Source organism: Rhamphochromis sp. 'chilingali' (assembly GCF_963969265.1).
Source record: "Rhamphochromis sp. 'chilingali' genome assembly, chromosome: 1".
Taxonomy (NCBI): Eukaryota; Metazoa; Chordata; class Actinopteri; order Cichliformes; family Cichlidae; genus Rhamphochromis; species Rhamphochromis sp. 'chilingali'.
In genome coordinates, this window is record NC_137929.1 from 52662875 (window position 1) to 52731259 (window position 68385).

The 68385-nt window shown below is 40.8% G+C and overlaps 2 protein-coding genes across 2 annotated transcripts; both read right to left on the minus strand.

The window, feature by feature from the left end:
- Positions 1 to 33184: 33184 nt before the first annotated feature.
- Positions 33185 to 46142, minus strand: LOC308408586 (butyrophilin subfamily 2 member A2-like; the record flags this gene model as incomplete). Its single annotated transcript, XM_080900922.1, has 6 exons — positions 45806 to 46142; positions 45190 to 45483; positions 45038 to 45090; positions 34037 to 34141; positions 33304 to 33396; positions 33185 to 33199 (listed from the first exon to the last, which is right to left on the minus strand). The coding sequence occupies exons 1-6, from the start codon at positions 45837 to 45839 to the stop codon at positions 33185 to 33187; spliced, it is 594 nt and encodes a 197-aa protein (XP_080757048.1). The 5' UTR covers positions 45840 to 46142.
- A 10885-nt stretch (positions 46143 to 57027) lies between these two features.
- Positions 57028 to 60671, minus strand: LOC308408595 (piggyBac transposable element-derived protein 4-like; the record flags this gene model as incomplete). The annotated part of the gene is made up of 4 exons (XM_080900934.1): positions 60404 to 60671; positions 59885 to 60314; positions 57461 to 57563; positions 57028 to 57217 (listed from the first exon to the last, which is right to left on the minus strand). The coding sequence occupies exons 1-4, from the start codon at positions 60587 to 60589 to the stop codon at positions 57028 to 57030; spliced, it is 909 nt and encodes a 302-aa protein (XP_080757060.1). The 5' UTR covers positions 60590 to 60671.
- Between the last annotated feature and the right edge of the window lie 7714 nt (positions 60672 to 68385).

Here is a 68385-nt window from a genome sequence, read left to right on the forward strand (position 1 = left end):
TAATAATCACATACATGTAATAGAATGTTAATAGTACATTTCCCCTTTTTAGGAAATGACCTGTATGTATCTGTGTGACATCAATAAAAGGATCAAGTGCTGCATTATCTTTAGTTACATTGATGTTATTTATTTATGGTGAAACAGTGGTGGAATATCGCTGTTGCTTTCGTATAAATGAAGCGGACATACCTGCGTGGCCGCGATCTAATCCTGTTTACATAAAGTAAACCTGCTCCCGAGCAGGTTTACGCTTACGGCTCTGTTGCTATGACAGCAAGTCCCGGATGAGCTTCGGGGAACCGAACGATCCAAGATCACGTGAAATCGTCAACAATCTAATCCAGCTAACTTACTTAGCGAGGTACGAAGAACGGGCCCCAGCAGGCCCTCCTCTACCTGCAAACAGCAACAGATGAAAAGGTAGTTCTAGCTTCATATGAGCTTGTGGGCCATTCAGACGGAACCGCTGCCACTTTCTGTATCACTGATCCTTGTAGAGCGGGGGTGGGGGAACTCCAGGCCTCATGGGTCGTGTCCTGCAGGTTTTAGATGCGTCCTTGATCCAACACAGCTGATTTAAATGGTTAGATTACCTTCTCAACATGTCTTGAAGTTCTCTAGAGGTCTGGTAATAAACTAATCATTTGGTTCAGGTATGTTGACCCAGGATGAGATCTAAAACCTGCAGGACACCGGCCCTCTAGGCCTAGGGTTCCCCCGCTCCTGTTGTAGAACAAAAACTATGTATTTACTAGCTGCATGTTGGTTATGGTACCACACTGTATTATTGAAAAAATGTCACAGTTAAAAGATGTACTGTGTTAAAGCCAGCTTTACTTCTCCCCATGGAAGCAGGCGGTGAAGTGAAGGGACTTTATAGCAGCTTTTTCTGAAATCTGTTCAACCAAACATTCATGGTTCTCTTCTCATTTTCTTCCACTTGACAGTAACAAATCTGAGCTTCTCTTGGTCTCTAAATCAACATTATCCAAAACTAATAGTTTCTTTATTACTATCAATAACTCACCAGTCTTCGTTTCTTCTGTGAAAAGATTGGGTGTCATCCTCGACAGTACTCTATCTTTCCATTCACACATTAATAATGTCACTCGGTCTGCATATTTTCATTTGCGCAACATTAATCGTCTCCGTTCTTTTCTCACTCCACATGCCACTGTCATTTTTGTTCATAGCCTTGTTACTTGCCGGATTGATTACTCTAATTCACTTCTTTTTGGTCTTACTCAAAAATCCACCGCAAGCTCCAACGCGTCCAGAACTCTGCTACCCGTATTATCACCAGGACCCCTTCCACCACATCACTCCTGTCCTGCTGCAGCTTCACTGGCTCACGGTCAAATATCGTATCAATTTCAAAATACTCTTGTACACTTAAGGCTGTTCATCATTTCTCCCCTCCATATCTGTCTGATCTGGTTCAGATCACCATCCCATCTCGGTGTCTCAGATCTTCTTCTTCTCTTTCTCTCTCTGTCCCCTCTCCCCGTCTTGCCACCATGGGGAGCAGGGCTTTCAGCTTCTCTGCTCCTCGACTCTGGAATTCCCTCCCTCCTGATATAAGAAATATCTATTCCTTCCCTCTCTTTAAGTCCCAACTCAAAACTCACTTGTTCAGTAGCTTATCCCACATAACCTCTCCACTCAGCTATGTTAAATTTGTAACGCGTTACTTGTAACGAGTAAAGTAAGGGATTACTATTGCAAAAACGGTAATTAGATTACCGTTACTTTCCTGTAGGAACGCTGCGTTACTGCGTTACTAAAGCCGTGATTTTTTTGCGAGAATGTCTCATGACAGTGACATAAGCAAGTGCGACATTCGTGACAACAGCTCTGTGCAGATCAACAGTGGATCATATATCGAGTGCAGGAGAGAGTATGAGCGTGCAGTGTTTAAAGCGTGGAAGTACTGACCTTACTTTGAGTTTGATTCAATAAAAAGTGACAAAAACATTAGCGTCCGTTGTGCGTGGGAAGAAAACTTCTTTTTACCCCTAAACAAGCACCGAGTGCGCTACCACGTAATGGGAAATTCACAGAGAAACTCACGGATTCTTCAACTGACCACGGCACACCTGCACCAGGGTAAACCTCCACCTACTCCACTCCTGCTTTACAGGTGAAAATAGAGCAAAAGGACCGCTAGTCTTTGATTTTATTTATTTTCTGCTGTGTTTTACTTGCATCTATTTGAAAGAGTGAGTGTAAACACAAAAAATATTTTAGTTTATGTGCTGGAATGTGCAGAAAATAGGTTTAAATGTTAAACTAATTTCTTCAAGTCAGAGAATGTTGCATATAATTTAATTTTTGCTTGATGCATAAAGTTAAAAGATTAAAACTGATAAAACAGGTTAAAAAAGGAGACTTTTCCATTAGATTACATTTTGTATGATGGATTATGCAGAAAAAGTAGAATTGGGCTGAAAGATCTATCGCTTTATCACCTCTTCAGGTTGTAAATCGTGTTTTTAAAAGTAACTAAGTAACTAAGTAATTAATTACTTTTGAAAATAAGTAATCAGTAATCGGGATTACTTTTTTGGGGAAGTAATCAGTAATTAGTTACTGATTACTTTTTCAAGTAACTTGACCAACACTGTTAATAACCTGACCTACAGGACACCTGTCAATGTCAAAGGATTTACAGCAGTCACAGAACATCTCAGCATTAGGCTCATTATCATCTCACTGTTCAGCTCAAGTTGCTGAGCTGTCAGCACTGACGCAGGAATGTGAAACTGTTAAGGTCCAAATGTCTCCATTCACACTGATTCTAGATAAACACATGGGGTGATGCGTGATTTTGCTGCATTATGGAAACAATCATGTTTAACTGATTCAGGGAAATCTATTGCACATCACAAACATGTGGCTGCATGGCTGGATGACTTACTACTCCCATAAACTACAGCTGATTGTAAAGGTGACATTCATATTAACACAAAGATTCTGCTTCTTTAGTCTGACTTCCCTTTTAGCATGGCTGCTTCTAGCGTCACCTCAAACTTAGAAAGGCACTTCTAAGTTAAACTAATGTAACAAACCAGGATTTATCCACAGCTTAAATCACTGTCCCCTCATGATAGGTTTAAATGTTCCAAGGACATCTTTGAGGCTGACTCAAAGATGTATATAGACGCCGTAAGTCTTTCTCAAGGGGTACTGATAAGTATAAAGCACGCAATTAAATTACCTCAGGATTTACATCATGGCCGTTCTTTGGAGATGTGATACACAAGCAACAAATTACAGATTTTATAAGCAGCAAAGATTTGAAAATTTCAATAGACATGCACTTAAAGCTGCATGAGAGCAAATTCATGCAACAAGTCTGATGACCTGGCAAAATCGAACAGCACCAAACAGTGTGTGTGTGTTGTTTGGTGATAAATGTTGAAACTTTATTCCTAACAATGCTGCTGATACTGTTTTACAGAAGCACCCACATTAGAAAGATTAGCTGATGGATTGACACCAAATATTTTCCTTAACTCTTTAAGACCTACCATAGAACCAAGTCCGCCAGAGCTTATATTATATTTTTACATGCTGTAGTGCCATTTTTGGGAGCATTTCAAGTTGCTATACATCAACACAACCATTATAGCCCAAATTTAAATAATATGTCTGCATTAAGTGCATAGTAATTACATAAATTGCAACAAAGTGCAATAAACTACAAAAAGATGTAAATTTAAAAATAATTAAATTTTAATTTTTAAAATGTCCAATCGTTTTTGTTTTTTTAACATATATTTTTAGTTAGAGAAATTTAAGAGGCTTATCCCTCAAAACTGTAAATACAAAAAAGTTGCACAAAATAGTTTCCTACCACAGGAAATTTCTTTTGAGTGTCTTCATAGTTTTATTTTTGAAATACACCAATTTTTATATACTACAGGAAAAATGAAAATAAATATTATACTGCAAATTTGCAAAAAAACCCCAGCATATGCATCAAAATAAACTATTTCCAGCAGTGCAATATGAGTCCTAAGCATCCCAGAAATGACACAGAAAGTCATAAAGTCAAACATAACTTTTAAAAACACCAGTATATGTCACGGCTGAGGGCAGTCGTGTGGTGTATTGAAAAAAGGATCCAAAATGCAGGTACTGGCTGGGGTGCGAGTGAGTGTTTATTTACAGCGGTGAGAAGGTGACAAAACAGGAAGAGCAGAGCAGGGAGTAAACAAACCTAAACTGGGAAAACTAACGAACAAAACTTAAACCAGACACTCACGGGAGGAGGAGCAAAATGCACAAAGAGAGATGGCAGAGAGACGCAGAATGAATACCGGGTAACAGAATAATGCAGACTGACATGGAATTAAACAGACGACGCGACAGAGAGCACAGGAAAACACAGGGCTTAAATACACGGGGAGTAATCAGGGAATGGGCCACAGGAGGGAGACACAGCTGGGAGCAATTAACAATTGGGAGCATGTCATGGGAGCATGACATGAGACATGAACTTTCAGAATAAAATAGGAAACTAACAGACACAGAGAACCAGACCAGACACTGAACTTGACAGGCAGCCTCATGAGCAGACACAATAACACCATGGACAGACAGAGGGAACACAGGCAGGCATGAGACAAAGACACTAACACATAGCAAACCTAAACAAAAGACAAAACAGAATAACCGAGAACAAAGAATAATATAAAGAAACAAAAAACACCGAGTCCTCAGACTCAGGACTATGACAGTATAAGCTCATGAGGCCCTGATGGTAAAAAACTACATTTCCGGAAAATGACGTCACTTCCGGTTTCGGGCAGGTCATGGTGGACATGCGATAGTTCACGCTGATGGACTAGGAAGTGTTACAAACAGCTGATCTGATCGGCAAAGCGTGTTTCTGGAATATTATGTTTTTGTTGCTGCAAGTGCTTTTTATGTAGTTTTTGCAAAGCTATATGTGGAAGGAAACTGGTACCTAGGACAAGCTGATGACATAAGATGTAAGTACAACTCCTCCGGTTTCATATGCAAAAAAAAAATTATTGCGCTAGCTTACGTGGTTGCAGTGCTACCGGGATTTAAAAATAGTTACGCAAAACAGAGCGTGCCCGCTCCGACCGGCTTTAAAGGGTTAAACAACTAATGATATTTTATATTTCCACTTTATGATGTGTTCACATAAACTCCACATCTGTAATCTGTGATGTTTTTGGAACTTCCTATTTTAATTTTTACGGTTGTATTTTGCATACAAATTTTATACTATTTAAAATGATTAAAAATAGTCAAAAGGGCAGAAATAGAGAATTTGTTTTTTAACCTCAGTGTGCTGTTGGTATGTGACAAATTTCTTAAACTAACAATCAGTGAAGTTCTGAAAACTGACACAGAGCGAGTCATGACTCACTCTGTGTAAATGCCATCCATCCATTTGCTTCCGCTTATCCCTTTTCAGGGTCGCTGGAGCCTATCCCAGCTGTCATAGGGCGAGAGGCGGGGTACACCCTGGACAGGTCGCCAGTCTGTTGCAGGGCCAACACACAGGGACCGACAACCATTCGCACTGACATTCACACCTATGGCCAATTTGGATTAATCAATTAACCTATCTTTGGACGGTGGGAGGAAGCCAGAGTACCTGGGGGGAACCCTAACCCTCGCAAACACAGGGAGAACATGCGAACTCCACACAGCCCACCCCACCCCACCATCAGGCACCCCAGCCTGATGCTGTGTGGCCTGATAGTGGAATTGAACTCAGGACCTTCTTGCTTTGCGGCATCAGTGCTAACCGCCGTGCTGCCTCTGTGTAACTGCATCTCAGGAAATCAGTTTGATTCATTTTTTGAAAAACCCACATCCAACAGCTCTCTGTACAGAGAAGTTTCTCCTGTGACTGATGTTTGGCTGTAAACTGTCTTAACATACAGCACTTAAACTCAGTGGGAAAGATGAAAAGATCCTACGATCCTCCACAGTTTTCCTTCACTAATAATATGCATAGTGTTTTTTTTATATTCTTAAATTAATATCCTAGATTTTTTTCTACACTTACCGTATTTTCTGGACTATAAGCCGCTACTTTTTTCCTAGGTTTTGAGCCATGAGGCTTATACAAAGGTGCGGCTATTCTGTGGATTTTTCTTCCACCACTAGGGGGACTCTAACCAGAATTAGAATAAAAAACAAGATAGATGAAAAATTAATGCAAAGAAGAATACGCTACTTTTTCTTTAGCAGATAGAACACACACAACAAATTACCAACTGGTAATTATTTTCAAATCCTCGCCCCTTCATCATGGAAACCACACGAAGAAGTTCGTATGATGCAAGTTTTAAGTTGAAGGCCATCAATCTTGCTATCCAGGAGGGAAACCGCGCTGCTGCATGCAAGCTTAGCGTCAATGAATCTATGGTGAGACGTTGGAGGCGACAGCGGGAAGAGCTCATGCAATGCCAAAAGTCGAGAAAAGCTTTCAGAGGACATAAAAGCAGGTGGCCTGAACTTGAAAATGTCCTGGAGGAATGGGTGAACACACAGAGAGCAGATGGCTCTCTGTGTGTGGCCGAGGTGTATCCACTGCACAGATCCGACTGAAAGCCAAAACGATCGCCCGCGAAATGAATATTGAAGATTTCAAAGGTGGGCCGTCATGATGTTTCAGATTTATGAGATGTAAAAACCTGTCCATCAGAGCACGGACCACTCTCTGTCAGCAACTCCCCCCTGACTATCAGGAAAAAGTTGAAAACTTCCACAAATTCGTTGAAAAAAAGATACAAGAAAACGCCATCGGACCAGACGACATAATCAATATGGATGAAGTACCTTTAACGTTTGATCTGCGTCTGACCAGGACCGTTAACAAGACAGGTGCATCATCCGTGTTGTTGAAAACAACAGGCCACGAGAGGATGCACTTCACCTGCGTTCTGGCATGCACGGCATCCGGACAAAAACTTCCACCAATGGTGATTTTTAAGCGCATAACTATGCCGAAAGAACAACTTCCGAAAGGCATAGTGGTCAAAGTTAACGGGTGGATGATAGAAGGTCTAATGAAGGAATGGTTAACGGAGTGCTATGGGACGCGCCCGGGAGGATTTTTTCACCGGAAAAAAGCACTGCTTGTTTTGGATAGCATGAGGGCCCACATCACAGATTCTGTGAAAGCAGCGATCAAGAAAACAAACTCCATTCCAGCTGTGATTCCTGGAGGTACAACAAAGTATTTGCAGCTACTTGACATCAGTGTAAATCGGGCATTTAAAGCTGCACTACGGGTTGAGTGGGAGACTTGGATGACAAGCGGTGAAAAGTCATTCACAAAAACTGGCCGCATGCGAAAAGCATCCTTTTCTGATGTCTGTCAGTGGATCCTAACAGCGTGGAGTGCTGTGAAAGATCACCAACGGGTTCCGAAAGGCTGGACTGCTGCGCGAAGAGAGCGGCGCACCTTCAGAGCCAACTTCACCGGAGGATGACAGTGACACGGAGAGCGAGATTGATGGAGACTGATGTGATGAAGCGCTTCTGAGCCTGTTCAACTCCCACACTGAAGAAGACGACTTCATGGGCTTCAGCGAAGATGATTAAAGTGACTTGTGGTTTCAAATACAGGAAAAATGAAGGTAAATAAATAGCGGTTATTTTGTCTTGGTTCTGTTCCGTTTTAATCAGCAAAGTTGCTGCCGTGTTAAAAGGCATTGTTCGGAAAGAATCTGTTCAGGTACATACATGTACATTTACAGTACAAGATTGTTCTGTACATGCAGTAAATATCTAATTTTTCATCATAGATATCTGCGGCTTATAGCCGGGTGCGGCTTGTATATCTTTTTTTTTTTTAATTTTAAAAATAGAGTGGATGCGGCTTATATACAGGTGCGCTCTATTGTCCAGAAAGTACGGTATATTGTACAATATGATGGTGAGGAAATACTGATGTGCACTGAATCAAGAGAGTTGATTCAACAAATACATAATGTTTATGGAAACACAAACCTTCTGACTTTTGTCCTCCAACTCAGCCTTCAGTAACTCTGCTGCTGCTTTCAACTCCTCAATCTTCCACATGTCCTGAAATGTTACATTTAAGACACAATGATGAAAACACAATAGGAGTCACATTAAAGCTGTATGATGTAAATATAAGGGAGCTGATGTAGCATCATGTTAACAACATTAAGTGTTGTGGGATGATGCCAACAATCTTGCAGTGGTAGGATTTCAAAGTTGTGTTTGGTTAATGACACAGAAACTGCTGCTGAACAAAACTGCAGGAATATAAGTGCACAGGTCTGTGATCATTGGGAGGATGACAGCATCACATATGTCCATGTTTACCTCTGTGTGCTGAGAGATGCTTTCACTGACCTTTGTAAGAAATCTCTGCATGTCCGTCTCTTCCTCAGATTTAAACATCTGTCAGAAAGACAGACAGATGTTGATGTTTCTGCAGCACTTTGTTGATAAAAGTGACAAAACTATTGAAGCTTCACACTGTGAGTAGCATATTTCCAACCATTGTGTCCTCTTACTCAATCTGATTGGTGTGTTTATTTGAATGATTATTCAATTACAGTCACAAACTCACAAAACTGAAGTCAATTAATTTCTTAATTAAGCATTTTATTTAAATGTAAATTGGTGCTACTCTGCTTCGAGATATGACCTTGAAAAATAAAAATAAAAAAGCAGTTTTGTAGACTCTTAAATAATAAAAGAAAGGACTTTTATTATTTCTGTCAATGTAAGCTTTATAGAATAATGAAGAAACGTTTTTGTTTTGTTTTAGATCAATAAATCAATAAAATGAAACTACGGATACTGGAGGCCTGTGCTGGCATTTCTCCTGCGGTGTTGCAATCAGTGTGTGAAGAGCGGGAGAAGAGCAGGAGAAATATATATATATATATATATATATATATATAATATATATATATATATATATATATACATATATACACATACACACGCACATATATACATACATACACATACACATATATATATATATATATATATATATATATATATAGGAGATAGAAGCCACTGACATAAAGACAAGAAAGCTCCTTACCATGCATGGAGGGTTTCACCCCAAGTCCAGCACCCTGAGGCTGTACGCTAAGCGGAAGGAAGGGGGCCGGGGACTGGTGAGTGTCAGCACCACAGTCCAGGATGAGACAACGAACATCCAAGAATACATTGGGAAGATGGCCCCAACTGACCGAGTGCTCAGTGAATACTTCAGGCAGCAGAAACCCAAGAAAGAGGGAGACGAGGAACCATCATGGAAGGACAGGCCCCTGCACGGTATGTACCACCGGCAGATAGAGGAGGTGGCTGATATCCAGACATCCTACCAGTGGCTGGACAAAGCTGGACTGAAAGACAGCACAGAGGCACTAATCATGGCAGCACAAGAACAAGCTCTGAGTACAAGATCCATAGAGGCTGGGGTCTATCACACCAGGCAAGACCCCAGGTGCAGGCTGTGTAAAGATGCCCCAGAGACAATCCAGCACATAACAGCAGGGTGCAAGATGCTAGCAGGCAAGGCATACATGCAACGCCATAACCAAGTGGCCGGCATAGTGTACAGGAACATCTGTGCCGAGTATAACCTGGAAGTCCCGAGGTCAAAATGGGAGATGCCCCCAAGGGTGGTGGAGAATGACCGAGCTAAGATCCTGTGGGACTTCCAGATACAGACGGACAAAATGGTGGTGGCTAACCAACCGGACATAGTGGTGGTAGACAAACAGAAGAAGATGGCCGTAGTGATCGATGTAGCGGTTCCGAATGACAGCAATATCAGGAAGAAGGAACACGAGAAGCTGGAGAAATACCAAGGGCTCAGAGAAGAGCTCGAGAGGATGTGGAGGGTGAAGGTAACAGTGGTCCCCGTGGTAATCGGAGCACTAGGTGCGGTGACTCCCACGCTAGGCGAGTGGCTCCAGCAGATCCCGGGAACAACATCGGAGATCTCTGTCCAGAAGAGCGCAGTCCTGGGAACAGCTAAGATACTGCGCAGGACCCTCAAGCTCCCAGGCCTCTGGTAGAGGACCCGAGCTTGAAGGATAAACCGCCCGCAGGGGCGTGCTGGGTGTTTTTTTTTTTTTTTTTATATATATAAATTCAGAATGTTCATAACTGAAAGACAAACCTCTGGATTTTTCTTCTCCAGCTCCTTTCTCAGTTTCTCTACTCTGTCTTTCGCCTGCTGGAGCTGCTGTTTGATGTTTTCAGTTTTCTTCTCTGACTGCAGCTGAAATGTTACATGAAGAAAGAGCAGAAGGAAAAAATGTTCATGTTTAAGACACAATAATGAAACACAAACAGTCACATTAAAGCTGTATGATGTAAATATAAGGGAGCTGATGTAGCATGATGTTAACAACATTAAGTGTTGTGGGATGATGTCAACAATCTTGCACTGGTAGGATTTCAAAGTTGTGTTTGGTTAATGACACACAAACTGCTGCTGGACAAAACTGCAGGAATATAAGTGCACAGGTCTGTGATCATTGGGAGGATGACAGCATCACATGTGTCCATGTTTACCTCTGTGTGCTGAGAGATGCTTTCACTGACCTTTGAGTCCAGTGTAGGAAACATTTCCATCAGCTTCTGAATGATTTCCTCCTTCTCAGATTTGATCATCTGTCAGAAACAAAGACACACAGATGTTGTTTCTGCAGCACTTTGTTGATAAAAGTGACAAAATTAATGAGGTTTCACATTGTGAGCAACATGTTTATGTATAGAAATACTTTAACAGACAACAAATAAACAAAATAATTGTCCTTCCTTACTCTGCAACTGCAACAATGGAAGGCAAAACACATGTGTGTGATTACACAATGCAATCACACATTCATTCATAAAAAGTTAATAAATTAAGTTCTATATAGAAATAAGAGAATTTGAATGAATTAGACATAAACAAAAACAAAATAAAAACAAATAATAAATAAAATAATAAACAAAATAATATCTAAAGTTTCCTTCATAACTCTTTACAATACAGAGATAAAGAGAATTTTGTCAGCATATTAAAAATGTTTACAGTGGAAGAACAAACCTCGTGGCATTTGGACTTGAACTGATTCTTCAGTTTCTCTGCTGCTTGTTTCTCCTGCAGGAGCTGATTGATGGTTTCAGCATTCATGTGAAATGTTACATGAAGAAAGAGCAGAAGGAAGAAATGTTCATGTTTAAGACACAATAATGAAAACACAACCAGAGTCATTAAAGCTTTAAATAAGAGCTGAATTATGGAAATATAAGTTGGTTCATATAAATAAGTAACGATTTATTTATTTAAATGTTTTATTTGAATTATCTAAATAATTTAAATAAATGAAGGCCCAAAGGATATATTTGATTTTGAATGTAGTGTCTCCAAAAATAAAAGCAGATTTTACTTAAACACACTCACACACAAAATATAACATTTATAAAATCTGATTTATAAAACGAAACAACTGTTTTCAAATCAAATCACTTTTATTGTCACATCACATGTGCAGGCACACTGGCACAGCACATGCGAGTGAAATTCTTGTGTGCGAGCCCCACAAGCAACAGAGATGTGCAAAACACAACAACACAAACGAGCAAAATACAAGAATGGCCAACCTGAAACTAATAAATATATGTACAATATATAATAGTGTATGCATTTCTGGATGTGTATACTAAATGTTTTTCTACGTGTGTGTGTGTGTGTGTGTGTATACACATTTTTACAAATTAAATAGTAAAAAAATAATAAAATAAAATATATAAAAATATACAGAGTTGAGACATGTGCAAAACAGTGGCATTACTGTACAGTGTGTAGTGCATAATGTTTTGTGTTTGTTGGTAAAAATTAACAGCATCAATGTCAGAATTAAATGTAAAAACATAAAAGTATCTTTTTGACTTTTTCCTTTGTTTCTTCATCCCTCTTTTCCTCATCCTTGAGTTTATTTTCCAGCTGCAGACAGGACGAAGAAACATCACCGTTTTTAACAGAGAAACAATGTTGTTTTAGTACTTTATGCATTTCTCTTATGCACAAATGACATATAGGATTTATTTATTTATTTAGCAGAAAGACCTGATTGACTCTGGATAAAGCTGCTACACTGGCAACACAAACGGAATTTGCAGTTCAACAAACTAAGTCCATAGAAAGAGCACTTCAGCGATACACCACTAAAACCACCTGATCTTCAACTGGTTACATACACAAAGAAAATAATTCCTGTGTTAGGCTGAACATCACCCTTTTAGGCAACACTGTTCTACCTGCTGCTCCTACTGCTTCTGTGATCTCTACAAACACATCACCTGCTTCCTGCATCCCTGCTGCCCAGATATTGACTGTGTGCATAAAGTGAAACAACTCTGAAAAACAACTCTCATGCCTCCAAACGAGGCAGAATTTTCTTGTAAAACAAAGGGGGGCCTACCAAAAACAAGTTTGGGAACCACTGCTGTAGACAAACACCAGGGTCCTCTCTGATGATGGCCGCCGCCCTCACATCTTAGATACACACAGACACTGAGCTGTTGCCTCCCTTCTTCCACAGATGATCTATCTATCCATCTATCTATCTATCATCTAACCCCCCACAAACCTGAACGTCTCTGACTTACTGCCGCGGCCGCTGTGTGTGTCTGTGTAGAACACATGTGATAGAGCATAAGACACGTTTGTGAAGCTAACCTAAGTGACAAAATGATACAACTGTTACTAAAGTGATATGGTTAAAATATGTGATCAATACATAGAATAAAGAAATTTCCACCACGTGGCACAGAGAAACCTGCAGCGTTTGCTTCCCCCAAACTGTCTGCAACAGAACAAACATGTTCTACTGTTGAAAAAGAAGCTCTTGCTGGTGTGTGGATTGCAGAGAAAAGGAGAACATATTTGTGAGGCTGATGTTTCACGAGGACAGACCTCCAAGCTCTGACAATGCTGCTGAGCACCAAAGGAATTCATAGGGTGAGAATGAGTATCACCCGCTGGTCTGCTGTTATTTACTGCCCAGGTTCTCTGAGTCATGCAGCTGACTGTCTATCTCGTCTGCTTCTGCCTGTTTCTTCACATCTCACTTCGGATGCAGATCTTGAAATGGTAGCTCAAATTTCTGCTGCCATGTCGTCACTTCCAGTTGCTGATTTTCACTCTGCCTGTTCAACTTGACCTGAACTGCTTGCTTTGTGTTCACAAATACAAAGTGTTTTGTCTGCCGCAATCAAATCACTTGCACCTTACTACAAAATCCATAATGAACTCTCAACTCTAAGTAATTATGTTCTCAGAGGCTCAAGGCTCGTTGAACCATGTTCAGTGAGACCTAAACTGATCGCACTAACACATGAAAGGCAACAAAGGATTGTGAACTCAAAGCAAAGATTAAGAGACTTCTACTGGTGGCATTGACTGACTCCTACTCCAAATGGCCAGAGGTTGCCTTTTCATGTTCTGCTAATACTACTGATGTTATTCAGTTTCTCTCATCTCTCTTTAGTCCTCACAGCAACCCAGAGAACATTGTAAGAGAACATGTTACACAGTATACCTCTGAATTGTTCACCTCATTCCTCCAAAATAGAGGCATCTCACAGCAGAACATCTGTCTACTACCCAGCTCCAAATAGAGCAATTGAACGATTTCATACAATCTAGTAAGAGTGGCTGGATCCAGGCAACTAACCGCTCTTACTAGATTGTATGATGTCATCTCAAGAAGAACAAATTAAGTTGCTGAATTTCATGCAGATGCTACATGATTTAATTACATTCACCATAAAAACATGGAATTATTTAGTTCAAATTACAAGTTTGGATCTTATGCATGTAACAACCACCCAATTTGATTTTGGGGGTCGACTCACAAAATTCACAAGATCACATTAGATGTCAAACCACAGGAAAATCAGTGGGGTTACAAGAGGAAGACAACCACACCACGTGTATGCTGTTACTATTTCTTATGGTTTAACTTGTCAAAAACAACAACATAAAGCATCATCAAGCATAGCTTTCCTACTTTTGTTAAGTCTGTATTGACAGATTAATGCCATGGTGGTTCGTGCTGTTGCCTCAGAGCAAGAAGATCCTGGGTTCAAATCCACAATGTGGCGAAGTTTGCAGTGGGTTCTCTCTGCGTACTCTGGTTTCCTCCACAGTTAAAAGTCATGCAGTTGTAAGGGTAACTGGTTATTCTAAATTGCCCAAAGGTGTTAAAGTGCAAATGATTGTTTGTCTCTGTATGATTGACTGGCGACCTGTCCAGGATGTACCCTGTCCCTCTTGCCCTATCACAGCCCAGATAAAGATAAGAAGATGGGTGGGATTGGAAGTTGCTGTAAATCCATTAATTTTTTTTTGGTTGTACATTACTTAATATGAATACAACATGTACTACAGACATAAGTTACATTTCATTCATTCAACAAGATTATCATTGGTGTAACAAGCAAATATTTTACTAGTTCATGTAACAAGACTGATTTTTGATGTGTTTAAACAATATAAGATGGATTTAAATAAATTTAATTAGACTAACGTGGTGCAAACATGTTGATTGAACAAAAGTCAAATTAATTGAATGGTAATGTTAATATTATGTTAAACCTACACACATATATGGTGTTGAGACAACACAATCAAGATGGATTAATATAACATGATTTGTTTAGATGGAATATAAGTGGCAAGATAAAATTACGTTCATCCAATGAATAATTTTTTTGAGTGCAGTGACAAATAGTTGGAGATCATATTCCTAAATAAAAAATACGCAAAGAACGAGGTTGCCACATTCTTTGGTCATTTTGCTGTTCAGTTATGTCCTACAGCATCTACGACAACATTTGTAGACGAGGTCCTGAATTTATGTTTCAAATCTATGAGGCACTGGCTGGAAAATAAATGAAAATAAACACCTTCAAGCACGGAGAATACAACAGAATAAAGATTGCTGTCAATAAATGACAGTTAATCACAGCATCACTGCAAACAGCAGATAAATCAGTCTAAAAAAATATAATCAGTACAGCTCTGCTTATTTTCAATTAATTATATAAAATCAGAATTTCTGAATTTTTCTTCAGAGTGTTTCAATCACCAGAGAAAGAGATCTGATTAAACATGGCAGTCATGTAAATGCAGGAAGTTAGTGTATAAAAAATGAACCTGTTGTTTTGTGGAATCGAGCTCATTTCTCAGTCTCTCCATCTCCTGTTTCTCTTTCTGGGCTTGACTGATGTTTCCAGAAAGCTGCAATTAAAAAGAAACAAAAACAGAGAAGACAAAAGTACATTTTTTATGTTTTTTGTTATAGCATGTGGGTGATTACACAGAGGCAACAAATTAATTTCTATATGGAATCAGAAGAATGGAGAAGCTAAAGAAAAAACTGTATTTGAATTTCATTATAAGTAAATTAATTAAGCTTTGTCTTAAATTAAGAGTTTTCATATAAGAAGAGAGTATGTGTGACAACAACACACACTGTCTCAATGAGGTCAACAAATTTCTCTGTACATTTTCAACCAACAACAACACCCTGAAATAAAAGACAGTCTTCACCCTGATGAGAAAACACTGAATCTCAGAGTGACTGATGTCTGTAAAACTTTGAGCCGGACAACATTCATGGACGAGTACTCAGAGAGTGTGCTGAGCAGCTAGCACACGTCCTTACAGACATCTTTAACAACTCCCTTAATAATGAAGTCCTTGTAGAGTCCCTTCCACATCAGTCTTTGGCCAAACTGCTCCACAGAGCGATGTCCTCTGCTCGTTACCTGAGCTTTACGAGAACAGTCACGTATGAATGCTGTTTGTTGGTTGATCATCCCCCAGGAGGTGGTGAAAAAACTGACCCCTTCCACAGGTATCAGTACCCCCATTTGTATCTGGCTGCTGGTCTTCCTCAATGACAGAACTCACTCTGTCAGAGTGGGAAACAGCATCTTCAACTCCACCTGTCTCTCCATTGTTTACTGAGCCCAATGCTTTTCACGCTGCTGACACATGACTGCAGCGCTGCATCTTCCTCTAATCACATGATTAGGAACACAAATGACACAACAGTGGTGGGTCTCATTATGGACAACATAGATCTGTCCTATAGAGGACCGGTGCAACAATCCTGAATGTCAAGAAGACCAAGAACTTGATCATCAACTTCAGGACAAAACAGTCCAGTCATTCACCACTAATCACTGACAACAGAGCTGTGGAGGTAGTCAGCACGGTCAACTTTCTGGGGGTACAGATAACTAAGAAGTGAGACTGGTCACCAAACACATCAGCACTGGTTAAACAGTCTCAGCAGTGTCTGAGCTTCCTGCTTCCTTCCAGGACTTCTCTTCCATCCATCCAGGAAGTCGAGCACAGATGCTGTCTCAGCAGAGTCCATAACATCATCAGAGACTCCGCCCACCCCCACCATGCACTGTTCTACCTGCTGCCCTCTGGAAAGAGGTTTAGCAGCATCAGGACCAGGGCAGCCAGATGTTACAATAGTTTCATTCTCCAGCCATCAGCACACCAACCACCCACCCTGACTGCCTCCCCCCTCCCCTCTGTCCCCCATGACTCTATATTTACAGCAGTGTCATTTCATGGCTGAAATGATGATTGTACACTTTTCTGCTGTTCAAGATATTAAAGGTCCTGCACAGCTTTTCTTTGCCAATAAAAATATTTCATAACCCTAATAACATTTCTTTTCCTATATTGTTACACGTTTATCCAAGACTCGTTTTTATATTTGAAACCTTTAGACTTATTTTTATTGATTTATTTATATTCTACAGTCTGATGACGAGTAAATGCACCACAATTTCATCCTGATGTGCACTAACTGTTCTGAATGACAATAAAGTGGTGATTCTGTTCTATTCTGATAGCTTTATACAAAGAGATTAAATCAAAGCTATTTTATGTAAAATAAGTGAGCTGATGTAGCCTGATGTTAACAACATGAAGTGTTGTGGGACGATCTGAAAAATGTGTATAAGGTGGATTTATAAGTGCTTTTGTGGTCAATGATACAGAAACTGCAACAATGGAAGGAAACACACATGTGTGTGATTGCACAATACAATCACACATTCATACATAAAAAATAATAAGTTCTATATAGAATTAACCTTCTGGGGTCGCCGGACGCGCCGGCGTGTCAAAATCACATGACCATTGGGGCTCGCTCGGGCCATTTCGGAGGTGGGGTGCCCCCGGCCTCTCGGCCTGGGGCTCGGTCACTCAGGCACAGCTGGCTGCCGGCGGAGCTCACGGGCGCGTCACTGCAACTCCCCCTGGCTTCTGCTCCGCGGCTGCTGAATGAGCCCTCATCTGGGACTCTCCTCAGCTCTTACTAGAACAGTGGCGCGGCTACCCCTCTGTTAGTCTTCCTTGGTCTCTTGTGCTCTGGGGGCCTCTGGATGTCTGGAGTTTTGATCTCCTCCATACCTGCTTCATACCATAGAGGACAGGGCTGTGGCTCGCCACACTCCCTAGTAGATCATTACATGGAGAAACCTTTGGAATGCAAGCATGCTGATCCACACAGGTATGCACACAGGTGTACACACGGGTATTCACAGACGTGGACTACAGCTTTCTTGGCTGCTGCCTCAAAGCACATTGTGCGCTGTCTATCTTGCGTGCTGCACAATATCGTTTATTATTTAGTAATTATTGATATCTATTGCTAGCTAGTTTATTGTGATGGTGCTTTTTTTTTCTTATTATGTTGCTCTTTGTTGTTTGCTTTCTCTTCTGTTTTTTTTTTCTCTCCATACAGGTGATCCAGGTGTTTTGTTTTTTTTGTTTGTTTGTTTGTTTGTTTGTTTTTCTCTCTTCCCCCCCTTCTCACTGTCTCTTCTCCCCTTTGGTTTTCTTTCTCCCCCTCTTTCTTTCATTCTTTCCCCCTGTCCTATCCCCCAGTCATGTCTGTCCCGTTTGTAACAACTGAAAATAAAATAAACTCATAATTATAATAAAGGTCAATCAAATGGACCAATATGGCAAGGCCATGATGATCCACTTAATAAAATAAATCCGCTTGGCATCTTTCTTGGCCTTAAGACAACAATTCTGATGGCTATAGATCCAAACGGGACAAAAAAATAAATAAAATAAAATAAAAAATCACATGACCAATTTAAGACGACACAGCTACAAGATGCAGTAAGTCAGAGTCTCCATTTCACCTTGGGTCGAAAGTGCGGACTTCAAACTATATACCAGTTTTTGAATTGTGTCGATGGGCCACGTAAAACCAGAGTTATGATAAAAAATACACACGATGTTTTTTTCTGAACAAAACTGGTGTTTACAGCGGGAAGAACGGTAAAAACGGCATTTTCTACAGACAGCGCTAGCAAACACTCTCCGCTTGCGAGTGAAAAAAGAAAAAGAAAAACACCCCTTCCCTATTGGTGTTAGAGTTTACCATGTCAGCCAATCAAAAAAATGATATGGCAACATGTGATATTTAGTTGTTTAGGGAGAAGGGGAAGTTTTTAGGAGTGACACCCGCGACGGAAAGCAGGCGAGTGAAAGACACAGAGAGAGAGTTTTCATATGTGAGACATTAGTGACGTTTAGCGTGTTTGGACACTATAATAAGTTTGTTGTGTAGTTATTGTCTTGTATTGTGTGTCAGTTATACTGCTGAATTTCACATTTGCTCTAAAAAAGCCATCAAAGGCAGATTCCAGTGTAAACGCTGTTCCCACATGGAAAACTGGACTGATGCACCTCCTGCTGTCAGACCTGCAGGGTTTAGGCCTGTGCTGTTCTCCTCTGTCTTATACTGAACACAAACTACATTTTTGGACTGGCACAAATAATTTGTGTGGCTTCTTATTTGATGCAGAACACCTGATTGTTCTGTAAATAGACTTAAATGGTTATATAAAAAACCCCTGAGGCCTTGGCTGCATTTTTAGGTAAATAGTATCATATAACTTTGTTGTTTGCAAAACTTGTGCGTAATTTTTAGAAATGTACAATTTCTATTTGCATTTCAAGTTATGAAAATGATTCGTTAAACATGTTTGTGGGTTTTACAGTAAAAAATAGAACTTTTTTCTACTCGGATTTTGAATTTTTTGTCTGAATTTAGATCAGCTGTGCTAATATAGTATACCAAAATGAAAAAATAACTCAAATTTCAGATATTTGAGGTTGTGCTGAAAATAATGATACCAAATAAGGCAAGAAAAACATATTTTAAAGGTGAAATATAGAGGTCAAATCAAAAGTAGTCAAAAACGGCCAATTATACCCTGGACCCCAGAGGGTTAAGAGCCTGCTATGATATAAATTACAAAAGGATGATCCCAAAGAAACACATTCATTTGCATTTCGTTATTAGTTCATAATTAATTGAGTATTTTAAATTAACAGTGTTGATATAAATGAAAAAAGGAAGATGATGAGTTTCTGCATGTCAGCACTTTCTTTGGATGTAAAAATGAATTATATTCTTGTTCAATATATAGAAACAGTTACTTTTATAGACTGTTGGTGTCAAATAAACAAACTAATATTTAAAGTTTTCTTCATAAATCTTTACAATACAGAGATAAAGAGAGTTGAGTCAGTAAATTCTGAATGTTTATAATGGAAACACAAACCTCACGATTTTTCTCCTCCAGGTCCTCTGCTGCTGTTTTCTCCTGCTGGAGCTGATTGATGATTTCAGTATTCATGTGAAATGTTACAGGAAGAAAGAGCAGAAGGAAGAAATGTTCATGTTTCAGACACAATAATGGAAACACAACCAGAGTCACATTAAAGCTCTGAATTAAAGCTGTATTATGTAAATATAAGTTGGCTGATACAAAAAAGCAAATAAATGAAGACTCTAAGGAAATATTTGAGTTTTAATGTCGTGTCTCCCAAAATAAAAGGGATTATTGGTTAAATAAATAAATGCACAAAATATAACATTTATCAAGTCTGATTTATAAAATAAAGAAAAGATTAAAATATTGAGATTTTTAAGCTTTTACTTGAGTGCAGCTGGATGTCAGTGTCACTAAAGGGTGTTTAGTGTCTTGTGTTGGTCGATAAAGCATCAGTGTCAGAATTAAATGTAAAAACATAAAAGCATTTTTTGTCTTTTGCCTTTGTTTCATCGTCCCTACGCATGCTCAATCATCCAGGTAAGTTTTCAGTGGGAGAAACCTTTGGTCACTCATCCAAGTGACTCTTCAGTCTCAGCTGACTGCAGGTTTCCCCAAATCTTATAAACAGTACATTTGCATAATGACTAATATGAGCACCACTGAAGGAACAATGGGCTGTGAGGTCAGATCCTTGATCAACATCATCATGTTTAAGGAACACGTCTGCTCACACTCAAAAAAATGAAATTGGGTGGTTGTTACATGCATAAGAGCCAAACTTGCAATTTGAACTAAATAATTCCATGTTTCTATGGTGAACGTAATTAAATCATGTAGCATCTGCATGAAATTCAGCAACTTAATTTTTTCTTGTTGAGATGACATCATACAATCTAGTAAGAGTGGCTGGATCCAGGCAACTAACCACTCTTACTAGATTGTATGAGAATACAACAGAATAAAGATTGCTGTCAATAAATGACAGTTAATCACAGCATCACTGCAAACAGCAGATAAATCAGCCTAAAAAAATATAATCAGTACAGCTCTGCTTATTTTCAATTAATTATATAAAATCAGAATTTCTGAATTTTTCTTCAGAGTGTTTCAATCACCAGAGAAAGAGATCTGATTAAACATGGCAGTCATGTAAATGCAGGACGTTAGTGTATAAAAAATGAACCTGTTGTTTTGTGGAATCGAGCTCATTTCTCAGTCTCTCCATCTCCTGTTTCTCTTTCTGGGCTTGACTGATGTTTCCATAAAGCTGCAATTAAAAAGAAACAAAAACAGAGAAGACAAAAGTACATTTTTTATGTTTTTTGTTATAGCATGTGGGTGATTACACAGAGTCAACAAATTAATTTCTATATGGAATCAGAAGAATGGAGAACCTAAAGAAAAAAACTGTATTTGAATTTCATTATACGTAAATTAATTAAGCTTTGTCTTAAATTAAGAGTTTTCATATAAGAAGAGAGTATGTGTGACAACAACACACACTGTCTCAATGAGGTCAACAAATTTCTCTGTACATTTTCAACCAACAACAACACCCTGAAATAAAAGACAGTCTTCACCCTGATGAGAAAACACTGAATCTCAGAGTGACTGATGTCTGTAAAACTTTGAGCCGGACAACATTCATGGACGAGTACTCAGAGAGTGTGCTGAGCAGCTAGCACACGTCCTTACAGAAATCTTTAACAACTCCCTTAATCATGAAGTCCTTGTAGAGTCCCTTCCACATCAGTCTTTGGCCAAACTGCTCCACAGAGCGATGTCCTCTGCTCGTTACCTGAGCTTTACGAGAACAGTCACGTATGAATGCTGTTTGTTGGTTGATCATCCCACAGGAGGTGGTGAAAAAACTGACCCCTCCCACAGGTATCAGCACCCCCATGTGTATCTGGCTGCTGGTCTTCCTCAATGACAGAACTCACTCTGTCAGAGTGGGAAACAGCATCTTCAGCTCCACCTGTCTCTCCATTGTTTACTGAGCCCAATGCTTTTCACGCTGCTGACACATGACTGCAGCGCTGCATCTTCCTCTAATCACATGATTAGGAACGCAAATGACACAACAGTGGTGGGTCTCATTATGGACAACATAGATCTGTCCTATAGAGGACCGGTGCAACAATCCTGAATGTCAAGAAGACCAAGAAGTTGATCATCAACTTCAGGACAAAACAGTCCAGTCATTCACCACTAATCACTGACAACAGAGCTGTGGAGGTAGTCAGCAGGGTCAACTTTCTGGGGGTACAGATAACTAAGAAGTGAGACTGGTCACCAAACACATCAGCACTGGTTAAACAGTCTCAGCAGTGTCTGAGCTTCCTGCTTCCTTCCAGGACTTCTCTTCCATCCATCCAGGAAGTCGAGCACAGATGCTGTCTCAGCAGAGTCCATAACATCATCAGAGACTCTGCCCACCCCCACCATGCACTGTGCTCCCTGCTGCCCTCTGGAAAGAGGTTTAGCAGCATCAGGACCAGGACAGCCAGATGTTACAATAGTTTCATTCTCCAGCCATCAGCACACCAACCACCCACCCTGACTGCCTCCCCCCTCCCCTCTGTCCCCCATGACTCTATATTTACAGCAGTGTCATTTCATGGCTGAAATGATGATTGTACACTTTTCCGCTGTTCAAGATATTAAAGGTCCTGCACAGCTTTTCTTTGCCAATAAAAATATTTCATAACCCTAATAACATTTCTTTTCCTATATTGTTACACGTTTATCCAAGACTCGTTTTTATATTTGAAACCTTTAGACTTATTTTTATTGATTTATTTATATTCTACAGTCTGATGACGAGTAAATGCACCACAATTTCATCCTGATGTGCACTAACTGTTCTGAATGACAATAAAGTGGTGATTCTGTTCTATTCTGATAGCTTTATACAAAGAGATTAAATCAAAGCTATTTTATGTAAAATAAGTGAGCTGATGTAGCCTGATGTTAACAACATGAAGTGTTGTGAGACGATCTGAAAAATGTGTATAAGGTGGATTTATAAGTGCTTTTGTGGTCAATGATACAGAAACTGCAACAATGGAAGGAAACACACATGTGTGTGATTGCACAATACAATCACACATTCATACATAAAAAATAATAAGTTCTATATAGAATTAACCCTCTGGGGTCGCCGGACGCGCCGGCGTGTCAAAATCACATGACCATTGGGGCTCGCTCGGGCCATTTCGGAGGTGGGGTGCCCCCGGCCTCTCGGCCTGGGGCTCGGTCACTCAGGCACAGCTGGCTGCCGGTGGAGCTCACGGGCGCGTCACTGCAACTCCCCCTGGCTTCTGCTCCGCGGCTGCTGAATGAGCCCTCATCTGGGACTCTCCTCAGCTCTTACTGGGACAGTGGCGCGGCTGCCCCTCTGTTAGTCTTCTTTGGTCTCTTGTGCTCTGGGGGCCTCTGGATGTCTGGAGTTTTGATCTCCTCCATACCTGCTTCATACCATAAAGGACAGGGCTGTGGCTCGCCACACTCTCTAGCAGATCATTACATGGAGAAACCTTTGGAATGCAAGCATGCTGATCCACACAGGTATGCACACAGGTGTACACACGGGTGTTCACAGACGTGGACTACAGCTTTCTTGGCTGCTGCCTCAAAGCACATTGTGCGCTGTCTATCTTGCGTGCTGCACAATATCGTTTATTATTTAGTAATTATTGATATCTATTGCTAGCTAGTTTATTGTGATGGTGCTTTTTTTTTTCTTATTATGTTGCTCTTTGTTGTTTGCTTTCTTTTCTGTTTTTTTTTCTCTCCATACAGGTGATCCAGGTGTTTTGTTTTTTTTGTTTGTTTGTTTGTTTGTTTTTCTCTCTTCTCCCCTTTGGTTTTCTTTCTCTCCCTCTCTTTCATTCTTTCCCCCTGTCCTATCCCCCAGTCATGTCTGTCCCGTTTGTAACAACTGAAAATAAAATAAACTCATAATTATAATAAAGGTCAATCAAATGGACCAATATGGCAAGGCCATGATGATCCACTTAATAAAATAAATCCGCTTGGCATCTTTCTTGGCCTTAAGACAACAATTCTGATGGCTATAGATCCAAACGGGACAAAAATAAAAAAAAATAAAATAAAAAATCACATGACCAATTTAAGACGACACAGCTACAAGATGCAGTAAGTCAGAGTCTCCATTTCACCTTGGGTCGAAAGTGCGGACTTCAAACTATATACCAGTTTTTGAATTGTGTCGATGGGCCACGTAAAACCAGAGTTATGATAAAAAATACACACGATGTTTTTTTCTGAACAAAACTGGTGTTTACAGCGGGAAGAACGGTAAAAACGGCATTTTCTACAGACAGCGCTAGCAAACACTCTCCGCTTGCGAGTGAAAAAAGAAAAAGAAAAACACCCCTTCCCTATTGGTGTTAGAGTTTACCATGTCAGCCAATCAAAAAAATGATATGGCAACATGTGATATTTAGTTGTTTAGGGAGAAGGGGAAGTTTTTAGGAGTGACACCCGCGACGGAAAGCAGGCGAGTGAAAGACAGAGAGAGAGAGTTTTCATATGTGAGACATTAGTGACGTTTAGCGTGTTTGGACGCTATAATAAGTTTGTTGTGTAGTTATTGTCTTGTATTGTGTGTCAGTTATACTGCTGAATTTCACATTTGCTCTAAAAAAGCCATCAAAGGCAGATTCCAGTGTAAACGCTGTCCCCACATGGAAAACTGGACTGATGCACCTCCTGCTGTCAGACCTGCAGGGTTTAGGCCTGTGCTGTTCTCCTCTGTCTTATACTGAACACAAACTACATTTTTGGACTGGCACAAATAATTTGTGTGGCTTCTTATTTGATGCAGAACACCTGATTGTTCTGTAAATAGACTTAAATGGTTATATAAAAAACCCCTGAGGCCTTGGCTGCATTTTTAGGTAAATAGTATCATATAACTTTGTTGTTTGCAAAACTTGTGCGTAATTTTTAGAAATGTACAATTTCTATTTGCATTTCAAGTTATGAAAATGATTCGTTAAACATGTTTGTGGGTTTTACAGTAAAAAATAGAACTTTTTTCTACTCGGATTTTGAATTTTTTGTCTGAATTTAGATCAGCTGTGCTAATATAGTATACCAAAATGAAAAAAATAACTCAAATTTCAGATATTTGAGGTTGTGCTGAAAATAATGATACCAAATAAGGCAAGAAAAACATATTTTAAAGGTGAAATATAGAGGTAAAATCAAAAGTAGTCAAAAACGGCCAATTATACCCTGGACCCCAGAGGGTTAAGAGCCTGCTATGATATAAATTACAAAAGGATGATCCCAAAGAAACACATTCATTTGCATTTCGTTATTAGTTCATAATTAATTGAGTATTTTAAATTAACAGTGTTGATATAAATGAAAAAAGGAAGATGATGAGTTTCTGCATGTCAGCACTTTCTTTGGATGTAAAAATGAATTATATTCTTGTTCAATATATAGAAACAGTTACTTTTATAGACTGTTGGTGTCAAATAAACAAACTAATATTTAAAGTTTTCTTCATAAATCTTTACAATACAGAGATAAAGAGAGTTGAGTCAGTAAATTCTGAATGTTTATAATGGAAACACAAACCTCACGATTTTTCTTCTTCAGGTCCTCTGCTGCTTTTTCTTTCTCCTGCTGGAGCTGATTGATGATTTCAGTATTCATGTGAAATGTTACAGGAAGAAAGAGCAGAAGGAAGAAATGTTCATGTTTCAGACACAATAATGGAAACACAACCAGAGTCACATTAAAGCTCTGAATTAAAGCTGTATTATGTAAATATAAGTTGGCTGATACAAAAAAGCAAATAAATGAAGACTCTTAGGAAATATTTGAGTTTTAATGTCGTGTCTCCCAAAATTAAAATAATTTTTGGTTAAATAAATAAATGCACAAAATATAACATTTATCAAGTCTGATTTATAAAATAAAGAAAAGATTAAAATATTGAGTTTTTTTAGCTTTTACTTGAGTGCAGCTGGATGTCAGTGTCACTAAAGGATGTTTGGTGTATTGTGTTGGTCGATAAAGCATCAGTGTCAGAATTAAATGTAAAAACATAAAAGCATTTTTTCTCTTTTGCCTTTGTTTCATCGTCCCTACGCATGCTCAGTCATCCAGGTAAGTTTTCAGTGGGAGAAACCTTTGGTCACTCATCCAAGTGACTCTTCAGTCTCAGCTGACTGCAGGTTTCCCCAAATCTTATAAACAGTACATTTGCATAATGACTAATACGAGCACCACTGAAGGAACAATGGGCTGTGAGGTCAGATCCTTGATCAACATCATCAAGTTAAAGGAACACGTCTGCTCAGTGACAAATAGTTGGAGATCAACATATTCCTAAATAAAAATACACAAAGAACGAGGTTGCCACGTTCTTTGGTCATTTTGCTGTTCAGTTATGTCCTACAGCAACTACGACAACATTTGTAGACGAGGTCCTGAATTTATGTTTCAATTCTATGAGGCACCGGCTGGAAAATATATGAAAATAAACACCTTCAAGCACGGAGAATACAACAGAATAAAGATTGCTGTCAATAAATGACAGTTAATCACAGCATCACTGCAAACAGCAGATAAATCAGCCTAAAAAATTATAATCAGTACAGCTCTGCTTATTTTCAATTAATTATATAAAATCAGAATTTCTGAATTTTTCTTCAGAGTGTTTCAATCACCAGAGAAAGAGATCTGATTAAACATGGCAGTCATGTAAATGCAGGAAGTTAGTGTATAAAAAATGAACCTGTTGTTTTGTGGAATCGAGCTCATTTCTCAGTCTCTCCATTTCTCTCTCCATCTCCTGTTTCTCTTTCTGGGCTTGACTGGTGTTTCCATAAAGCTGCAATTAAAAAGAAACAAAGACAGAGAAGACAAAAGTACATTTTTTATGTTTTTTGTTATAGCATGTGGGTGATTACACAGAGTCAAATTAATTTCTATATGGAATCAGAAGAATGGAGAAGCTAAAGAAAAAACCGTGTTTGAATTTCATTATAAGTAAATTAATTAAGCTTTGTCTTAAATTAAGAGTTTTCATATAAGAAGAGAGTATGTGTGACAACAACACACACTGTCTCAATGAGGTCAACAAAGTTCTCTGTACATTTTCAACCAACAACAACACCCTGAAATAAAAGACAGTCTTCACCCTGATGAGAAAACACTGAATCTCAGAGTGACTGATGTCTGTAAAACTCTGAGGAGAGTGAGTGTATGAAAGGCAGCAGGACAACATTCAAGGACGAGTACTCAGAGAGTGTGCTGAGCAGCTAGCACACGTCCTTACAGACATCTTTAACAACTCCCTTAATAATGAAGTCCTTGTAGAGTCCCTTCCACATCAGTCTTTGGCCAAACTGCTCCACAGAGCGATGTCCTCTGCTCGTTACCTGAGCTTTACGAGAACAGTCACGTATGAATGCTGTTTGTTGGTTGATCATCCCCCAGGAGGTGGTGAAAAAACTGACCCCTCCCACAGGTATCAGCACCCACATTTGTATCTGGCTGCTGGTCTTCCTCAATGACAGAACTCACTCTGTGAGAGTGGGAAACAGCATCTTCAGCTCCACCTGTCTCTCCATTGTTTACTGAGCCCAATGCTTTTCACGCTGCTGACACATGACTGCAGCGCTGCATCTTCCTCTAATCACATGATTAGGAACACAAATGACACAACAGTGGTGGGTCTCATTATGGACAACATAGATCTGTCCTATAGAGGACCGGTGCAACAATCCTGAATGTCAAGAAGACCAAGAACTTGATCATCAACTTCAGGACAAAACAGTCCAGTCATTCACCACTAATCACTGACAACAGAGCTGTGGAGGTAGTCAGCAGGGTCAACTTTCTGGGGGTACAGATAACAAAGAAGTGAGACTGGTCACCAAACACATCAGCACTGGTTAAACAGTCTCAGCAGTGTCTGAGCTTCCTGCTTCCTTCCAGGACTCCTCTTCCATCCATCCAGGAAGTCGAGCACAGATGCTGTCTCAGCAGAGTCCATAACATCATCAGAGACTCCGCCCACCCCCACCATGCACTGTTCTACCTGCTGCCCTCTGGAAAGAGGTTTAGCAGCATCAGGACCAGGACAGCCAGATGTTACAATAGTTTCATTCTCCAGCCATCAGCACACCAACAAACCACCCTGACTGCCTCCCCCTCCCCTCTGTCCCCCATGACTCTATATTTACAGCAGTGTCATTTCATGGCTGAAATGATGATTGTACACTTTTCTGCTGTTCAATATATTAAAGGTCCTGCACAGCTTTTCTTTGCCAATAAAAATTTTTCATAATCCTAATAACATTTCTTTTCCTATAGTGTTACACGTTTATCCAAGACTCGTTTTTATATTTGAAACCTTTAGACTTATTTTTATTGATTTATTTATATTCTACAGTCTGATGACGAGTAAATGCACCACAATTTCATCCTGATGTGCACTAACTGTTCTGAATGACAATAAAGTGGTGATTCTGTTCTATTCTGATAGCTTTATACAAAGAGATTAAATCAAAGCTATTTTATGTAAAATAAGTGAGCTGATGTAGCCTGATGTTAACAACATGAAGTGTTGTGGGACGATCTGAAAAATGTGTATAAGGTGGATTTATAAGTGCTTTTGTGGTCAATGATACAGAAACTGCAACAATGGAAGGAAACACACGTGTGTGTGATTACACAATACAATCACACATTCATACATAAAAAATAATAAATTAACCCTTTAAGACCTACCAAAAATAATAAATTAAGTTCTATATAGAATTAAGAGCCTGCTATGATATCAATTACAAAACAACGAACCCAAAGAAACACATTCATTTGCATTTCATTATTAGTTCATAATTAATTGAGTATTTTAAATTAACAGTGTTGATATTAATGAAAAAAGGAAGATGATGCGTTTCTGCATGTCAGCACTTTCTTTGGATGTAAACATGAATTATAATCTTGTTCAATATATAAAAACAGTTACTTTTAGAGACATTTGGTGTCAATTAAACAAAATAACAAAATTTTGGTGTCTTGTGTTGGTCGATAAAGCATCAGTGTCAGAATTAAATGTAAAAACATAAAAGCATTTTTTCTCTTTTGCCTTTGTTTCATCGTCCCTACGCATGCTCAATCATCCAGGTAAGTTTTCAGTGGGAGAAACCTTTCGTCACTCATCCAAGTGACTCTTCAGTCTCAGCTGACTGCAGGTTTCCCCAAATCTTATAAACAGTACATTTGCATAATGACTAATACGAGCACCACTGAAGGAACAATGGGCTGTGAGGTCAGTTCCTTGATCAACATCATCATGTTTAAGGAACACGTCTGCTCAGTGGCAAATAGTTGGAGATCAACATATTCCTAAATAAAAAATACACAAAGAACGAGGTTGCCACGTTCTTTGGTCATTTTGCTGTTCAGTTATGTCCTACAGCAACTACGACAACATTTGTAGACGAGGTCCTGAATTTATGTTTCAAATCTATGAGGCACCGTCTGGAAAATAAATGAAAATAAACACCTTCAAGCACGGAGAATACAACAGAATAAAGATTGTTGTCAATAAATGACAGTTAATCACAGCATCACTGCAAACAGCAGATAAATCAGCCTAAAAAATTATAATCAGTACAGCTCTGCTTATTTTCAATGAATTATATAAAATCTGAATTTCTGAATTTTTCTTCAGAGTGTTTCGATCACCAGAGAAAGAGATCTGATTAAACATGGCAGTCATGTAAATGCAGGAAGTTAGTGTATAAAAAATGAACCTGTTGTTTTGTGGAATCGAGCTCATTTCTCAGTCTCTCCATCTTCTGTTTCTCTTCCTGGGCTTGACTGATGTTTCCATAAAGCTGCAATTAAAAAGAAACAAAAACAGAGAAGACAAAAGTACATTTTTATGTTTTTTGTTATAGCATGTGGGTGATTACACAGAGTCAACAAATTAATTTCTATGTGGAATTCAGAGGCTGACATGATATAACGTGAGGAACGGAGACCCTAAAGAAAAAACTGTATTTGAATTTCATTATAAGTAAATTAATTAAGCTTTGTCTTAAATTAAGAGTTTTCATATAAGAAGAGAGTATGTGTGACAACAACACACACTGTCTCAATGAGGTCAACAAAGTTCTCTGTACATTTTTAACCAACAACAACACCCTGAAATAAAAGACAGTCTTCACCCTGATGAGAAAACACTGAATCTCAGAGTGACTGATGTCTGTAAAACTCTGAGGAGAGTGAATGTATGAAAGGCAGCAGGACAACATTCAAGGATGAGTACTCAGAGAGTGTGCTGAGCACAGATGGGCAATAACGCGTAATCCGATTACATTTTCAAGTAACGAGTAATGTAACAGGTTTACTTTTTTGGAGAAGTAATCAGTAATAAGTAACTATGTCCTCTGCTCTTCACCTGAGCTTTACACAATCGGAGGACACAGTCACATACAAATTCAGTATTATGACACCCACCACCACCATTCTTCTGAGCGATGCTTTCACTGACCTTTGATTCCAGTGTAGGAAATGTTTGCATCAGCCTCTGAATGATTTCATCCAGCTCCGTCTCAGATTTGATCATCTGTCAGAAAGAAAGACAGACAGATGTTGATGTTTCAGCACTTTGTTGATAAAGTGACAAAATTGATGAAGCTTCACACTGTGAGCAACATGTTTAAACACACAAAAACTAAAATCACTTCATTTCTTAGACATTTTATTTAAATACAACTACTGCTCTTTGCGGCTCCTCTATTCCAGCTTATGACCTTCAACCACACAAGTCTCGTATACTCTAAAGTCTGAAAGCACATTTATTTGTGTTACTGTCTGTTTAAGGTTTGTAGAATAATTAATGAACTTGAACAAAATCACAGCTTTAACAAGGATACAGTATCTTTAATGAAATGAACCTGAGCAATATTCTCACTCTTGTCTTTGTTTCTTCACACACAGTTAATCACATCAAACATAACAATAAACAGAAGCTTTAAATCTCACTTCACTTACTGCTATTTGATCAAGTGTGTGATAACATCAATATTTAATATAGAAGCTCAAATTTCAAAAGCAGAAAATGCTGTCAGTTTAGAAGATAAAATTAACTTAAGAACATATAAATATTCAGCTCTGGCAGACTGCTACATATCAAATTTGATGACACACTGATTTTAGGACAGACTTTTTTCTTCTTTGCTGTGGAGCATCTTTTACAGTGTGTCATCCTGTTTTTGCCACATCCACAAAATCTCGGTTAAAGGAAGATGACTGTGTTCATTTACTGAGATCCACAGTTTGTATATCATAAATTCTTTTTCTCACATTTTAGACATTTAGATTTAGATTAGTTTATTTATACAGTTGAGTCTCATAATAATAATAATAATAATAATAATAATAATAATAATAATAAAGCACACTTAAAAACCAAGGGTATCCCAAGGTGCTTAAGATAGAGTATAGGTGGAGGATAATAGAAATAGGACCAAAGCAAGTACTAAGTATGCAAGCAGATAACTGTCACTGATACATAGGAAAGCAACAGGTACAGAGCAAACAAGAATTTAAATGAGCATAAAAGTGCATAATATAAAATCATAAAAGAAATATTAACTAGAGGGAAAGGCAAGATTGAATAAGTGGGTTTTTAATCGTGATTTGAACAGTGCAATGGAATCAGATGCACAGAGGTCAAGAGGAAGGGTATTCCACAGTACCGGGGCAGCCAGAGCAAACGCATGGTCACCCCGGGACTTCAGTCGAGATCTGGGTTGGGTCAGAAGTAGTTCCAGCATTCTCTGCGGCCTGCTGGAGCGGGAGGGCTAGTAGGAGGAGTTGGCCGTCCGACTGCGGTCTGGGGTGTGGGGCCTCCCTGCTGCTGCGGAGTCGGGGTGGTCTGCCTCTCCCCACCGCAGGGAAAAGGGTAACACCACCTGGGTCTAGGTGCAATTCCCCCCTCCAGGGGCAAGGGTACCTAGACCCGGTTTGTAGAGTACGCTTGGGGAGTGTGATTGTGTGTACAGCGTCTCTTTATATCTGTCTCCACGTTGGTTGAGTGTGGAGTGAGTGCATATGAGAGCATGAGGGTGGGAATGGATGTTTGTGTCTGTGTGTGCCTGTATGTCTGTGTCTATATGTCAGGTTGGGTATCAAACGCCACCTCTCTGGGGACACCTCAGGCCCTCCAAGGTTTGGAGGCCTATCTCCACCCACCACCACTTCCCCTGCCGGTGGCGGACTCCCTCAGGTGTCGGTGTGTTGGTGGTTCTTTGTGTCTGGGGGTGGGCGTCCGGGTACACACCGGCTCACTCCTTGGCGGCCGCTTGTCGGGGCCTGGGGCCTGGGGCTCGCTCGGGCCCCTTTGGAGGTGGGGTGCCCCCGGCCTCTCGGCCTGGGGCTCGGTCACTCAGGCACAGCTGGGGGCCGGCGGAGCTCACGGGCGCGTCACTGCAACTCCCCCTGACTTCTGCTCCGCGGCTGCTGGGCGAGCCCTCATCTGGGACTCTCCTCAGCTCTTACTGGAACAGTGGCGCGGCTGCCCCTCTGTTGGTCTTCCATGGTCTCTTGTGTTCTGGGGGCCTCTGGATGTCTGGAGTTTTGATCTCCTCCATACCCGCTTCACACCCTGGAGGATGGGGCTGTGGCCCCCCCACACTCCCTAGCAGATCATTACATGGAGAAACCTTTGGAATGCAAGCATGCTGATCCACACAGGTATGCACACATGGGTATTCACAGACGCGGACTAAAGCTTTCTTGGCTGCTGCCTCAAAGCACACTGTGCGCTGTCTATCTTGCGTGCTGCACAATATCGTTTATTATTTAGTAAATATTGATATCTATGACTAGCTAGTTTATTGTGATGGTGCTTTGTTTTCTCTATTATTATGTTACTCTTTGTTGTTTGCTGTCTCCTCTGTTTGTTTTTTTTTTGTTTGTTTTTTTTTTTTTTTTTTTCTCCATACAGGTGACCCAGGAGTTCTTTTTTTTTTTTCTCTCTCTTCCCCCCCCTTCTCACCGTCTCTTCTCCCCTTTGGTTTTCTTTCTTTCTCTCCCCCTCTTTCTCTCATTCATTCCCCCTGTCCTATTTATTAAAAAAAAAAAAAAAAAAAATGACAAAGGATGAACTGAAGCTCTGCCATCACGTAATGTTGCATACTGCTGTTTCTGATGTCATTTAAAAAAAAAAAAAAAAAAAAAAAGAAGTAGTTGAGTGGCAGATCTGAGTGTTCTAGCAGGAGTATGTGGTTTGAGAAGTTCACTAAGATAACTTGGCGCTAATTTATTAATAGTTTTGAAAGTTAGGAGTAATATTTTAAATTGAATACGGTACTTTATGGGCAGCCAATGCAGGCTACCTAGAACAGGAGTAATAGGGCAAAATTTCCTGGTACCAGTCAAAAGGCGGGCTGCTGCATTTTGGACTGTTTGCAGTATAAGAAGAAGAGAAGAGGGAAGACCATAGTACAAAGAGTTACAATAATCCAACCTGGAGGTCACAAAAGGGTGAGAAAATACTGATGTTTACAATTATACTTTTCACAAAGAGAGTTAAATCAGCAAAATCACAATGTTTATAACTGAAAGACAAACCTCTGGATTTTTTTTCTCCAGATGATTCTTCAGTTTCTCTGATTCTTCTTTCACCTGCTGGTTGATGATTCCAGTATTCTTCTCTAACTGCAGCTGAAATGTTACATGAAGAAAGAACAGAAGGAAAAAAAGTTCATGCTTCAGACACAATAATGAAACACAACCAGAGTCACATTAAAGCTGTATGATGTAAATATAAGGAAGCTGATGTAGCATGATGTTAACAACATTAAGTGTTGTGGGATGATGTCAACAATCTTGCAGTGGTAGGATTTCAAAGTTGTTTTTGGTTAATGGCACACAAACTGCTGCTCGACAAAACTGCAGAAATATAAGTGCACAGGTCTGTGATCATTGTGAGGATGGTAAATAAATGGTAAATGGCCTGCATTTGTATAGCGCTTTTCTAGTCCATAGGACCCCAAAGCACTTCACACTACATTCAGTCATTCACACACACATTCACACACTGGCGATAGCAAGCTACATTGTAGCCACAGCTGCCCTGGGGCGCACTGACAGAGGCGAGGCTGCCGGACACAGGCGCCACCGGGCCCTCTGACCACCACCAGTAGGCAAACATGGGGTTAGTATCTTGCCCAAGGATATTTGGCATGCAGCCAGGATGCAGCCTGGGATCAAACCACCGACCTTCTGATTAGTGGCTGACCTGCCCTGCCACCTGAGCTACAGCCACCCACAGGATGACAGCATCACATGTGTCCATGTTTACCTCTGTGTGCTGAGAGATGCTTTCACTGTCCTTTGAGTCCAGTGTAAGAAATGTCTGCATCCGCTTCTGAATGAATTCAGCCTTCTCTAACTTAGAGTTGATCATCTGTGAGAAAGAAAGACAGACAGATGTTGATGTTTCTGCAGCGCTTTGTTGATAAAAGTGCCAAAATTACTGAAGCTTCACACTGTGAGCAACATGTTTCCAACAATTGTGTCCCTTACACAGTCTGATTGGTGCAGTTTTTTATTGATACAGACTGGGACTGGGACGGCGCGTCGACGTAATCGATTATGTCGACACGTAAAATACGTTGCTGTGCATTGATGTGTTGTCACTTTCAAAACAGACATGGTTCAGCGAGTAGCAGCAACATGAGTGAGGCAGCCGCAGTCGACTTAAATCACTCCACCCGAACACGCAGTTCTACAGTATGGGGATATTTTAGCAGAAAAGGAAGTGATTCAGTCGTTTGCTGGCTGTACCTACCACATTAACACCATCTGAAAGGCTTTTTTCAGTTGCTGGAAACATTGTCACCAAAAACAGGGCAAGCCTGACTGCTGAGCATGTAGAAATGCTAACATTCCTCCACACCAATGCATAACTACTTCATGTGATGAACGTGATTGAACACACATACAGAAATATGAGAGAAGGCAGCAAAATGGATATTTTGTTAACAAAGAGCACTTTTTTTGCAGAGAGCAAAGTGAATGTTAAGTTTCATTTGTTCAAAGATGCCATTGCTGTTGTTTATATTTTATTAATTTTTGGCTATGATTTCCTTTATTCATATTTGTTTTGCACAACATTTAATTTTTTTTGTTAAAAACAGAAAACTGTACTACAATTTTTTTGTGGATTTTGTTTTTATTAAATCTCCAATCCATAACTACTTCATGTAATTAACATGATTGAAGATTGAACTCACACACACAGAGAAACGTGAGAAATGGCAAAAAATGGATTTTGTTTTGTGAATGAAGAGCACTTTTTTGCAGAAAACAAAGTGAATGTTACATTTTATTTAAAGACACCATTGCTGCTATTTATTTTAAATGTTTTGTTAACTTTTCCTTAATTTTATATATGTTTTCATATTTCATTTCTTGTTAAATGCTATCTCTAATATAAGATTGTACTACTACTACAACTTCATTTTGCAATTTTTTTATTAAAAGGTGTTCAAATGAAGAAATTTGTGTTTTTCATTGAGATACATAAATTAGTAAATGTGAAATTGCTGTACAAGTCAAATAATGGGGAAATAATCGATAATCAAATCAAAGTAGAATCGGATTGAAAAATTTATCTTTAGATTCATCGATTAGGAAAATAATCGTTTTGCCCAGCCCTAATACAGTCTGTACAGAGTAAAATATAAATAAAGTAAATTATTTTAAATATAGTCACAAACACAAGAAAGCTATCCATCCATTCTCTACCGCTTATCCTTCCCAGAGTTGAGGGGGGCTGGAGCTTATCCTAGCTGTCATAGGGCGAGAGGCAGGGTACACCTTGGATAGGCTGCCAGTCTGCGCAGGGCTAACGCATAGACACAGACAACCATTGGCACCCACACTGTGGAAGGAAGCCAGAGTACCCAGAGAGAACCCACGCAATCATGGTGGTTAGCACTGTTGCCTCACACCAAGAAGGTCCTCAGTTCAATTCCACCAACGGGGTCTTTCTGTGTGGAGTTTGCATGTTCTCCCCGTGTTTGTGTGGGTTTTCTCTCCAGGTACTCTGGCTTCCTCCCAGATTAATTAATAAATTGCCCATAGCTGAGTGTGAATGGTTGTCTGTGTCTATGTGTTAGCCTTGCGACAGACTGGCGACGTGTCCAGGGTGTACCCTGCCTCTCGTCCTATGACAGCTGGGATAGGCTCCAGCGCCCCCTGTGACCCTGGGAAGGATCAGTGGAAGAGACTTGATGGATGGTACAATGATTACACATGAAAACTAAAGTCACAATACAATGCAATACAGTTTTATTTATATAGCACATTTAAAAACCCGAAGGCACACCACAGTGCTTCACAGTAATATGGAGAATCAACATAAGTCAATGACAGGGTACAGATCAGGCACAAACAGAATAGAGGCACTAACAGACCAGAGTTAAATAAAATAGGCATCAACCTCAATAAAGAGGGAAGGTCAGATCTCGAATGAAAAATCCACTAAGAAGACAAAAACCGCAGTAAAATTAGTAACAAAATAATACATTTAATAAAAGTTTAAAAGGGTATTAACTGGTCAGGAAAGCCAAGTCAAATAGATATCCTTTCAATCTTGATTTAAAGGATTGGATAGAGTCCAAGGCTCGAATAGAAGCAGGGAGGCTATTCCAGAGGTTGGGTGGAGCTGAAGCAAAGGCACGATCGCCTCTGGTCTTCAGTCTAAACTTAGGTTGGGCCAGGAGTAATTGACCTGATAATCTTAATGCACGACAAGGAGTTTACAGATTGAAGAGGTCAGTGAGGTAGCTGGGCGCAATGTTATTCAGGATTTTAAAAGTGAGTAGCAAGATTTTAAACTCAATGCAATATTTGATAGGTAACCAGTGTAGATCAACAAGAGCCGGAGTAATAGGATCAAATTTCATAGCCCCAGTAAGAAGGTGAGCTGCAGCATTCTGAATGAGTTGCAGCCTTCAAAGAGAGAAGGCTTGGATACCACAGTAGAGAGAATTGCAATAATCTAACCTGGAGGTCACAAACGCGTGGATAAATTTTTCCAGGTCCCTGTGTGGTATATAATGCTTAGCTTTTGAAATCTGTCGCAATTGGAAAAAAAAAAAGATTTAACTACAGATGATACTTGCTTATTGAGCTTAAAGGAGCTATCCAAATAGACACCCAGGTTACGCATAGAATCAGAGAGACAGTTAGCTAGGGGCCCCAGCAGGGCAACAAGCTGGTCTCGAAGAATATGGCTGTCGAACACCATAACTTCAGTTTTTTTCTCATTTAAAATGAGGGAATTATCTGACAGCCAATCTTTAACCTCTCTCAGGCAATCGAACAGGGAGTTCAGTGATGCTGACAAATCATCAGTCAGTTGAAAATAGATTTGAATGTCATCAGCGTAAAAGTGATAAGAAATATTGCATTTTTCAAATATGGAGCCCAAGGGTAGCATATACAAGGAGAATAATGAAGGGCCCAATACAGACCCCTGGGGCACACCACAGCAGAGAGGGGCAACAGAGGAAGAGTATCCTCCCATCACAACAGAGAAGGATCTATCTGTGAGGTAAGAATTAAACCAGTTAAGGGCAGAACCCTTGATGCCTACAACATGCTCTAGCCTCCTCAAGAGTATATTATGATCAGCATGCTTGCATTACAAAGGTTTCTCCATGTAATGATCTGCTAGGGAGTGTGGGGAGCCACAGCCCTGTCCTTTATGGTATCAAGCAGGTATGGAGGAGATCAAAACTCCAGACATCCAGAGGCCCCCAGAACACAAGAGACCAAGGAAGACTCACAGATGCTGCTGATCCACACAGGTATGCACACAGGTGTACACACGGGTATTCACAGACGCGGACTACAGCTTTCTTGGATGCTGCCTCAAAGCACACTGTGCGCTGTCTATCTTGCGTGCTGCACAATATCGTTTATTATTTAGTAACTATTGATATCTATGACTAGCTAGTTTATTGTGATGGTGCTTTTTTTTTTTTTCTATTATTATGTTGCTCTTTGTTGTTTGCTGTCTCCCCCTTTTTTTTTTCTCCATACAGGTGACCCAGGAGTTTTTTTTGTTGTTTGTTTTTTTTTTCTTTCTCTCTTCCCCCCCTTCTCACCGTCTCTTCTCCCCTGTGGTTTTCTTTCTTTCTCTCCCCCTCTTTCTTTCATTCTTTCCCCCTGTCCTATCCCACAGTTATGTCTGTCCCGTTTGCAACTGAAAATAAAATAAATTCATAATTATAATAAAGGTCAATCAAATGGACCAATATGGCAAGGCCATGATGATCCACTTGGTAAAATAAATCCGCTTGGCATCTTTCTTGGCCTCAAGACAACAATTCTGATGGCTATAGATCCAAACGGGACAAAAAAAAAAAAAAAAAAAAAAAAGAGTATATTATGATCAACCATGTCAAAGGCTGAAGACAGATCCAATTAAACTAAAACGGCAGTCAGCAAATACAGGAAGATCATTATAGACTCTTAGCAGGACGTTTCAGTGCTGTGGTGTGGCTTAAAGCCAGACTGGTATTTGTCAGTGATATTATTTGCAACTAAGTAAGCATGTATTTGGAGAAAGTTTTGAGATTGGCCTATAATTTGCAGGGTCTTTCTGATCGAAATTACTTTTTTTTTTCAGAATAGAGTGCACTACCACATGTTTAAAAGCAGTCGGGACACAGCCCACTAACAATGATACATTCATTAAAAATGAGATATAAGGCCCAGTTTCCTCAAAACCTTCCTTGATAAAACGGGAAGGAAGGATATCATGCACAGCATTTCAGTTTCTTAATTTTTCAATTATTCCCTTAACCCTTGGATGCACAACCTTCCAATACCTACACTCTTCCACGAGTGGGGTCAAAAATGACCCCAAATAGAAACAATGCATTTTGCTATAAACTCGGTTGTTATTCTTCAAAATCTTTAAAACAAAGAGTTGTAATATTTTCATATTTGAGGTATTCCTCATAAAACATGTTTGTGACATGAGGCACTTTGCATTTTTATTTATTTTTTCATTAATTTTAAGAAATTGCAGTTTTTGTATAATTGTATCACTTTTGTATGTTTGCTCTGCATATACTGCAGAAGCTTGGTCTTTCCTCTGAAAGGCACAAGTTGTTCATCCACTGTAACACAATCACTAGGGATGAATTTCTGCCTGCCGTTGACCAGGAACAGGCCCCATATGTAGCAGAAAGCTGCCATATGGTTTGTTTTCAGTCGGTAGGCTCTGGTCCTCCTGTCATCAAAGTGCAAGAAACGGTGAATATCTTTAAATCTTTGAATTGACATACAGGGAGTGCAGAATTATTAGGCAAATGAGTATTTTGTCCACATCATCCTCTTCATGCATGTTGTCTTACTCCAAGCTGTATAGGCTCGAAAGCCTACTACCAATTAAGCATATTAGGTGATGTGCATCTCTGTAATGAGAAGGGGTGTGGTCTAATGACATCAACACCCTATATCAGGTGTGCATGATTATTAGGCAACGTCCTTTCCTTTGGCAAAATGGGTCAAAAGAAGGACTTGACAGGCTCAGAAAAGTCAAAAATAGTGAGATATCTTGCAGAGGGATGCAGCAGTCTCAAAGCTGCAAAGCTTCTGAAGCGTGATCATCGACCAATCAAGTGTTTCATTCAAAATAGTCAACAGGGTCGCAAGAAGCGTGTGGAAAAACCAAGGCGCAAAATAACTGCCCATGAACTGAGAAAAGTCAAGCGTGCAGCTGCCAAGATGCCACTTGCCACCAGTTTGGCCATATTTCAGAGCTGCAACATCACTGGAGTGCCCAAAAGCACAAGGTGTGCAATACTCAGAGACATGGCCAAGGTAAGAAAGGCTGAAAGACGACCACCACTGAACAAGACACACAAGCTGAAACGTCAAGACTGGGCCAAGAAATATCTCAAGACTGATTTGTCTAAGGTTTTATGGACTGATGAAATGAGAGTGAGTCTTGATGGGCCAGATGGATGGGCCTGTGGCTGGACTGGTAAAGGGCAGAGAGTTCCAGTCCCACTCAGACGCCAGCAAGGTGGAGGTGGAGTACTGGTTTGGGCTGGTATCATCAAAGATGAGCTTGTGGGGCCTTTTCGGGTTGAGGATGGAGTCAAGCTCAACTCCCAGTCCTACTGCCAGTTTCTGGAAGACACCTTCTTCAAGCAGTGATACAGGAAGAAGTCTGCATCCTTCAAGAAAAACATGATTTTCATGCAGGACAATGCTCCATCACACGCGTCCAAGTACTCCACAGCGTGGCTGGCAAGAAAGGGTATAAAAGAAGAAAAACTAATGACATGGCCTCCTTGTTCACCTGATCTGAACCCCATTGAGAACGTGTGGTCCATCATCAAATGTGAGATTTACAAGGAGGGAAAACAGTACACCTCTCTGAACAGTGTCTGGGAGGCTGTGGTTGCTGCTGCACGCAATGTTGATGGTGAACAGATCAAAACACTGACAGAATCCAGGGATGGCAGGCTTTTGAGTGTCTTTGCAAAGACAGGTGGCTATATTGGTCGCTGATTTGTTTTTGTTTTGTTTTTGAATGTCAGAAATGTATATTTGTGAATGTGGAGATGTTATATTGGTTTCACTGGTAAAAATAAGTAATTGAAATGGGTATATATTTGTTTTTTGTTAAGTTGCCTAATAATTATGCACAGTAATAGTCGCCTGCACACACAGATATCCCCCTAAAATAGCTAAAACTAAAAACAAACTAAAAACTACTTCCAAAAACATTCAGCTTTGATATTAATGAGTTTTTTGGGTTCATTGAGAACATGGTTGTTGTTCAATAATAAAATTATTCCTCAAAAATACAACTTGCCTAATAATTCTGCACTCCCTGTATATTATCAGACATTAACATCTTCCATACATCTATTGGGGAGACAGTACTAAACCCAGGTGCAAGCCATGGCTGACTAATTCAGAATATTGTGGCTAGAGCAGTAAGAGGGGCTCATTCTGTTAGACTCAATATCCATCTCCTCTTCAGAGGACTCATCAGAGGACTCCTCTGTATCTGACTGGCCTTCTTCAGTGGGGGGGACAATAGTCTGGGTCCTCTATGTCTGAGATCTCAGATTCTGAGTCAGTGCCTCTGATGGGCTCTTCATCCCATCCGTCCTGGATCATTTGTAGGGCCACACGGATCCTAGCTGGCCTTACAGCAGCCATGTTAAATATTTGTAAAAAATCAGAAAGGACAATGTCTGAAATGCACAGGAAACTTTAAACAGGGCTACACATAAATGGGCCTCAGGTGCGCATTTGCTGTCAAAATAAAAGACGCGTACCAGATAAGAAGTTGGAACGCTCGTTTGTGTACATAAGATGTTCTGGAGGAGGACAGACGTTTGTTCAGAACTCTTAAAGATGTTGAAGAAGCAAGCTCCGTAAGCAATTACTTAGGTGTTCCTCCACCACAAAAGAAGCGTGTACTCTCTGAATTTCCAGGAATACTTTTTTTTTGACAGTGAATGCACACTTGCGGACCACTTATGTGCAGCCCTGACTATAAATCGTGTATGTTACTGTGTAAAAATTAATTCTTGATCCATCAGAAGTGTAAGTGGGACAGTCAGAGTTGCTAAGAAGGAAAGTTTCATAGAAGATTACATAGGAACTTTTAAAAACACAAGTATAAGCTCATGAGGCCACGATGGTAAAAAAAAAACTACATTTCCGCAAAATGACGTCACTTCCTGTTTCGGGCAGGTCATGCGGTCATGTGATAGTTCGCGCTGATGGACGTAGGAAGTGTTACAAACAGCTGATTGGATCGGCGAAGCGTGTTTCTGGAGTATCATGTTTTTGTTGCTGCAAGTGATTCTTATGCAGTTTTTGCAAAGCTATATGTGGAAGGAAACTGTGACCTAGGACAAGCTGATGGCATAAGATGTAAGTACAACTCCTCCAGTTTCATATGCAAAAAAAATGATTGCGCTAGCTTACGTGGTTGCAGAGCTACCGGGATTTAAAAATAGTTACGCAAAACAGAGCGTGCCCGCTCCGATCGGCTGTAAAGGGTTAAACCGTTCGATGAAGTGCTTTCGGTTCGGTACGCATATGCATCGAACAATACAAAATTTTTAATTTATTTTATCAACTTTCCTTCTGACGATGCTGTCTGTGTTGAGCGCTCAGTGGATCTGCGCTCGACAGTGCAGCCTAATGACCCTGAAGGTAAGCATGTCATGGAAACAGTATGTTGGATGTGCCACGCAATGCTCAATTACATAGGTGGGAACTAGTGTGTTACCGCAGTTAGCTCGTTAACGTGTTCGCCATCCAGCCCCACGCACGGGGCGACCCGCGGTAGCTCGTTAACAGAGATTTGACGTGTTGTGGCGTTAATGTCATTTTAACGAGATTAATATATGACTGCACATTTACTCCGACAGCATCCTAGTGCAAAGACAAGTGGAAGCAGACAAAAACAACAAGCATGCATGCTACAAAATTTACCCGACTCATTTAGACAGCCGTTAGCACATGATTCTCCTTATGGGTACCTGATATGTTTAATATGCTGCTGAGAATATAGCCCAGAAGAAGCGGATAGTATAGCTTTTATTTTGGAAAGAGCCATTTCTCTGTAATAAACTCTCTTTTCCAAAGAGGAGTGATTCCTCAATCAGATACAGGGCTCACAAAATCGCTAGCCCGACGTCCCGGCGCTAGCGATTTTTCCAGGCGGGCTACCAAAAACTATCTCTGCCCTCCCCATCGGGCTATCACCCCTAGTAAATATAACAGAATGATATATAAAAACTAATACATGAACAAGTATTTGTAAATAAATTGAGACCCTGGAGAGGTCACCAGTCTATCGCAGGGATAACACTGTATGAAAGGCTCTGAGAATCTGGAGAGAACCCGTGCAGACAAGGGGAGAACATGCAAATCCAGTCAAGATGGGGGATTTGAACCCAAGACCTGCTTGCTTCTTTGAAATGGTGTTAACCACCATGCCACAGTACAATGTTTCAGTGTAGGCCTTAGATAACTGACAGTCTGGACTAGTCATTAAACAGCACTGGTTGAACAGTCTCAGCAGTGTCTGTGCTTTGCATTTTGGATGAGGAGAGCACAACTTTCTCCTCCAGCATCTCCACTTTCTACTGAGGCAGCATAAAAGTGTGCTGAGCAGCTAAGTCTCCATCTGGTTTTACAGCTTCAGGGCCTCAGAGAGAAAATCACTGAGGAGAAGATCACCAGGACTTCTCCTCCATCCATCCAGGAAGTCGAGCACAGATGTTGTCTCAGCAGAGTCCATAACATCATCAGAGACTCCGCCCACCCCATCATGCACTGTTCTACCTGCTGCAGCATCAGGACCAGAACAGCCAGATGTTACAATAGTTTCATTCTCCAACCATCAGCACACCAACCACCCACCCTGACTGCCTCCCCCTCCCCTCTGTCCCCCATGACTCTATATTTACAGCAGTGTCATTTCATGGCTGAACGATGATTGTACACTTTTCTGCTGCTTTTGTTGATGTTCAATATATTTAAGATCCTGCACAGCTTTCCCTTATTAATTTCCTCACTAATAAACTAAAATATTTCTTATTTTTTATTCTTACATGGATCTTTCTTGCATTTTATACCTTTAGACATTAATTTTATTCATTTATTTTTATATTTGATGATGAGTAAATGCACTAGAATTTCATTCTGTTGTGTACTAACTGTTCCGAATGACAATAAACTCGCGATTCCATTTAATTCTGACACATTTCTGCAAGCCAGTCCTTTCTTTGAATTTCAACGTGGATTATAAGTCTGTTTAATATATAGAAACAGTTACTTTTTTAGACATTTGTTACAAAATAAACAAAATAATCTCCTTCATAACTTTACAATACAGAGATAAAGAGACATTTAATAGGGACACACTCACACACACATGACAAATATATACCAAATAACAAATACAAACCTCTTCTTTAATGTCCTGCAGATTGTTTTCAGCTTTCTCCCTCCTCTTTTGTTCCTCCTGAAGTTTCGACGTCCAAGTTATTGGCCACTAAGAGATGGCAGACAAACCAAGTACAAATACGTTGTTACTGTACTTCAGTATAATTTTTCAGTATCTTTACTTGAGTATTTTTCTGAGATCCTTTTAGTTGTACTCACATTTTTAAACAAATAGCTGTACTTTTGACAAATTATATTTTCAGAACAGGCTTGTTACTTTTTTTTTTTACACACTGCTGAGGAGTCATTATTTTACATCACTGTGAGCCTTCAAATATCAAACTGATTTGAGCCAGGAGATGTCGCATAAAAAGAGATGACATGTGCCAAAGTCAGAGGTTAAAGTGGACCCCTAGTGTGGCATCTCTTCATCTGAGCATCTGCTTTTTCCTTGCCACACATTGACCTACTTTGATGGGATTCTCGATTCCCAAACGTGCTTCAGTAAGAAACTTAGTTATGTTTGTGCTGTGCTGTGCATGTAGTGGCCGTTATGTTGTAAAACAGCGCTGATGGCAGCAACTGGTTGCACAGCTTGGTACACTCGGCCAGAGGAGGCAAAATCAGTTTGTGTTGGTCAGTTGCTCTCCTCCACACAGTGCTCATTTATAAAGTGCTTTAAAAACCCAAACGTTTGAGTGCAGCTAGACAAAAAACAAACAGCACAAATGTAGTCAAATAAACTGATTTTTAGTTTTACTGTAGTTATTTTCCTCTCAGTTCTCGATTCTCTCACTAGTTAGCTAATGTTAGAGAATTGTGGATCAATATGATTGTCATTGTGTAAGATGATTACATCTTTAGGATGAATACTGACTTCTGTTTCCTACACAGACACACACACATATCACTGATCACATCACATGCTCATAGAGACACCCATAATGTCTGTGTGGTAACCGTGTGCAGTTTTTTTTTTTTTTTTCTGTTAAGCATTATTTCAGATAGTTTTATTTTTAAATTAGGATTAATATTTCATCTCATTTCTGAAAAACAATGAACATCTTGATATTTAACTTGTTCGTGTTTATCTACTCACGCATGAAGTCTTATTCTTAGTTTTGGGAGAAGAGCCTCTCAGAGGAACTTTAGCACCTCCCACATCAATCTGATCCTCTGGGCTTCTGTTGTTCTCTTTTTGAAATTAAAAATAAATGAGAAGGAATGAAAATGAAAACATTGATTTATAGTAGAGGTAGGAAAATTTTTTCAGTGACTTACTGTGTTTCTTCATTCTACATAAAAGGACAGCAGCTGATGAAATTAACAGCATGATGCAAAGAGCCAAACTAACAGCCAACCCGATGATGACAGAGGGAGAACTGGATGGGACCTCAAAGAAATCCTCTGAAATGGTAAAAAAAAAAAAAAAAAAAAAAACTAGAAATCTGGACTTCATATGTTTAGAAAGTGTTTCTATCATAAATGCAATAATATAATTTGAACCTGGAACATGTCTGTGTGTCTCTCTGCTCTGGCTGATTTTCTTCTGTTGGACTCTGCAGGTGATGTTGTTGCTGTGTCTCTTCTCCACAGTCACTCTGCTGCTGACAGTATAGAGGTCATCAGGACCTCTGAGGGTCTCTGTAGGTCCAGCAGAGAGGAGGTTTCCCTCACCGTCCAACCACAGCAGCTCAGGCTCTGGATACCAGCCTGCAGACTCACACTGTAACACCACTCCTGCTCTGTTTTTGTCAATCCCTGATAAACTGATGACAGGTGAGGTGGCAGCATCTGATGCTGAGCAAAAAGAAAACATGACATTTCAAAGTCAATGGGCATTAATGAAATTACAAGATGCAAAAATATACTTGTGTACCTGTAAAGCTAATAGACTTCTGAATTCATAAATTTGGTCACTTACAAAGAAATGAAGAGTCTAAAATGTTTATGTTAGCTTAATTTTAATGGCGAGAGACTATTGAAAAAAAAATCCAGAACAAAAAATTTGTCTACAGAATCAATTTATTCCATTCCGACCTCTCCATCATGGGCAAGAACACAGAGCTCTTAAATGATACCAGGGACAAGACTGCACAATACAAGACGAGAAGCTACTTACCAACAACTAGCTCGACGAAAGCTTCTTTATTCATCACTGGAATATAGCATTTGTATGTCCCTGTATCATCAAATTTCACTTTGGAGATTTTCAGTGAAATATTTCCGTACTTGAGCTCATCAACAAACAATGACGTCCTTCCTTTGAAAGAAGGATTTTTTAATTTTTCGATTTCCTGACTGGCACGTGAAACGTAGACAAATCTAGGGTCAAGTGAAGATCTTGTCCACTCCAGTGTCTTTATAGAAACATCGTATGCAGGTTCCAGATGACATGGCAAAATTACATCATCACCAGCTCTTGCCACCAGTGCCTGAGATGGACCAATCAACTGAGGCTGACCTGAAAACAAGTAATAATAATTCTTAAATAAGAAATCACCAGAAGGAGGGATTTTTTTTTAGCATTATCTCACAATTTTTTTTAAATTACTAAACCTAAAGGCCATGTTTCTAACAAGCATCTTCTCTGATTCTAAAACTATTAATATTATTGTTAGTGTATAGTGTTTGTTAAAATATAATACTATATAGCTATCCTATTTAAATACCTCTGCTGACAGAAACTGAAATGTGTTGGTTCATAAAAATAAAACAGTTTTGTATCCCGCCAGTGTTGTTTTGACTTCTTAAAACATGGCTCTTAATAAAGGCACATTAAAAGCACAAATATAAATAATTAAAATGTGTGCTTGAAATATGAAAAAAACCAAACATTTATTTATGTCATGTTTCAGCTGTGTGCAGGCAGGAATTGGACCCAAACGCAAACTCATTGGAAACGGGATTGAACTCAAAATGGCAGCTTTTATTGCTGAACACAAAACTCTACAAAACCTAAACTGGGAAGAAGCTAACAAAAAACACACAGGAAGCCACAGGAAGAAACACACAGCATGAGGGAGACTACAACACAGACACAGAGAAACACAGGGCTTAAATACACTGGGAAATAACGAGGGGAATGAGACACAGAAGAGGGAGCACAGCTGGGAGAAATCGGACATAACGAGACCTAAGGGAAGTGAAACTCAGTACATTCACGTAGGACACAGACCTTCAAAGTAAAACAGGAAATGTAACATAGATGCAGACTTGACTAGGGGAGACAGAGCAACTAAGAAACACAGAGGGCGGCTAACTAAATACTCAGAAAACTAAAGAGAATACAAGAAAGCCAAACTAAGACACTAGACTAAAGAATAAACTGGGGCAACAAAGAGAACTAAGATCATAATAAGAAAACTCGACACAAGAAACTCAAAACACTTGGTTACCAACCCAGGACCGTGACAATTTATGTATTAATTACCATTACAGAAATCCTTTAGGAGAATGATGAAGAACAGAACACTGAAAGCTTTGAGCAGTGATTGAGGAAACAGTCCATCCTGCTGATGAGCCATCCTGCAGCTCTGAAAACAGACAGATAACATTAACACAATAGAAACCACTGTGACTGGACAATTCTGATTTGTGTTTCAGTAACATAAGTTGTACAATTATGACTAAATGAATTCCTGGGAAGAATTCTTGTCTGTCATCTAACTCGGGGGGGGGGGGGGATAGAAGTGCTTCACAGAGATCAGGGGTCCCCGATCCCAGTCCACGAGGGCCGGTGTCCCTGCAGGTTTTAGATGTGTCCTTGATCCGTCACAGCTGATTTAAATGGTGTAGATCATGCTATCTATACTGTCTTCTACAATTGCAGTAGTGTCACCTGCTGTAAAGGTACAGAAACATCTAGTTCATAGATTCACTTTTTCCACCCACATAAAAGCTTTAGAACAACTCAAACTTGGACTATATTCTTCAAACCCAGTTTGACTCCAATAGTTTTAACAGTTTTTTTAGACAGAAGCTACATGTCACATTAATAATAACATTAAATTTAATAGACAACATACCTGTTGACTGTGCTCTCTCTGCAACTCACTGAATGACTGTTAAAGAAAAACGAGTACAAATGATCAGTGATAGTTTCACTTACAGTGTGAACTTTGAGCCTGCTCCTAAGTAGGGCTGCCACGATTAGTCGACTAGTCACGATTACGTCGACTATCAAAATAATCGTTTGTGGCGGCCCTACTCCTAAGTAACACTTAAGTTTCATAAATACTGCAGCAACAATTAAGAAACCTGTTGGTGAGGACTGTTCCTTTGTTTCTGGTTATCTTATCAAGTTCATAAAGAGTTTGTAGTTGTTTGGTGTATTTTTTGCTGCAGGAAGCAGATTTGCTGATATATCTCCTACAATCTTATAAAAATGTAAGTGAAAGTAAGAGTTAAACAGTGAAAAACAAAAGAAAGAAAGCTCTTCCTGTTTTACCAATTTGATTTACCATAATACAGATTGCTCACAGAAAATCCTCTTTGTTCTGCCTGTGGCTTAGTTCATGGCCCATCAGCACTTTCATTACAGTAGGTGTGCAAACACAGACACACCTATTTGGGTCCTGCTTGATATAATTGCAAGTTTGGCCTCCCCACACAGCTCCACCGTTCTCAGTGGTACATGGAGCAATGTTCCATATTTGATACGAGGCAGTAATGTACTGAGGAGGTGTGGCCCCAGGCTCAGCTGCAGGTGAGGAGTGGGTCACATCAATAAATGCTTCACAGTAATAAAAACATTTCAGTGTGTCGTGTCCACTTTTATATGTACCATGTGTTCACTGTGGAGCACGGGTGGGCAGCCAACTGTGGGCCTTGGTATCGACGTAACATGTGAGACAGTGGGGCCCTGCGCAGTGGAATTCCAGTAGGGCAGTCCACGCCCAGAGCATTTGCATACTGTTTGTGTACACTGTGGACAAATATACCCTACATTTCATGCCAGTATATGCGGTCTACAGTCGGCTGCCCACAGTGTCCATGTCTCCATGGAAGCATGTTTGCTGAGGATGAGCTTTTGTTTACTTTTGTTAATCTATTTATTTCAACACTCAAACAAAAAACTATTGAACAGAAAACAATCATGGAAAGGATTGCCAAATGATTAAAATGCCTCATTTTAGCATTACCTGTTATTCTATTTAATGTATTTAAGTTGGACCTACTTGGACCACTCAATTAACTGATGAATTAACTTATTTACTACAAAGGTCATCCAACACGGGGGGCAATGCAGGGGGGGGGGGGGGGGGGGGGGGGGGTGAGGTATGAAAATGAAATAAATAAAATAACGGTTGGACACTGCTAGCATAATGAGCAGGTTTTTGAAAGCGCTCCCACACAAACGCAAAGCAGGATATGTTTCCAAACCAACCTTTCCTTTCAAGACAAAAAGTAGGAAATATGGTGAAGCATATCCTTTGGCTTCAACTGCACAGGTGCCGAGGAAGGTCTCTGCAACAGTATTAGTTACCCCTGCGTGGGTACACACGCTGGGCTCTCCAAATCATGGACAAACAGGATCCCACATTCTTGATTTTAAGTTTACAAACACTTGTTGTAATGACTAACTACTCCTGACATTTTGGAGATGTTAGCTCTTTATACAGGAAAGTTACAGTGGGATACAAATAAAATCAGGCTGATCCTGCCACGATTTGTTCCCTCGGTTTAAATCAGGGACAAACAGTATCCCACAGCTGTTTTTGTTTTTGAAGCCCTTTTGCACAGAGAGGCATTTTTTTAAATGTATTGATAGCAATGTTGAATATTATTACACAGGGAAAAAACAACTACATGTAAAATAATCACACTGTGATGCCTCTGCCTTTCTCAATGGAGGGACAGTAACTTCGTGTGTGTATGTAACCGTGTAAAACCTGAAGTTAGTAAGATTAACAGTATTTTGTCTCTATAACGTGGTGCACAGCATGACGTGAAAAAAGGCACACACCTTTGACGTTGCGTAGTGAAATCTGTTTCCTCGTCAACAACGGAGTGGTGGGGGGAGATTTTTCATGTAAAAGAAAGGGGGGCCTAACAAAAAAAGTTTGGGAACCACTGATCCAACCCATGGAAGTTCATTTCTAGAGTCTAGATAACATAAAATGTGTTATGCACACCGTTATTTTCTCCAATTTATTGGATTTATAACAAATTTCACATAGCTCTCACTCCATCCATACATCCTCTTCCACTTGTCCTTGTCAGGGTCATGGGGAGGCTGGAGCCTACCCCATGTGTCACAGGGTGAGAGGTGACGTACACCCTGGACAGGCTATTGCACAGCCAACACAGGCAACCATTCATACTTACAGGCAATTCAGAATCACCAATCAACCTAACCCCACAAACTGCATGTCTTTGGACTGTGGAAGGAAGCCAGAGTACCCAGAGAAAATCCACGCAAACACAGGGAGACCATGCAAACTCCAGACAGAACTTTTTGATTTGAACTCAGGGTCTTCTTTCTTTGAGGCAACAGTGCTAATCACCAGGTTATTGAGCAGTCTCTCCATACTAAAAAAAATAGGAAAGCAATAATTACAATTTAGTCATGCTTTTAGTTATTCGGCTGGGGACACATGTTCAAAATAGCTTTACCCGACAAATGGATGAAAAAGTTAGAGAAGTTAGAAAAACAATTTAATCAGAATTTTGATTAATCTGTTAACATCTTGTGATGTTTCTAATTTTCAGCTGCAGCTACTCTTCATGTGACTCCTAACAGACTCCAACACTTTCAATATGAGTCGTTATCTTTTGATTGTGAGAGCAAGAGAAGTTAGAACATTTTAGTCCAGCGTGTAAGTAACAGGGGTGCAACAATACACAAAATTCACAGTTCGGTTCGGTTCGATACTTTGGTGTCACAGTTCGATATTTTTTCGATACAAAAAAAATGTTCATGCCTTTTTAATTTGTCATTTATTAAATTTCCACGGCACATTCCGCACCACATCTCTGTGCGTTCATCATTTGTTTGAAGCCAGCTCACCTCCTGCAACTACTTTTCCGAGAAACATGCTTCGTTTGTGGTTCGGACTCCTTCTGACATTTCTTTGGAGGTGGAGGAACATCACAGTAATTGCTTAAAGGAGCTTCTTCGACATCTTTAAGAGTTCTAAACAAATGTCTGTCCTCCTCCTGAAAATCTTATGTATGTAAACACGCGTTGCAACTTCTTATCTTGTGCCCGTTTTTTATTTTGACAGCGAATGCGCACCTGCGGACCACTTATGTGCAGCCCTGGTTATTTCGCTTGTGATATTGCAGCCACAGAAATTCTTTTGTCCATGAAACCATAAAGCTGCACTTTCTTTTTGCCTTATAGTCTGATTTGTCATAACTTTTCTTTGGTTGTCACTTCTTCACCGTGACCTGTCTTATTTGGCTTAGCAGAACTAAAATATTGTGGCGAGCTCAGACAAGGAGGAGACGGAGGTATCGTTTGGTCTTGCTTCCCGTGAGCTAGCCAGGGAGCACAGCCGTTTATTGACATCTGCAGAAGAACACTGCCGCTAGCTAAGTGCTCAGCGCGGCAACAGCACAGCAACAACAACAACACCACACAGGGCGCCCTCTGACCCCAGAAGGACACACCGTCGCAGTGAGAGGGCGTTACCCGTCACTATGGCAACTGTGGGGATGAACAAAAGTATTTTACCAGTATAATATAATCTGCAGTATGATCATTGCTTTAACAAAGTAACAGATAGCTTTAAGAAGGCCTTAAGATGTTATGCATACAATTATTATGTTAACCTTGTATTCCAGATGCAGTTATAACTATTTTATACACAATGCATATCTCTGCTTATTTGGAGTTGATGTTCAGGTTCTTTAAGGGTCTTAAGCTTCACTGGCGTGAATGTCCAGATGATCCATGCTGAGGGAAAACTAGAACATAGAAGGAAATTGCAATGCATGCTTACAAAACACTTATATCAGGTTATTTTTAATATCTTTTATATGTTCATATTCTTGTATTAAGCTTTTAGTAGAGGTTCTTGGTTAAAACATTTATTTAGTAGATGACACATACATAGTTTCAGTTCGGTTATTACATATCTGAGAGTGGTTTCTGTCTCTCTGTCTGGTTAGAGGTCAGGAGCTAGTCGGCGAGGTGAAATAGGGTGCAATTGTGGTTAGCACACAGACACACACACACACACACACACACACACACACACACACACACACACACACACAGTTAGAGAGAATCATTTAGAGGGGAAAGTTTAATCATGTTTAGCTGGGGTTGCAAAAGAGCAGTTTATCGTAGAACTGCTGCTGAGGTGTCAAGATGACAAGCGAGCATCCGGCAGTGACAGGATGTACCTGTTATGAAGATAGAAGACAACGCTCTTTTAAACTGTTAAAAGTCATTGTGGTTTTGATTTGATCTATGTATAAAATGTATCTGTGACGTTAAAGGGGCGTCATTAAATTTAAGCCCTGACGGTATAAAATATCTGTTTATGCTTTGATTAAGTTGAAGATCAATTGTTGTTTCTAGTGATCTTCCCACGCGTGAATTAAAATCATCGTTTGACTTCACCCGGCCGGATCAGTGTGGTTATTCTTCGATCACCTCTTGTATCCTTCCTCAATTTTTGAACCTTAACATTTTTGGGGGCTTCGTCCGGTGGTTGAGGAGGGAGGAAAAGTGGAGGAGTAGACGGAGAAATTCGGTGGTCCGAGGTGGTCAGACGGGCAGACTTGGCCAGTGGTCAAAAGTGAGTGGACGCACGCCGGCGCATCATATTTAAAAAGGTAAGACACTACCTGTTCAATTATTTCCAAAGTGTGTCAAATTGGGCTGTGAAAATTAAAAGTCCGCTCACTGAAATTACTGGTGGATGTCTGTTTTGATTTTGACTTTGATGAGAATCTCTTGACAGTACTGAGGATTTAAAGCAGTTGGACTGCTGGAATTGATTGAATGCGGATGGACCGCTAAAAGGATTTAATATGGTTGGACCGTGGAAAGCAGTTGGACTGCTCAATGATTTTAGTATGTTAGGGAATTTGGCTATTTTTTGGTTATAAGGTTGGACCTGCTTCAGTTATACACTTGTTTTGGGTGTTGATTGTTGTTTCAAAGTATTATAAATTATCATAGAACGGAACCGTGGGGGTTCTAGGAAGCGCAGTGCTCAGAGGTAACGCTTGCCAATGCCAAGGACGCTTAGGCATTGTCCTCGAAGAGGGATAGTCAGTTGGTTACTGTGGAGTTTGGGGCACTCCAGAATAACTAGGAGTTAGAGTCTCCTTACCGTTTGGAACGGTATCTGCGCTTTTTTGGGCAGCAAAGGTTGGACCTTGGGTGTTGGACACTCTTAAATTGTGTTAGGGATTTTAGAAATGAGGCCAGAAACTGTTGGACAGATACTGGTTAATTGATTACAAAAAAGTTGGACTTTATCGGTTGGACCGTTAACTTAAATTTGTCAAAATTGTTTAGGCGCTAAAGCTGACAAATCTGTGCAGTTGTAATATAAGATGTCTGTGTAATATAAAATAAGAGAATTTGATGTGAGAGGCTGCGTGTCGAGTCAGTAATTCACTGACTGCCTGCTGCTATTTTTAGACGGAGTGTGTGTGTGCATGCAAATGAGGCAGCTGATGCGGAGCGCATGAGAGGATTGTGCTTTCGGTTTTGTGTGTTATTGAGCTCGATAACTATTGTTTGCAAATGTGGTCAAATGTCTGTGATTAAAATGCTGGCTTAGTACATAACAACACTGTGAATAGAGTTTGAATAATTGTTGTAAATATATGAATGGTGACGGCGTTTCTGAGTAGAATATAAGAATTGTTTGTGTTTAAAACCAGCGTTTAAGCCAGAAGATTTAAGGTGGATTTGAAGGTTTAAAAAATAAATAAATAAATAAAGGCGTGATGTTAGTAAAAAGGGTTACAGCCTGAAAGTGCTGTTAATTTATGAGCTGTCTGGATGCAGAGTAAATGGAGTGGTCATCCTGAAAGGATTGAATGATGCTCCAACTCTGTGGTCAAGTCAGACATAGGCTTTAAGCAACCATGAGCCACTAATAAGCGTGACAGATTAATGAGTATGTGTAAATTGAACTTGTTAAATAGCCTTAATAGAAGTAACTCAATGAGCACGCAATAAAGTGGACTTTTTAGGGGTAGTTTACCACTGATACTATAAAATGAAACTTAATTAGTAGTTCAAGAACAAATTTTAAAGATAACTTTTGTTATTTGATAAAAGAGAGAAAATTCAGGTTACATATAGTACACATAAATAAGGGAATGTTAATCTCTGCGTCATATCACACTGAAATTTCAATTGTAGGGGATCATTTGGAGGTGAATTGTGTGGGACACGGGGAGACAGAAGAGTCCCCCCATGATTTTTCAGTGTGCATAGAAATAGAGGAGGCTGAACTGGAAGCCTGCCTGAGTCGTTGTTTTCTTTTATTTGAGGGTTTGCTTGAAGTTTGTGAGAACGACCACCTTGATGTGTGGGAGCCTTCTCGGGCAGCGATGTTTTTGTTAAACATGTGGCAGGCTGTGCGAAACGGAGAAAGCGTTGATATAATGTAAGGAGATTTCTTGGTTTTAGATTTATTAGTACGGGATAAGTTGAGGGACGCCTCAGGGTGTGTTACTGTAAAGTGTATAAGGGACGCGCAGCGCCGTTAATGGGTTTAAAATAAATGAAAAACACTAATCAGAGGAACTATGGGAGAGAGGTAAGTATATGGAAGTGAGCGCGTTGCGCATAAGAGTTGCTGGTTTCATATATTAACACTTTGAGTGCGAACAATTTTGATTGAGTGTCAACGCTTGAGAACGCGAGGACAGCGTCTAAAGTGCTGGGTTAAACTTTGTGTGTCACCGAGCAGGGGAAGAGGAGCCAGTGATTGCGAGAACAGCGAGACGGATTCTGAAACCGAAAGTTAAGCGTGTCTGGGTGACCTAGACCTAGAAGGCGGAGTCGACCAACGTCATCTGAAGAGGTAAGTTTGTGTTTCAGAGAATGGCTGACAGCTCGGGTGCGACACCTAGTGGGAAAAGGGGATATAAACCTCTGAAGGATCAGCTTGAACAGCTTAAGAAAGCTATTCGTTTGGCTTCCCCTGGAGTATTAAAATCAGCAGAGAAGGAGTGCCAAGCGATGGAGGTTGAGGTAAGCAGACTCATTACATCCCAACAGAAAGGGCTGGGTGACAAAATAGCTCTGAGCTTGGTGTTAAAAACTGAAGGAGAGAGATGTGAACAGAGATTGAAACAATTAGAAGAGGAGTCTAAGGGACGTTCAGTGAACAGGAAAGCCAGAGGAGAAATTAAGGACCTAAAAGAAACTCATGCCAAGTGTTGTAAGTGGCTGTTCCTGTGGAGGGCAGCCTCTTCCTGGATGACAGAGGAGGAGGATGACACAGGAAAATCAGGAGACATGGTGAGTATAATGGAGTCTTTGAAACACCTGAAGGAGGAAAATAAAAAACTAGAGGACCAAGTGAAGGATTTGACTCCGAAGATAGAAGAGGTTAACAGGTATTATACACCGAAACTATATCCTTGGGCCGCATTGACGCCTAGTGCCCCACCACCACCGTATGTCATGCCTGTAATGACCCTTGGAGGGGGACAAGTTCGCGGTCCAGACGGACAGACTGGAGCTGTCCTTGGAGGAGTAGTAGACGTTGAATATACTACTACACCCCGAACTATCCCCGAAGGAGGGACAAGGGCAGTGGAATGCCAGTCCCAAAATATGGGAGGGAGAATGATAGCCTCAGCTGCAGATGAAGGCTCGACCTCGCCTCCCAGTTTGTTGGATAGTGGAGACATGATACGGGCCGAAGTGTCTACAGTGGAACAGCCAAAGCAGGATAGAGAGGCCAAAAGGACATCTAGAATGGAGGACAAGATACCACCAGGGGACACAACCAAGGGAGAACCCGGGGAAGGAGAAGTGTATGGACAAATGCATGACGCCCCACGTGCGCTATTAGAGACATTAAAGGCATTGGATGTCATAAAGCAGAGAGTAATGAAGAGAGTGTCAGAAGAGGAGAACGAAGATGGTGTGACTTCACCAGAAGAAGAGGCCGATGAGGAGGACGAAGACGGAGAAGGAGCTGAGCCCCAACCAAGTACAAGCCTAATTTTGAGGAAAAGAAGTGTGAAGAGAGACCAAGCGCAGAGACGGCCCATATTTAAGAGCTCAAAGGGAAAAGGAAAGTTGAGAAAGAGTAGGAAAGTGAGTTTTGAACAAGGAGCTGCTGACCCTGGTTTAAATCTGCCTTTAATAGCAGGTCCAAAGAACGAACCAGTTTATCGCGCATATAAGGTAAGAGATTTGGAAGCGTTGGTTAAACAACTTCCACCAATAACTGAGGGAGGAGCCAGCTGGTTGAGAAAGCTGGGCGCACTGACCGAAGGAGAAGAACTGGCGCTGGGCGATTTTCGCGCTTTGGCCGGACGTTGTATGCTGGGTGGTGGGTTAGCAGATGTAGAGCAGATAGCCCAAACAACCAGATATGCAAATGACCTGCCATACCATGAGGTGCAGAGTGACTTAGCAGATGCAGTCCGGGAGAAGTACCCAACCCCTAACACTGGAGCCATTCCAAAAATTATTTGGGATCCCAAAAACACACCAAGAGAGTTTTTAGCTAAAGCAAAGGAACAATGGCTGTCAGAAACAGGAATACATCCGGGGAAGGAGGGAGAGACTAGAGCGTGGTTTCGTTCGGCAGTGCTGGCAGGGCTGCCCAACCAGGTTGCAGTTGACTTGGAAAAGAACCCAGATTTTGCCGTTGCAGATTCCGTACAGTGGGAGAGACATGTGACCCACAGACTCCAGCAGGAACAGGATTTGGCAAACAAACAAAAGAAAGAGTTGGAGGAAGCCCAGGCGTGGCTGGTCAAGTTGCAGCTGGCAGAAGCAAAAAACAAAGCAGGCGACAGAAAGAAAGAGGATAAAGAAAGTGCAAAGAAAATAATGGTGGCAAGGCCCTAGCCTGATCCGGTGCCTGACTGGCCAGATCAGGATCCGGGTCTCTACCCTGATGACCGTTGGCCCGCCAATACACCAAGGCAGCGTCAACCAGTAGGGAATTGGGGGACCGGTGGATCGCAGAGAGGGCGTGGTGGATCCGCGAGGGGAGGACAAAGGGCTCGGAATCTGGGGAATCCTGGCAGTGTGTCTTGGACTGCGTGTCTGAGATGTGGAGCAGAAGGACACTGGGCCCGAGAATGCCCTGAACCGCCACAAAATTATCAGGGGCGAGGCTATCAATCCCAGGCACGAGGAGGCCCAAGACAAAGAGCTGCCTACAGGGGAGCACATCAAGCTCCAAACCCGAATGCAGCACCAGTCGCCCAGTACCCAGTAGCTGACTGGGGCTGGGAGGGGGAGCAATACTGACGGAGCCCGGAGAGACCAAACAGCATGGGGATGGCAGAACCCATGCTGTCGATGACCGTGGAAGGCACTGAATTGCCCTTCCTGGTAGACACTGGAGCAACATACTCAACACTAAGAGACACACCAGACAGTGCAACACTTTCCTGTCACACAGTTAATGTGGTGGTTAATGGGTTTTTCCGGGGTTCCGATGACGCTGCCATTGACAGATCCAGCATTGGCAAAGCTGGGAAAACAGACTTTGAAACACCAATATGTGGTGTCCTCACAGGTGCCTGCAAATCTCATGGGCAGGGACCTGCTCGTGAAGCTGGGAGCCACGATCATGTGCTAACCAGATGGACTGACTGTTACTCTGCCTGGAGGAAAAGAATTTCCGTGTCTGGGATCACCTTCAAAGACTCAATATCTAGTCCAGAACTCTGAACAATCCACTGCCGAAATCTACTGGGGGAGGCTAGTGGAAGAAGGCATTCTGAGACATTATCAGCTGTGGAAACCCTGGATAATGAGCCTGGCCGTCTATTCCCCCCCGCGAGATCCTTTCCACGTTACACTCTTTTATGATAGGGAAGATAACGATATCTATCGGGAACAGTTCCAGTCTGATCTTGAGGGACAGACGTGGAATGTGCGAACCCATAACATTTATGTTGGACCAGAAGGTGTGGCCGCGGCTGTGAAATTTACTGATGAACAACTGCCTTGGTACAATGTGGGAGAGGATTCAGCCCCTCACATTACATTGGCGGTCCACGAGGGTCATGGGCCAAGAGATCTGGGACCGATGGTCAAGCGGGCGCTGGACAACGCATGCTGGCAAAGCACCCAAATTCCAAATGTCTGGTATGCACCAAAATGTAAAATATATCGCATAACTTGTTTGTCCAACGATGCAGTGATCTTAGAACAAAAAGAAATCTCCAGAATACATGGCAGGGAAAGAATGGATCATCCTGATGCAGTAGCTGAGCTCTCAAAATTGCCTGATACTTTGTGGTCCGCAGGGCCCACAGATGTAGGTTTGGCTAACTGTTCGCCTGTCCTGTTCCAGCTGAAGTCTGACACACCAATTAGTAGACCACAGTATAAGCACAAAACTGAGGCAGAGGAAGGCATAGCCGAAACCATTGAAGGGCTGTGGAAGGCAGGAGTGCTTGAGCCCTCATGTTCATTTTGGAACACACCTATTTTGCCAGTGGAAAAACATGGGACAGGGAAGTACCGCATGGCACATGATTTGAGAGCGATAAATGCCATACTGTGGACTGACACTGTGCCCGTACCAAATCCGTACACAGCTCTGACCGAAATTACTGGGGACCAAAAGTGGTTCACATGTATTGACCTGGCGAATGCATTCTTTTGTCTTCCACTGCACGAGTCACTCAGAGACATTTTCTCATTCACATACAGAGGCCGGAAATTTAGGTACACACGCCTACCACAAGGCTTTGCACTCTCACCAGGCATTTTCAATCAGGTGTTGAAGGAGGCATTGTCCCCATGTCAACTGCCGGAGGGCTGTACATTGATACAGTATGTTGATGATCTTCTTATTGCAGCCCCGTCAGCAGCGGCCTGTACGGCAGCATCGCTCGTAGTGTTGAACAGCTTGGCGGAGTGTGGCTTCAAAGTAAGTAAAGAAAAACTGCAGTTGGTCCGACCAGAGGTAACATTTCTGGGCCGGGTGATCGCACACAGATCAGTGGGGTTAATGAACACACACAGAGACCAAATTCTGACACATCCAAAACCAAGAACTGTGAAGGAGTTGCTTTCCTTTCTTGGCTTGACAGGTTACAGCAGGCAGTTCATTCCGAACTATGCGGGTAAAACCGCCCCTTTAAGGGACCTGATCAAGAAAGTTGGTGTTCAAAATCTTAAGGCTGAATTGCCTTGGACGCCGGACACAGAGACAGCGTTCATTTCGCTAAAACAGGATTTGTCAAGAGCCACAGATCTAGCCACACCTAACTACGATGAGGCATTTTATCTTGATGTTTCAGAAACAAATGGGGTTGTAAATGGTGTGTTGTTTCAGAAAAAAGGGGGAGGTAGAGATGTGCTTATGTATGTCAGCATAAGATTAAATTCAACAGAAGCGAGGCATCCCACATGCACACAACACGCAGCAGGAGTAGCAAAGATAATTCAGAAAACAGCACACATAGTGAGGGAACACCCACTGAAAGTGCTTACCACACACAGTGTAGTGGCGTATGTGAACTCACAGGCATTCACAATGACTCCACTGACGCAACAAAGGTTGAGCAAAATTTTAGATGCGCCAAACTTGACATTCACACATGAAGGAATAAATATGGCAGATTTAACACTTAGACCCCCGGAGAGCAGTCATTTTGCGTTTCTACCTTTAAAAGCCGGAGAGCAGTCAGTCAAATGCTGGAGTCATTCATATGTATATTAAGTTGTTACCTAGGAATTCTGGAGGGAGGGGAGTGGGGGTGAGTGATTGAGGGGGTGGGGGAGTGGAGTGTTTCAGTTTGCCATCTTAGGGAGAAATCAACACATGTCCTTTGTATGTCCTTTGTTGCTGACATTTATTGATGAAAACAGTACAAAAAACCAACCATTTGTACACATATTTACAAATAACGATAAAAAGTGAGTGAGTACATTTCAACATTTTCAGCAATCACTCACAATCCTGGCACTGCCACGGTATCTGTCGTCTGCATTTACCACATGTGTACCTGTAGCAGTGAACACATCGCACAGTGGCCTGATTTTTTTTGCATTTGTGTTTGACCTGACACGTGGCCCTTTTTCCAGGGCTCGGTGTGGAGGGTTGTGTCCGAAGCAACTGTTCTTTTCTTGCCTTCTTCGCAGCTACATGAGAGCGAGCCAACTCCCTTGCAAGCTCCACCAGGAAGTCCACCCGTCTTTCCTTCGTCCCGGTGCATGCTTGATACAGCACATGTGCATTCAGTGCTGCCATGTCAATCATGTTATAAAACACGGCAACTGGCCAGCGCCGTGTTCCTTTGCGGACAGTGTACTCCCGAACCATCTGGTCCATCACATCCACGCCACACTTTGTTTTGTTGTAAAGGGTGACAGTGTTTGGCTTCCTTTTGGTAGTGTTATCAGTCTGAACCACGCTGTGCATGCTGCTAAGAATATAGACTGTCTTCTTCCGTTTGGCCGCATACGCCGTCAGCGTGGCAGCAGAGGTTGAAAACACCTAAGAAATAAGATAAATTGTTATTTCCATAGCCCTTTTACACACAATGAAACACATAAACATAGAACCACAAAAGACCTGCAACATACCTGAGTGGTGAATTCATTGCGATCTGTCTGTCTAGTGGATTGAGGAATTTCCCTGCGAATCTTGTTGACTGTGCCGAGGATGGTGGTTTTCCGTCCAAGAAGTTTTTGCGCAAGTGAAAGCGATGTGAAGAAATTGTCCGTGGTAACATTTCTGCCCTTGTCTAGGAATGGTTCCATCAGCCTCATTACTACATTTTCAGAAAGTCTCTCCCCAGTGGGACGATTGGGGTCCTTGCCAAGATATGGGAAGACATTGCAAATGTACTTGGATTTTAGGTCGCAGGCCACCCAACAAAAGCAGCAGGCTACAAAGGACAGAGACAAATGGTGCAGGTAACCCCAGAAGAGGAGGTTAGCACTAACAGCATGGAAGAAGTTAGACAGGCTCAGGAGGAGACATCCCAAGAGGAAAAGGGGGTGTGGGAAAACAAAGGAGCCTGGCAAGTTGGTGGTTTGTGGAGGGGGCCAGATGGGCGTCCCGCCTTAACGGCCAAAATGGCGGAACAGAAGGTGAATGAGGCTCACGGGCTTGGTCACGTGGGAGTGAAACAGATGGAGAGAAATTTGTGCCGATGGTGGCATCCTGATTTGAGAAGGATGATACTGGAAAAGGCCAGAACGTGCCTAATCTGTGGGGCACACAACCCAAAGCCAGCAGTAAAACCTGAAGCCGGTAAGTTTCTCATGCCAGAAAGGCCAGGAGAAGAGGTCGTGATTGATTATACCGACATGATTGATACAGGCCCAGGTGGTGTGAGGTATTTGTTGGTGTGTGTGGATGTTCTGACTGGATGGCCCGAAGCATGGGTGACCAAACGGGAAGACGCGAAAAGTGTGATCAAGTGCTTAATCAATCATTACATTCCAAGGCATGGGTTTCCCAAAAGAATTAGATTGGACAATGGCACTCACTTCAAGAACAAAGATTTGCAAGAGGTAGAGAGGATGTTGGGAGTGCAACATAAGTTCGGGACGGTCTATCATCCCCAGTCTCAGGGAAAGGTAGAGAGGATGAACCTAAATTTGAAAAACAAGTTGGCTAAAATCTGTGCGCAAACAGGGCTAAATTGGGTCGCAGCCCTGCCCATTGCTTTGATGACCATAAGATGCTCTGTTAACCAATCCACAGGTTTCACGCCTTACGAGCTGCTGACTGGGAGACAGTTTCCAGCACCCTGGACAGTGGTCCCGGTGGAGCAGCCCAGGACAAGCAACAGGTCTCATGCAGAATATTTTAATGAGTTGAAAGCTCTTGTGTCCAGCTTTACAAAACAGGTCACTTGTGAGAGACCCACGGGGAACGGAGAGGTCCCGGACGCAAAGGCGGTGTGGCTAAAGGTCATTAAGCGAAAGTGGAAGGAGCCCCGCTGGACTGGTCCGTATGAGGTGACCGCCCGGACGGCCACAGCAGTCCAGCTGAAAGGGAAAGGCGACACCTGGTACCACTGGTCGCAGTGTGCACCCGCACACGAGAGCTTGGTGGAGGAAAACTCGTCTTCAAAGAACACAGGTGTCAACAAACAGAGGCAGAATAAACCCTCTCACCTGTGCAACGGGCCGACCAATAGTCCACCTGGAAGGCTGAAGAAAGAAGAGCAGCCTAGGAGAAAATCGGCGCGTCTACAGAAAGGAGTGGTAACAAACAGAGTTTGAAAAGGGGTGGTTTAAATAAAAAGAGTAAAAGGGAAAGAGGAAAACGGAAACAAAGTTTCAAAATTTATGCTAAGTACAAATATACATCACACAATGCCACCCCGCGAACCGGAGACTCGTGAGGAGAAAGGACTGATTAAAATGTTGCTTGTGATGGTTAGTTTGATGACGGTAATGATATTGATAATGGCCCTATGTTTGCTTGTTTATGTTTTGCAGGGAGGCCCCCGCGAACTGTCTGAACACAAGGGCCAGTTGAATCCAGCACCAAAAGAGAAACCGTTTATTGAAACAGGGCTAAAAAGGAAATCAAAACGCGAGGTTTCGGGTAAAAGGGATGAGTGCCTGAGTACATATGGTGGTTTAGAGGTGAACTATGTTAATGGGTCCACAACTTCATTCACATTTGATTTATGCGATGTTTTTAAGTGTGGGGGAGCAGATAGCAGTTGGAGAGGATATAATGTGTGGGTTTGTTGGGATTATGCAGTAAGTACACATTGTGAAAGAGGAAGTCGGCCCTTTGCAAACTGGTGTCGGAACTGGAATCAGGTAAAGGGTTACACTGGGGAAAATGGGGAAACGTCAGGACAAGGGTCGGAGAACGTGTTAAAACTTCAAAGAGATTATAGTCCATCTAAGAATCCTTTGACTATGTCGCTGGGCAACTGGCGGCGTAAAAACTCTGTGTATTTAGTCTTGGGTGTGGAGACTGTGGGAACTGACCCGAAGGGGTTAATTAAAGTTAATTTTCTTGAAAAGGCCAATCTCGTAAATCCCGTAGAGCCAGTTAGAGAAGAAAAGGAAATACACATGATTAACAACCCAATAAACGCTGTTGTACATTTTACAGGAAAAAGGGGAAATGGGTCGTTATATGCGGTACCAGAGGAACGGGAACCAAAGGATAGACGAGTCCTGGCGGTGGACTACACTAGACTGAAGCCTCAAGATTTAAATGAGCGCGCCACTGGGTTCAGTGACAGTAATCTCTGGCTGGACTGGATGGCTCTAAATGCTAGGGAACAAGAGCTATCTAACTGTGTTGCTTGTGCCTCTGCTAGACCACGTTTGTTCACAAAGCCTGCTCCACTCCATACAGAGGACAAGTGGGGCTATGATTGCATGTTGCGAATGACTAGAGGAGCGGTGAGTACTGGAGACTGCACTGTGCTCTCCAGTTTGTTTCCTCCAGTTGACAAGCGGACAAAGGCAGGACCATTTTTGCCAAAAAAAGATAATTATACGTGTTTTAAGTTTTCCACAGATAAAGTAATATATAACGTGGGAGAAATCGACCCAAGTTGGTGCGCTGTTACCCAGACGGGAAGAACCACAAACAATGTAAGTGATCCCAACACTTTAATTGGGACTTGGGCTAGAAGTGGACTTTACTATTATTGTGGGCACAAGACTCTTTTGGCTCGTGTTCCTCTGGGAAGTGTGGGGACGTGCGCGATGGTGAGACTAGGAGCACCTCTTATGCTAATTGGAAATCAGGTAAAAACCAGTCCACAGCACGACACACGCACATTGGCAGCTAGGCGGAAGAGACATATCCTGTCCAAGAGCGGGATTGAGGGAACACACGCTTATGACCCTAGGCTGAACTCGCCAACCTGGATTGACTGGATCCTTTTTCAAGGATCTCCAAGGGTTAAAGGCCGGTCCATGACAATATTGTCGGACATCAGAATCAGAATCGTTTTTATTGGCCATGTATATGTGCAGACACATACAAGGAATTTGGCTCTGGTAGATGGTGACTCTCAAGCACAGCAATGTAAATCTCACACACACACACACACACACACACACACACACACACACACACACACACACACACACACACACCCAGCTAAAACAATAAACAGTTACAAACTTTTTTGTTTAATCAGGCCTTCTGCTAACATTCTTTTGTTATTTGTATTTACCTTAAATTTTGTTTTTAATATGTTTCTTTGTTTATATTGTGTTGTGATTGTTGTTCAGCACATTGTGATTGTTATGTCTGTGATATGCACTATGAATAAACTCTTACTACTACTTAAGTAGAGTAAGTATTTAAAGGGAAAGGACGGCATAAACCCCAGCAGTGGTTGTTTATAGACTGAGGCCACAATGAGTGTGTCTCTAACTCTGCACAGGAAGAGGAAGGCCTCAAATACTTCATATGTATTTCAGTCTAACACTGAGTCAAGTAGGCAACATGGCAGTCACAAGTCTGTGCTTCAGGATAAGTAAGTACTAAGTCTCATTTTTTTGTATGAGTTTATATATTAGTTATAGATTATTTGTAAGGAAAAACATTAAGGACTTATTTTTTCTTTGTTTTTCAAGTGATGGTTGAATTTATTCTGCTGGGAACACAAGTTCAGAAAAGCTGCACTTGGGATGAGGGTGAGTTTATTTTTTGTGTAATAATTTATTTAGAACTCATTCATTCTTGTTTTATAAACAACAAACTAGCTAAAACGTTTTCTGTATGTGGCTAAAATATCAGGCTCTTCCATTTTGCATTTCTTATTGATAAATTTAACTGTTGACTTTAAGGTGAAGTGATTTCTTAATGTTGAATTACTAAATTATCTTAGAAGGCATTTTAGTTTTAAAAAAAGAAAGAAAAAAGCATTTACACAGTTTCTGTTTTAACAAGTGAATAGGTAACAAATAAATTCTTAATTTCAGATGCAGCTATCCCTCGTGTTACACCAAACAGACTGCAGCACTTTGAGTATGAATCTGTGTCTTTGCATTGTGATGGCTCCACTCAGCTGAGAGGGTTTAGAAATAATGAAACATTTAATCCAGCATGTATAACAAAGAAGACATCATCAGGGTCCTCCTGTGTGTTTGATAAAGTCTATCAAGGAGACAGTGGAGAGTACTGGTGTGGGGCTAAAGGAGGAAAGAGAAGTAATACTATCAACATCACAGTCACCGGTATGTGTATTAAATCTGATTTATACTGCAAATCAATTTGCTTTTTACTTATTCATGTATTTATATATGTGTGTTTATTTATGAAAAGAGCACGCAGTTACTTGCATCATGTGTGCCTTCTGCCAGTTAAGAGTATTATCTGGATGTTTTTGAACCCTGTATTGTTGTGCATATTAGTAAAGTGTATTTTTCTCTTTATCAAACTAGAATTTTACATAATCTTTCCAGAGCCGTAATCGGCTCTTGACGGAGGCGGTCGCACTTTTCTCCTTCTCTCCCCCTTATCTTTCCTGCTTGGCTTCTCATGTCTTTTGTATAGTCTCGCTTATTCACTAACCCTCAAAGAGTTTCTCAGTCTTGTTCTCTAAAACCTAAAGAATTATGGATTTGATCAACTGGTCGCGTAATGGAATTGACACCTTCCTGGGCTTGGGAGAGCCCAACTGTCCTGTGGAGACGGTTGCTGCCAGATACTCGATGGTCAGTTGCGTTGTGTGTCTGGCGACACTGTCAATGGAGGACATTGAACGACATCTACCAATTCGGAACCACAATAACAGAGTTCTGGCTGATTGGACCTGGCTTATCGAAGTACAGCTTCAGCTGTTCAAAATCCCACAAGGCTGGCCGACATGATAGACGATTGGCAGGGCTGTGAGTATTCATATTACTCAGCAATATGGATAAGATCTTGGAGAAGAACAATGGGAATTGAGAGAATTGGTGACCAGTGATGGACATTAGCCCAATTGCACTAAACCCAAACATTCACCATCTTCACTCTATCCCACTGGCACCAGCTGAAGGCCTACCAAGGTCGAAGCTGACTGGAACAACAAATATTCTTCCATGATAACAGGATTGTTGTCATACGCATGCACACTGACACAGACCTGCACTCACCCCCCCCCCCCCCCCCCCCCACGCCCTCCAAATGCCTTCGAAGCTTATGTCTTCTATGTTGTGAGATGTGATGATTCATGTGCTGAGGTGTTTTTTTCTGTTCTCAAACTCATCTCCCTGTTGGAGCTCAGTCTGGGGGGGAGTTTTTTTTCTCCTCATCTTTCCTCATGTTGTGCATTTTCCATTGTTATAACTCTCTGACCTGTCAACGCCATGTGATGTTTGTGTAATGTATGTCTGGTCGGAAGGGTAAGATGGCACTGGCACGCCTGGCAGCCTTAACCCAATTTCCCGTGGGATGAATAAAGTATTATCAATCAATCAATCAATCAATCAATCAATCAATCAATCAATATATTAACACCAGGAATCCACATAACAAACATGTTTCTGTAATTTTTTAAACAAGTGATTCTTTGTTTTAAACATGTTGCTCAGGTGGTTCTGTGATCCTGGACAGTCTGACTCTTGCTATACCTGAAGGCAGCAGTGTTACTCTTCTCTGCAGAAATAAGACATCTTCTACTAACTTTGCATTTTTCTACAAAGATGACATCAAGTTAGAACAAGTAGCTGTAGAAAACATAAAAATTAACAATTTTTCCAAGCTCAATGAAGGCCTTTACAAGTGCAGCATCCCTCATGTTGGATATTCACTGGGAAGCTGGCTGGCCATGAAAGGTGAGTCATAATATCAACACATCCTTCAATCAAAATACCTCATTATTAAGGTTTAAGCAAAGTAATGTAAATGTATAGGCACATGATCAGATTCAGTAATTTGAAACTTGGAAGAAAAGTTCAGCTTTCTTTTTTTCACTATGCTTTATATTAATTGGCACAAATTAAATTTAAAAGTGCTCATTAAACAATAACTGTTGCATATTTTTTTTATTCATTTATTATGATATGCATCATTTTCAACTACAAAAACATTCTATTTGTAGCGTTGCCTCATGAAGAGACTCACCGTCCTGGTTCTGACTACAAATATGTCATCGCCCTGCTTTGGACTGCCATCATCATTTTTATCATGATACTGGTGACTGCGCTGGGTCGATTTCTTCATACAGGGAAAGGCAGAGGTAAAAATGACTGCCACTTTTATAAACTGTAGGCAAAAGACTCTCAAAGAAACACAAAGTATGAAACGTGTAGCAGTCTAGTACTGGATTTGACTCTAAAATTCTGGAATAGATTACTTATTTGTAATTCACTGCTTTATTGACTTAACACTTAAAAAGGTTTTTTAACTTTTGTAGTTTTTCTGATAAACCGTGTTCTTTATGATTATGTTAATGATCGACCAAAACATTAACCAGGAAATAGCTTCCAGTTTTCTTTTTTATCTAATTTTGTATTAAAGAAGAAAGCTAAATTTGAATTCATCTTCTTTCCCTTTGTCTTTTATTCATGTCAGGATTTCTGCTTTTCTGTTCATGGCCTTTCCAAAGGATACTAACAAGGACATCACACTCTGCTGAAGCCAATCAAGCAGGTGAGTGATTTGCAGCAAAATAGTGTCATTGTGTCAACTGATATATTTTTTTTTCAATTGCTAGAAAGACATGGTTCTTTTTATTCTGTTATATATGTTGCCACAAAGCAGAGTATTTGATAGTTGATAGATTGAAGTTTACTTGATATTTTATTTAAATTGCTCTTTAGCTCAGTGTGATAATCACAAAATGTCTGAATTAACACTTTTCTTTAACAAGCGCCACTTCATTTGAGAGACTAAAATATTTTAAATATTTATAACAGGTTAACCTTCTAGAATCATTTGAGTCAAATTTGGAAGCTGAAGTGTCATCATGTAATGTTTGAGATGCGCTGCATACATATTTTTACCTCCTCTCGATGTGTTATATTCAGGGTTTTGTTTTCCACCCATCTGGTGTTTGTGCTAATCTGAACATGTCTTATGTCAAACCACAGCATAAATCCACAGACAGAAAAAGCACAAGTTAAGTCGGTAATATCAGTATTTATAACTGGTTATGTTATATACAGCTGTTTTTTTTTTTTTTCTTCTTCAGATGATTCAGATGAACTTGTGTACTCCACTTTAACCATACGTGGGGCCCAACACAGTTGCCAGCTGGGTTAGTATTTTGAATGCGTATAGAATTTTTTTTCCAGTAATTACAATATTGTGATACCAGCCCACTGACTGCTTTTTAGAGCCACTGTAAGATAATAACTTTAACTTTATCCTGTCACTAAAGATGTTAAACTGAAATGCCAGTGAAATCAAAAGTTCCTAATGCAGTCCTAATTATTTTAGGTTATTGAAATATTTTTATAGGAATGTTTTCAGATTGCTGTATCATTTCTCCACTAAAGTAAACCATGTAATCTTCTTGTTTTTTAGCAGAATCAGACTTTGCAGTAAATTCTAGAGGAGGTGAAGGCCCAGGCTTCACAGTCAAGGAAGATATTTATTCCGCCATCCATTGTAAGACTACTGGTCTTTGGCCTTT